General features: G+C 39.3%; 5 non-coding genes and 3 pseudogenes across 5 annotated transcripts; all 8 read left to right on the plus strand.

The window, feature by feature from the left end:
• The first annotated feature begins 16,301 nt into the window (after positions 1-16,301).
• LOC138914711 (5.8S ribosomal RNA) lies at positions 16,302-16,480 on the plus strand. Its single transcript, XR_011420525.1, has one exon. It is a non-coding gene; the product is annotated as a 5.8S ribosomal RNA (ribosomal RNA).
• A 398-nt stretch (positions 16,481-16,878) lies between these two features.
• LOC138914714 (large subunit ribosomal RNA) lies at positions 16,879-19,632 on the plus strand (annotated as a pseudogene).
• A 12,189-nt stretch (positions 19,633-31,821) lies between these two features.
• On the plus strand, positions 31,822-33,816 carry LOC138914719 (small subunit ribosomal RNA). The gene has a single exon (XR_011420531.1). It is a non-coding gene; the product is annotated as a small subunit ribosomal RNA (ribosomal RNA).
• Positions 33,817-34,439: 623 nt separating this feature from the next.
• LOC138914716 (5.8S ribosomal RNA) lies at positions 34,440-34,618 on the plus strand. The gene has a single exon (XR_011420528.1). It is a non-coding gene; the product is annotated as a 5.8S ribosomal RNA (ribosomal RNA).
• Positions 34,619-35,016: 398 nt separating this feature from the next.
• On the plus strand, positions 35,017-37,770 carry LOC138914715 (large subunit ribosomal RNA; annotated as a pseudogene).
• An 11,064-nt stretch (positions 37,771-48,834) lies between these two features.
• On the plus strand, positions 48,835-50,829 carry LOC138914718 (small subunit ribosomal RNA). The gene has a single exon (XR_011420530.1). It is a non-coding gene; the product is annotated as a small subunit ribosomal RNA (ribosomal RNA).
• Positions 50,830-51,450: 621 nt separating this feature from the next.
• LOC138914717 (5.8S ribosomal RNA) lies at positions 51,451-51,629 on the plus strand. The gene has a single exon (XR_011420529.1). It is a non-coding gene; the product is annotated as a 5.8S ribosomal RNA (ribosomal RNA).
• A 398-nt stretch (positions 51,630-52,027) lies between these two features.
• Positions 52,028-54,794, plus strand: LOC138914713 (large subunit ribosomal RNA; annotated as a pseudogene).
• The last annotated feature ends 6,738 nt before the right edge of the window (positions 54,795-61,532 follow it).

A 61,532-nucleotide genomic window follows, 5' to 3' on the forward strand; every position in this document is an offset into this window, starting at 1 on the left:
AAAGAACATTCAAAAGAAATAGCTGAAAACAAACACATCCCCCAAACAAAAAAATATACAAATTTGAAGTTCAAATATATTTTTATTATATATATATTTTTTTTTAATATTTTTACAAATATATATAGCTATAGATTTTTAAAATTGTTTATTTTTAAATTTAAGGTTACGATTTTTGTATTTCTTTATTAAATTAATAGCTTTAATTCTAATGTATGGTGCCTGGTGACATTGACAAGTATCCAGGCCCTCTCTTACGTCATCGTCGGCCCAGGGACATGTTAGCATATGTACACCATACCTAGTTTCTCTCTCACCGACTCGATCCATCCCTTGAAGTTTGGAGAAAATCATCTCCAGAGACTGCCGATGATCCTCAAAAATGAAATCACCATTTTCTTTAAGGAAACACACGTGGTTGTTATTCATGATGTTTTGTTGTTTAACTGCTGTATCTTGATGATGTAGTTGTTTCTTGATGATATAGTTGTTTCTTGATGATGTAGTTCTTTCTTGATGATATAGCTGTTTCTTGATGATGTAGTTGTTTCTTGATGATATAGTTGTTTCTTGATGATATAGTTGTTTCTTGATGATATAGCTGTTTCTTGATGATGTAGTTGTTTCTTGATGTCGTTATTGCTGTTTAACTGATGTTTCTTGATGTTTAACTGTTGTTTGTTCCTTGTTGTTTAACTGATTACTTGTTATTAGCTGATTGTTGTTTAGCTGATTAGTTGATATTAGGTGTTTGTTGTTTAGCTGTTTAACTGTTGTTTTTTGCTTGTTGTTTAACTGATTAGTTGTTGTATAGCTGTTTTTTGTTGTTTAACTGATTAGTTGTTATTAGCTGGTTTCTAGTTGTTTAACTGTATAGCTGTTTTGTTGTTTGGTTGATTATTGATGTTCGTTTGTTGCTGATGTTGCTGATCCAGTGGTCTTTCAGTTCGAACTAAAGTTCCTTCACAGCAACTTCTCACAGTAATCCCCCCTTCATATGGGGGATCATGCTATTCCACGACCATCCCTTCCTCGCAATCATCCCCTTTAAGAAGTTTTAGACAAATGATAAATTTGCTAGAAACTTTTTCCTCATTATGAGTAATTAATATTCAACTAGGCTTTCTATGTAGGCCACACACCCACGTGAGAAAATGTCGCTCACCTTCCACCCATCCACCACATCCCCATGTAGCAATATTGATCACAAGATGTCAGAAAAGGGACTCGCACAAGGGGTACCCAAACCTGCGCACCTATTACAGTTCCCGACCGCAATAAAAGACACAAGCCTCAAGGCGCGCGCTCTTTGATAAGATCATAAACGTTACGCCAATGCCCAAGGCTAACTCTAACACGTGCCATAATAGGGGTTGAAATCGCGATCCCGCAATTAGTCCATTCTCCATTCTCCAAAAAGACTTTGTTTCATTTGTAACACAATAATATATTTATTCATTTATTTTGGGATTCTAAAAATATTTCATTATATATTGAAATTCATTTTCTGGCTCCATCCCGACGATTTGCAAAGAAGTGGCAGGCGCATGTTGCTGGTGTCAACTCGGGATTACAAAATGTAAAGTGCTCACCATATTTCATAGTTTTAAGATCATATCCACCTTGACTCATAAACATCGTTTTTGTGTTTAGGAGATATTGAAAGTCCTCCTTAAAATCTTGAATAAATTTTAAAATAATGTATGCATTGTTTAGAGCACAAACCCCGCCCTTAATATGTGTTTCATAATATGGAAACCGGTTTCCCCCTAAACCTGTATAGGGACGGACAATCAATTTCCTCAATATTAATGAGCTGACGATGTTGACGATGTTATGATGTTTATTGCTTAACCAAATTGCAGTCTTTCGAGATTTTGTATTTAGTAAAGTGAAATCCTATGGTTGTTTCATTACAAAACTATTATTCAAGTTAGCATCTTGTTCAAATACTATTCTCATTTCCTATAGAATGAAATTAGTAATATTATCAAAGAATATTATCAACTGAAACAATATCTTTCATCATTATCCTAATGTTAAACAACTCGTTGTACAAGTCCGTTTAAAGGGTTATTCTAAACGATCATGTATGAGAGACAAAAAGCTTGGGTATTTTCATGACTTGGTATCCTCAGTTCTGTTGAAATTCTCACATCAATAGAAACAGTTTTTATTGATTCGTTTTGATTTGAAAGATCAATAACAATGATAAGGGGCTTTCAATTTATATTCATTTGGTGCTGATCACGTGACCTTTTCCTCATTATGAGCAATTAATATTAAACTGGGCTTTCTATGTACATTGTACATACGTGAGAAAGTTCGCACACCCACGTGAGAAAATGTAGCTCACCTTTCGTCCATCCTCAACATCCCCCATGCAACAATATTGATCACGTGACTTTTTTCCTCATTATGAGCAATTAATACTCAACTGTGATTCCTATGTACGTGAGAAAGGTCATACACCCAAAGTATTTAAAGATTGTTAACTAAGACAAACATGTCCGATCATTTTAGGGAAATATGTATCCTATGATTGTAAAACTAGTAAAGAAATTAAAACAACGTCCAATGAAACAAATCTCACAAGTTAATGATTCTCAGATGTGGGAAAATATTTTCAAATACCGATTTTTCTTTCCGCCCCAGAACGTGTTAAATTGATTCTAAGGTTATTTCCTTTCAACAAATGGCCAATAAAGATTTGACAAAAAAGACTCGCATAGAGCTTGTAGAAATTTTGTCGTATTTATTGTAATATTTTTTGTTTGTTTTTTTTTTTTTTAGATAATTTTGTTTATTAATTTTAATTAATTTATTAATATTTCATTGTTTATAAATTTCAATAATTTTACTTATTAATTAATTTATTGAAGTTAATCTTCTTTTTCTATTCTCTTTCTCTATAAAATATCTTTAACATCTCACAACAAATAAAACAGATAGTAACAACTAAAAACCAGCTAATAACAGCTAATAGTAACAAGGCATCAGTTAAAATAATTCTTGAACATATTAATCAATTTCATAGTTATATTTCTTATCATATCTGGTCTCAAATTTATAATGAGGTATATAACATTAACTTCCTGACATTAAATTACTTAAAAACCAATGCTTAGAGAAGAAAAACCGCCCTTAAAATGTGTACACAATATGGAAACCGGTTTCCTTAGACCTGTTAAACATAACACATTTTCTCGTCATTGATTAGCTAACAATTATCATAAAACTTAACATCAAAATTTTTAACACACAGAATAATACTAATATTTGAGATATTATTCTTATTATTCAAACCTGCTTAAACATAGAAAACTAATAAATGAATATTGAATGCAAAATATAGATAGAATATTAATATAAAATACTATTTTACCTACACCTACTCAATACTCATTACATTGTTGTAACGAAACAAAAACAAGAAAGTTAAGTATATCACGCCTATAATTTGATCATAAATACCATTAAATCTTTCCATTCCGATTATTTGCAAATATCTCCCAACAAGATTAAAAAGTATCATATAATCTCATTCCACAAGTGTAGTATATCAGCTATTATTATTTTAGATATTTATTATTTTCATTCTTCCTTCCTATATATCTCGGTTCGTATCGCGGATTCCATTATACATTTTTCACTATCGCCACTTGCTAGCCTTGTATCCCATAACCACAGTTATTAACAATATTACAAGGTCTAAGAATAACAAAGAGGTCAAGTGTATAATAATCCCAATGTCAAGATTGTCAACAACAGTTTAACACAGTCGGAAACAAGAAGAACAATTTCTTATGAATGTATCTATTCATAAAAATAATATAAAGATGTAGTTAACAGAATATAAATAAAAAACGGTCAGAGGGTTAGTAAAAATTTGTCATCCATAATTTTAAAGTCATTAAGCAGGAGAACTATTGATAACCAGGTAATAATCCTAAAGTGATGGTTACCGACAGCAATACAGAAAGTGATGATACAAAAGGGTTGTACAGCAATATCTATATAAGGTAAAATTCTTGTAAAGGTCAAATGTTGGTCACGATAAATAGCAAATTTGAGTGGAAAAAAAGATGTATTGTTATATGAAATGACAGTTGGGCACTTGAAAATTATAAATATGGAGCCAATCATTGGAAAATCCCTCGAGCTGTTAAACGAGAAATGTGAGAAGTGGATTGAGATGGGATTCATCAAAAAGGAAGAAGTGGCGGAAAGGAGATCGAGTGCGTTCAACAAACATGCTAAAGGAATCTGCGAGTTAATACCTATTGAAAATCTCACCTTTGATCAGCAGGCAAAGCTGGAGACGCTTTTTAATCAAGCAAGAGAGGTCGATTCATCTAAAGTAGAACAATCCATACAGGAGGTAGAAACGATGAAGGCATCGATACTATCATTGGAGGATAATATACTCCTGCTCGAGGAGGAGATTAAATGGTATAGAGAACTCGATATCCACTACAGCTGGATAGAGGAACGAAAACGGAAATCCAATCGGAAATGAGGACGATTACGGAAACCACGCAAACTTCGTAGAAGAAATTAATTTAATATATAAATTACAGAGGATTTTATACTATATATACTAATAATATAAATATGGAAAGAAAACCTGTTTTTATTCGAAAATTGCCACTGTCTGAACATTTGATGAAACGTCCGTTCCTGTTAAATACAAATAAAAATAAAAATAATTAGAAAACAAAAATGTATACATCTTAAAATGTCGTCTCATTTTGATATTTTAGGCTACTTTTATGATAGTAGAATCTTTTTACACTTTATAATCTTAACACATACTAAACTAGTTGATGATTAATATATTAAATTTCTTCTAATTGAAACAATTATTCTAGATTCAACTCTTTCCTTCCTTTTCTAACCACGCCTACCACAGCAAACATATCTATTTTCTAGACACCCTTTATATTTCATATATTTCTATTCTCCTACCTGGTTATGATTTTTTTCTTTTAAGGCCTAGTAACCACTTCAATCGAAAAGCCTACGAAATGAAAATCTCCATACAACATTTTGATCACGAAATTTTCCGCCTGTCATTTTTGTATAGAAATTTTCGTTTCGTTGCCTTTTTGATTCAAGTGAGTACTAGGCTAAAGACTTTTATTTTGGCTACCTGTAGTTTCAGTAGGTTCAACATATTTCCCTCCCTTCCAATCTAAACAATATACAAAAATGCACTAGTTAAAATAAATATCTGCATATTGAATGCAAAGATTCATAGTATATATGTATATATTTAAATTAAATATAAAATCATTGCATGATATAATTTGAAAACATTTCAATTAAGGTCCAATATATTAGATTCATTGTTAATCATATTTACTTTAAATATTTTACGTCATTAAAAAAGAATTTCATATTTAAATCAAAGATTAAAATATTTAAATTAACTATAATTGTTTAATGTAATAATTTCATATTTAAAATTAATATAAACCGAAATGGATGAAAAGCCACCGAGTTTTCATACATTCCATATATCCATCTCCCTCGCACTCCCTTTAGCTGAGTTACGCGTAAGTGATAGTCGGGGCACCCGACTTCTCTCTTGTTCTTATTTTGTTCTCATATATTCAGAGTTTTCATACATTCAGCAGGGATCTTAAAATATCCCTCACAATCTGTCATTTTGATAAAAATCACAACTGCTATACTGCTCTCTCCTCAAAACATTTTAAATAAGCAATTCATAAGTTTGTAAACGCAGGTCACATCTTTTGTAACTTCTGTTAAGTCTACCATCGACTGTGGATCAAATTATTTATTTCTCCCCATTACTCATCATCTTCTTCAGCTGATTTTTTTATCTCTATCTTTATAATTTTTTTGATTTCCCTTTCTGTTTTAGATAATAAATAATAATAATAAACTTAAGTTTATGTTTCATCATCAGATTAATTAAAACTATAAGTAATTTTAGAATTTACAATTGCTGAAACTACGTTAGATGATAAAAGCTGAACATATTCAACTGAAATGAGAAAGAGGTGAAAATATAATTAATAAAATTACTAAAGTATTTTAACTCACCTTTTGTTTTGCTTAAAGTTGTGTATGCGGGTCTAATCATATTCAATCCGAATAAGAGTTGCTCTATAAAATATTATCTTTAGATTCCCAGCTATCATATTTTTTTGAAAACCCCAACCAACGTACACGGACTTTATTCCCGTCTCTCTTTATTATTTTTTCCACTAAATATTTGTCTGGGAAACGAGTTTTTTTTAAGTTCTTCTTTGTAAAATCCACCTTGTATTGGAGTACCTTCAAAGTCTTCCAACAAGTATGTGGTAGGGTATGTGTTTTTCACACTTGTTATTTTAAAAATTTGTGTAGTCCTTTTGTTGTATATATCAATTAATTTTTTATACATATCAACCCACTTGTATGTTCCGCTAAAACTAAATTCACGCCACATAAGTTCCTTCAAACTTCTGTTGAAGCGTTCCACAATTGAAGCTTTTACAATTGAATAGGTAGAATAAATAAGCGAATAAAACTAGAGGATACAAGTATACAAACATTATTAAAAAGTTCATGAGCAATGAAAATATACATCCTTCAGCTATATCCACCCCAATTCAATCAAAACAAAAAAAATCAAATAAAAAGGGATTTGAATACATGTCCCTACAAAGAGCAAAACCCAATTATATTTATTGGGATGACGTCAATGAATTAGTTGAAAGATTGCAGCTTTTAATAGCTTCAAAGGCCGCTGGCAACACTAATCACAATAACGAGATCATGTCTATAATAGAAGAACTGCGAGAGGCTAAAATTATATACTAATTGAATAAATAAGGTTCACAAACTTTAAATTACCTTATAAACAAAATGTCTGTCGACAAGTTTGGTCACTTTTCAGACGAAAAAGAGCACACAGATATTTTAAAAAGGGATATTAAAACTGTTGTGGGGTTGTACATTGATGGCGACGAAAACCTGAGTACCCAACAGAAACGAATTAAAAATTGTGGGAGCCCAATAGATTATTCGGATGCAACGACGAAAAATATGTCGATGAAAACTTGGAGACGTTAAAGAAAGACCTTAATACGAAAATAAATACATCCCTTAATCGAAGACTTTCTAAAATAACTTCTTTGGAAAATTTAGTTCAAGTTAATAATGGGAGGGTTGATAATGTTGATAAAATCCTATCCAATATGTTAACAAAGATTAATAGTATTGAGAGCTATGTTTATAAATATGTTACTCAACCGAAATCAGTTTTAAAATCACAGACAGTTGAAATAGAAGGTACTGCAACTCCAATAGTAAGAAAGTTCTAGTACAAAAAATATGAGTGATAAATTGGGTATTGTTAAAGAAATTCATGCTCCGTGTCGACGTAATTTTAAACGTCGAAGGGTAGTGACAAAGGGTATAAATGATCTCTGGCAAGCAGATTTAGTGGAAATGGGAAAGTATTCAAAGCTTAACGGAGGATATTTTTATATTTTGACTGTTGTGGATTGTTTTAGCAAATATGCCTGGGGAGAAGCATTAAAATCAAAAAGCGCTAAAGATGTCTCAATGGCAATGGAAAAAATTTTCAAATCTGGACGTGGAACTCCAAAAAATTTACAAACGGATGATGAAACTGAATTTTTTAACAAACAATTTAACGCGTTAATGAAACAATATGGAATAAACCATTATTCTACCTATTCAATTGTAAAAGCTTCAATTGTGGAACGCTTCAACAGAAGTTTGAAGGAACTTATGTGGCGTGAATTTAGTTTTAGCGGAACATACAAGTGGGTTGATATGTATAAAAAATTAATTGATATATACAACAAAAGACCACATAGAACAATTAAGGTCGCCCCAATTGACGTCAATTCTTCCAATGAAAAACACATTTTGAAAACAGCCTACAATCATCTCAAAATGTTTAGTGTGGGGAAATTGCGTAATGGAGATTATGTACGCATCAGTAAATATAAACATGTGTTTGAAAAGGGGTATACACCGAATTGGACTACACAAATTTTTAAAATAACAAGTGTGAAAAACACATACCCTACCACATACTTGTTGGAAGACTTTGAAGGTACTCCAATACAAGGTGGATTTTACAAAGAAGAACTTAAAAAAAACTCGTTTCCCAGACAAATATTTAGTGGAAAAAATAATAAAGAGAGACGGGAATAAAGTCCGTGTACGTTGGTTGGGGTTTTCAAAAAAATATGATAGCTGGGAATCTAAAGATAATATTTTATAGAGCAACTCTTATTCGGATTGAATATGATTAGACCCGCATACACAACTTTAAGCAAAACAAAAGGTGAGTTAAAATACTTTAGTAATTTTATTAATTATATTTTCACCTCTTTCTCATTTCAGTTGAATATGTTCAGCTTTTATCATCTAACGTAGTTTCAGCAATTGTAAATTCTAAAATTACTTATAGTTTTAATTAATCTGATGATGAAACATAAACTTAAGTTTATTATTATTATTTATTATCTAAAACAGAAAGGGAAATCAAAAAAATTATAAAGATAGAGATAAAAAAATCAGCTGAAGAAGATGATGAGTAATGGGGAGAAATAAATAATTTGATCCACAGTCGATGGTAGACTTAACAGAAGTTACAAAAGATGTGACCTGCGTTTACAAACTTATGAATTGCTTATTTAAAATGTTTTGAGGAGAGAGCAGTATAGCAGTTGTGATTTTTATCAAAATGACAGATTGTGAGGGATATTTTAAGATCCCTGCTGAATGTATGAAAACTCTGAATATATGAGAACAAAATAAGAACAAGAGAGAAGTCGGGTGCCCCGACTATCACTTACGCGTAACTCAGCTAAAGGGAGTGCGAGGGAGATGGATATATGGAATGTATGAAAACTCGGTGGCTTTTCATCCATTTCGGTTTATATTAATTTTAAATATGAAATTATTACATTAAACAATTATAGTTAATTTAAATATTTTAATCTTTGATTTAAATATGAAATTCTTTTTTAATGACGTAAAATATTTAAAGTAAATATGATTAACAATGAATCTAATATATTGGACCTTAATTGAAATGTTTTCAAATTATATCATGCAATGATTTTATATTTAATTTAAATATATACATATATACTATGAATCTTTGCATTCAATATGCAGATATTTATTTTAACTAGTGCATTTTTGTATATTGTTTAGATTGGAAGGGAGGGAAATATGTTGAACCTACTGAAACTACAGGTAGCCAAAATAAAAGTCTTTAGCCTAGTACTCACTTGAATCAAAAAGGCAACGAAACGAAAATTTCTATACAAAAATGACAGGCGGAAAATTTCGTGATCAAAATGTTGTATGGAGATTTTCATTTCGTAGGCTTTTCGATTGAAGTGGTTACTAGGCCTTAAAAGAAAAAAATCATAACCAGGTAGGAGAATAGAAATATATGAAATATAAAGGGTGTCTAGAAAATAGATATGTTTGCTGTGGTAGGCGTGGTTAGAAAAGGAAGGAAAGAGTTGAATCTAGAATAATTGTTTCAATTAGAAGAAATTTAATATATTAATCATCAACTAGTTTAGTATGTGTTAAGATTATAAAGTGTAAAAAGATTCTACTATCATAAAAGTAGCCTAAAATATCAAAATGAGACGACATTTTAAGATGTATACATTTTTGTTTTCTAATTATTTTTATTTTTATTTGTATTTAACAGGAACGGACGTTTCATCAAATGTTCAGACAGTGGCAATTTTCGAATAAAAACAGGTTTTCTTTCCATATTTATATTATTAGTATATATAGTATAAAATCCTCTGTAATTTATATATTAAATTAATTTCTTCTACGAAGTTTGCGTGGTTTCCGTAATCGTCCTCATTTCCGATTGGATTTCCGTTTTCGTTCCTCTATCCAGCTGTAGTGGATATCGAGTTCTCTATACCATTTAATCTCCTCCTCGAGCAGGAGTATATTATCCTCCAATGATAGTATCGATGCCTTCATCGTTTCTACCTCCTGTATGGATTGTTCTACTTTAGATGAATCGACCTCTCTTGCTTGATTAAAAAGCGTCTCCAGCTTTGCCTGCTGATCAAAGGTGAGATTTTCAATAGGTATTAACTCGCAGATTCCTTTAGCATGTTTGTTGAACGCACTCGATCTCCTTTCCGCCACTTCTTCCTTTTTGATGAATCCCATCTCAATCCACTTCTCACATTTCTCGTTTAACAGCTCGAGGGATTTTCCAATGATTGGCTCCATATTTATAATTTTCAAGTGCCCAACTGTCATTTCATATAACAATACATCTTTTTTTCCACTCAAATTTGCTATTTATCGTGACCAACATTTGACCTTTACAAGAATTTTACCTTATATAGATATTGCTGTACAACCCTTTTGTATCATCACTTTCTGTATTGCTGTCGGTAACCATCACTTTAGGATTATTACCTGGTTATCAATAGTACTCCTGCTTAATGACTTTAAAATTATGGATGACAAATTTTTACTAACCCTCTGACCGTTTTTTATTTATATTCTGTTAACTACATCTTTATATTATTTTTATGAATAGATACATTCATAAGAAATTGTTCTTCTTGTTTCCGACTGTGTTAAACTGTTGTTGACAATCTTGACATTGGGATTATTATACACTTGACCTCTTTGTTATTCTTAGACCTTGTAATATTGTTAATAACTGTGGTTATGGGATACAAGGCTAGCAAGTGGCGATAGTGAAAAATGTATAATGGAATCCGCGATACGAACCGAGATATATAGGAAGGAAGAATGAAAATAATAAATATCTAAAATAATAATAGCTGATATACTACACTTGTGGAATGAGATTATATGATACTTTTTAATCTTGTTGGGAGATATTTGCAAATAATCGGAATGGAAAGATTTAATGGTATTTATGATCAAATTATAGGCGTGATATACTTAACTTTCTTGTTTTTGTTTCGTTACAACAATGTAATGAGTATTGAGTAGGTGTAGGTAAAATAGTATTTTATATTAATATTCTATCTATATTTTGCATTCAATATTCATTTATTAGTTTTCTATGTTTAAGCAGGTTTGAATAATAAGAATAATATCTCAAATATTAGTATTATTCTGTGTGTTAAAAATTTTGATGTTAAGTTTTATGATAATTGTTAGCTAATCAATGACGAGAAAATGTGTTATGTTTAACAGGTCTAAGGAATCCGGTTTCCATATTGTGTACACATTTTAAGGGCGGTTTTTCTTCTCTAAGCATTGGTTTTTAAGTAATTTAATGTCAGGAAGTTAATGTTATATACCTCATTATAAATTTGAGACCAGATATGATAAGAAATATAACTATGAAATTGATTAATATGTTCAAGAATTATTTTAACTGATGCCTTGTTACTATTAGCTGTTATTTGCTGGTTTTTAGTTGTTACTATCTGTTTTATTTGTTGTGAGATGTTAAAGATATTTTATAGAGAAAGAGAATAGAAAAAGAAGATTAACTTCAATAAATTAATTAATAAGTAAAATTATTGAAATTTATAAACAATTAAATATTAATAAATTAATTAAAATTAATAAACAAAATTATCTAAAAAAAAAAAAACAAACAAAAAATATTACAATAAATACGACAAAATTTCTACAAGCTCTATGCGAGTCTTTTTTGTCAAATCTTTATTGGCCATTTGTTGAAAGGAAATAACCTTAGAATCAATTTAACACGTTCTGGGGCGGAAAGAAAAATCGGTATTTGAAAATATTTTCCCACATCTGAGAATCATTAACTTGTGAGATTTGTTTCATTGGACGTTGTTTTAATTTCTTTACTAGTTTTACAATCATAGGATACATATTTCCCTAAAATGATCGGACATGTTTGTCTTAGTTAACAATCTTTAAATACTTTGGGTGTATGACCTTTCTCACGTACATAGGAATCACAGTTGAGTATTAATTGCTCATAATGAGGAAAAAAGTCACGTGATCAATATTGTTGCATGGGGGATGTTGAGGATGGACGAAAGGTGAGCTACATTTTCTCACGTGGGTGTGCGAACTTTCTCACGTATGTACAATGTACATAGAAAGCCCAGTTTAATATTAATTGCTCATAATGAGGAAAAGGTCACGTGATCAGCACCAAATGAATATAAATTGAAAGCCCCTTATCATTGTTATTGATCTTTCAAATCAAAACGAATCAATAAAAACTGTTTCTATTGATGTGAGAATTTCAACAGAACTGAGGATACCAAGTCATGAAAATACCCAAGCTTTTTGTCTCTCATACATGATCGTTTAGAATAACCCTTTAAACGGACTTGTACAACGAGTTGTTTAACATTAGGATAATGATGAAAGATATTGTTTCAGTTGATAATATTCTTTGATAATATTACTAATTTCATTCTATAGGAAATGAGAATAGTATTTGAACAAGATGCTAACTTGAATAATAGTTTTGTAATGAAACAACCATAGGATTTCACTTTACTAAATACAAAATCTCGAAAGACTGCAATTTGGTTAAGCAATAAACATCATAACATCGTCAACATCGTCAGCTCATTAATATTGAGGAAATTGATTGTCCGTCCCTATACAGGTTTAGGGGGAAACCGGTTTCCATATTATGAAACACATATTAAGGGCGGGGTTTGTGCTCTAAACAATGCATACATTATTTTAAAATTTATTCAAGATTTTAAGGAGGACTTTCAATATCTCCTAAACACAAAAACGATGTTTATGAGTCAAGGTGGATATGATCTTAAAACTATGAAATATGGTGAGCACTTTACATTTTGTAATCCCGAGTTGACACCAGCAACATGCGCCTGCCACTTCTTTGCAAATCGTCGGGATGGAGCCAGAAAATGAATTTCAATATATAATGAAATATTTTTAGAATCCCAAAATAAATGAATAAATATATTATTGTGTTACAAATGAAACAAAGTCTTTTTGGAGAATGGAGAATGGACTAATTGCGGGATCGCGATTTCAACCCCTATTATGGCACGTGTTAGAGTTAGCCTTGGGCATTGGCGTAACGTTTATGATCTTATCAAAGAGCGCGCGCCTTGAGGCTTGTGTCTTTTATTGCGGTCGGGAACTGTAATAGGTGCGCAGGTTTGGGTACCCCTTGTGCGAGTCCCTTTTCTGACATCTTGTGATCAATATTGCTACATGGGGATGTGGTGGATGGGTGGAAGGTGAGCGACATTTTCTCACGTGGGTGTGTGGCCTACATAGAAAGCCTAGTTGAATATTAATTACTCATAATGAGGAAAAAGTTTCTAGCAAATTTATCATTTGTCTAAAACTTCTTAAAGGGGATGATTGCGAGGAAGGGATGGTCGTGGAATAGCATGATCCCCCATATGAAGGGGGGATTACTGTGAGAAGTTGCTGTGAAGGAACTTTAGTTCGAACTGAAAGACCACTGGATCAGCAACATCAGCAACAAACGAACATCAATAATCAACCAAACAACAAAACAGCTATACAGTTAAACAACTAGAAACCAGCTAATAACAACTAATCAGTTAAACAACAAAAAACAGCTATACAACAACTAATCAGTTAAACAACAAGCAAAAAACAACAGTTAAACAGCTAAACAACAAACACCTAATATCAACTAATCAGCTAAACAACAATCAGCTAATAACAAGTAATCAGTTAAACAACAAGGAACAAACAACAGTTAAACATCAAGAAACATCAGTTAAACAGCAATAACGACATCAAGAAACAACTACATCATCAAGAAACAGCTATATCATCAAGAAACAACTATATCATCAAGAAACAACTATATCATCAAGAAACAACTACATCATCAAGAAACAGCTATATCATCAAGAAAGAACTACATCATCAAGAAACAACTATATCATCAAGAAACAACTACATCATCAAGATACAGCAGTTAAACAACAAAACATCATGAATAACAACCACGTGTGTTTCCTTAAAGAAAATGGTGATTTCATTTTTGAGGATCATCGGCAGTCTCTGGAGATGATTTTCTCCAAACTTCAAGGGATGGATCGAGTCGGTGAGAGAGAAACTAGGTATGGTGTACATATGCTAACATGTCCCTGGGCCGACGATGACGTAAGAGAGGGCCTGGATACTTGTCAATGTCACCAGGCACCATACATTAGAATTAAAGCTATTAATTTAATAAAGAAATACAAAAATCGTAACCTTAAATTTAAAAATAAACAATTTTAAAAATCTATAGCTATATATATTTGTAAAAATATTAAAAAAAAATATATATATAATAAAAATATATTTGAACTTCAAATTTGTATATTTTTTTGTTTGGGGGATGTGTTTGTTTTCAGCTATTTCTTTTGAATGTTCTTTTGCTATTGGGGTGGGTGTTTGCTTTTAGCTGTTTCTTTTCAGTTAAAACTATTCTATAATTGTTTTCAATGCCAAGCAAAGGGACCCCTGTTCAAGGGTGTTCTTGGTTATAGTAATTAAGTGACCAAAGTGATCACATGTGAACGTGTAAACAGCCTGTGACGTAAACAGCCCGTGACATTTTCTAGTGCTGATGCTAAGTAAAAGGTCACTGATCCACTAAAAGGGTCGCTAACAACTACCTGTTGCCATCCTGATCACACCATATTAGCATATAGAATTCCCTTCCGTCGTATTTTTTATATCTAAGTAACGGTCACCCGCCGTACTCCAGGAAACACCACCGGCCAACTCCATAATCCATTTCCCTAATTAATTTTACTAATTTGGGGACTATATTTAGAACTCTTTCATATATTTTAACTTAAGAGTTAAACAAATGTTTTCATATTTAGTGTATAAAAAAAAAACCTATTACAAAATTCCAAATAAACATGAGCTAAATTCAAATTTACATATTCTTTTTGCTTGGGGTAGGTGATTGTTTCTCAGTGGCAAGCAAAGGGATCCCCTATTTAAGGGTTTGTGTCGCTTGCTCTCAACAACTTGTTTTTTTGATCCCACCATTTCGTGATGTTATCCAGTATGATAATTAAGTGACCCCGTGCACGTGTGAAACAACCACTGAGCAACTAAAAGGGTCGTTTGCTATTAACAACCTGTTGCCACTCTGATTACACATATTTGGCCCGTGAACAATTTTTTATCCACCACTAAATTTAGTTCCCTCGTATTATCTGAGTCTAAGCAAAGGACACCCGTCACACCCAGTAATTTCTCCCCCATTAACTAGGATAGCCCAAATATATCGCTATGATCACCTGACACACCCCAGTATATTCTCCCCGTTTAACTACGATAACCCAGATAAGCAAAGGACACCCGGCACACCCCAGTAATTTCTCCCCCATTAACTAGGATAACCCAAATATATCGCTATGATCACCTGACACACCCCAGTAACTTCTCACCCGCTTAACTAGATTCCCTCCTCTCGTTTCACCCTATTTTTCTAACTTCTCCCACGTTCGATCCCGTCAACCTACTCGTCAACCACTTAAGCAGAATGCCTCCCCTCTTTCACCCCATTTCCTAGATACAAAAGCTGGATATAACTATTGTGGACCCTAATTTACGATCACCCGTCACACCCCAGTAACTTCTTCCCGCTTAATAAGAGTCCCGATTTCTTAAACGAAATTCGGGGGAGCGAATTCCTGAATACAATTCCTAGATATAAGCAACTTATCACCCTAATTTACGATCACCCGTCACACCCCAGTAATATCTCCCCCGATTTCTGGACCGAATTTCGGGATTCCTGATTCCTGAATACAAACCCTACATACAAAAGCTGGATATAACTATTGTGGACCCTAATTAACGATCACTCGTCACGCACCCATTAACTTTAATTATCCCCCACACCTGTCACATTGTCCTGATTTATTACCCTAATTAGCATAATTAATTACCTCCCCCTCCACTTTTGTATCCAGCTTTTGTATCCAGAACTCTCATTTTCATACTACTATTGGCCAACTAATTTGATGATGATCATACATTGGATAATGCAACAACCTAAAATATACAATGTTGTACCTGGTTTCAGGTTAATGTTTTATATAAAATTATCAATATATATTAACAAACAAATGCCATTACAAATAATACTTTGATATATATTGTTTATATAAAACTAAGACATTTCGCAGCATTTATTTTAGGTATATAAATACATTTATTGAAGGAATTGATATATGCCAGTAAAATGGTGTATTTTTAATTTCTTTCAATAAAAACATATTTGACCAAATTTAAAACCAATATTATAAAACTCTAAGCGGTGGATCACTCGGCTCATGGGTCGATGAAGAACGCAGCAAACTGTGCGTCATCGTGTGAACTGCAGGACACATGAACATCGACATTTTGAACGCATATCGCAGTCCATGCTGTTATGTACTTTAATTAATTTTATAGTGCTGCTTGGACTACATATGGTTGAGGGTTGTAAGACTATGCTAATTAAGTTGTTTATACAAATTTTATAATAAAATTTTATAAGCATATGGTATATTATTGGATAAAAATAATTTAATTATTTTATTCATAATATTAACAAATATATGAAAAACATTATCTCACAATAGTAATTAAACTTTGAGAAAAACGAAGAGGAATATTTTCTTTTTCAATCAAATAATACTGAGAAATGTCTAGCATAAAATATTATCTAGAATTGTCTCTTATTAATGATTTGAAATATGAAAAACGTTGACAATATTATTATTCTTCGTTAATTCGTTACAAATAAATGCCATTAATATATATATACGTCAGCTTTAAACGAATTTAATAAAATGTTTTATCATTATATATAAAGAATTAATTGCAAATAAAAGTTATATACAACCTCAACTCATATGGGACTACCCCCTGAATTTAAGCATATTAATTAGGGGAGGAAAAGAAACTAACAAGGATTTTCTTAGTAGCGGCGAGCGAAAAGAAATCAGTTCAGCACTAAGTCACTTTGTCTATATGGCAAATGTGAGATGCAGTGTATGGAGCGTCAATATTCTAGTATGAGAAATTAACGATTTAAGTCCTTCTTAAATGAGGCCATTTACCCATAGAGGGTGCCAGGCCCGTATAACGTTAATGATTACTAGATGATGTTTCCAAAGAGTCGTGTTGCTTGATAGTGCAGCACTAAGTGGGTGGTAAACTCCATCTAAAACTAAATATAACCATGAGACCGATAGTAAACAAGTACCGTGAGGGAAAGTTGAAAAGAACTCTGAATAGAGAGTTAAACAGTACGTGAAACTGCTTAGAGGTTAAGCCCGATGAACCTGAATATCCGTTATGGAAAATTCATCATTAAAATTGTAATATTTAAACAATATTATGATAATAGTGTGCATTTTTTCCATATAAGGACATTGTAATCTATTAGCATACCAAATTTATCATAAAATATAACTTATAGTTTATTCAAATTAAATTGCTTGCATTTTAACACAGAATAAATGTTATTAATTTGATAAAGTGCTGATAGATTTATATGAATACAGTGCGTTAATTTTTCGGAATTATATAATGGCATGATTATCATTGATTTTTGTGTTTATTATATGCACTTGTAGGATTAACAATGCGAAAGATTCAGGATACCTTCGGGACCCGTCTTGAAACACGGACCAAGGAGTCTAACATATGTGCAAGTTATTGGGATATAAACCTAATAGCGTAATTAACTTGACTAATAATGGGATTAGTTTTTTAACTATTTATAGCTAATTAACACAATCCCGGGGCGTTCTATATAGTTATGTATAATGATATTTATATTATTTATGCCTCTAACTGGAACGTACCTTGAGCATATATGCTGTGACCCGAAAGATGGTGAACTATACTTGATCAGGTTGAAGTCAGGGGAAACCCTGATGGAAGACCGAAACAGTTCTGACGTGCAAATCGATTGTCAGAATTGAGTATAGGGGCGAAAGACCAATCGAACCATCTAGTAGCTGGTTCCTTCCGAAGTTTCCCTCAGGATAGCTGGTGCATTTTAATATTATATAAAATAATCTTATCTGGTAAAGCGAATGATTAGAGGCCTTAGGGTCGAAACGATCTTAACCTATTCTCAAACTTTAAATGGGTAAGAACCTTAACTTTCTTGATATGAAGTTTAAGGTTATGATATAATGTGCCCAGTGGGCCACTTTTGGTAAGCAGAACTGGCGCTGTGGGATGAACCAAACGTAATGTTACGGTGCCCAAATTAACAACTCATGCAGATACCATGAAAGGCGTTGGTTGCTTAAAACAGCAGGACGGTGATCATGGAAGTCGAAATCCGCTAAGGAGTGTGTAACAACTCACCTGCCGAAGCAACTAGCCCTTAAAATGGATGGCGCTTAAGTTGTATACCTATACATTACCGCTAAAGTAGATGATTTATATTACTTGTGATATAAATTTTGAAACTTTAGTGAGTAGGAAGGTACAATGGTATGCGTAGAAGTGTTTGGCGTAAGCCTGCATGGAGCTGCCATTGGTACAGATCTTGGTGGTAGTAGCAAATAATCGAATGAGACCTTGGAGGACTGAAGTGGAGAAGGGTTTCGTGTGAACAGTGGTTGATCACGAGTTAGTCGGTCCTAAGTTCAAGGCGAAAGCCGAAAATTTTCAAGTAAAACCAAAAACGCAATATATACAAATCAAGCTAATATAATATACTTGAATAATTTTGAACGAAAGGGAATACGGTTCCAATTCCGTAACCTGTTGAGTATCCGTTTGTTATTAAATATGGGCCTCGTGCTCATCCTGGCAACAGGAACGACCATAAAGAAGCCGTCGAGAGATATCGGAAGAGTTTTCTTTTCTGTTTTATAGCCGTACTACCATGGAAGTCTTTCGCAGAGAGATATGGTAGATGGGCTAGAAGAGCATGACATATACTGTTGTGTCGATATTTTCTCCTCGGACCTTGAAAATTTATGGTGGGGACACGCAAACTTCTCAACAGGCCGTACCAATATCCGCAGCTGGTCTCCAAGGTGAAGAGTCTCTAGTCGATAGAATAATGTAGGTAAGGGAAGTCGGCAAATTAGATCCGTAACTTCGGGATAAGGATTGGCTCTGAAGATTGAGATAGTCGGGCTTGATTGGGAAACAATAACATGGTTTATGTGCTCGTTCTGGGTAAATAGAGTTTCTAGCATTTATGTTAGTTACTTGTTCCCCGGATAGTTAGTTACGTAGCCAATTGTGGAACTTTCTTGCTAAAATTTTTAAGAATACTAATTGGGTCAAACCAATTAGTTCTTATTAATTATAACGATTATCAATTAACAATCAATTCAGAACTGGCACGGACTTGGGGAATCCGACTGTCTAATTAAAACAAAGCATTGTGATGGCCCTAGCGGGTGTTGACACAATGTGATTTCTGCCCAGTGCTCTGAATGTCAAAGTGAAGAAATTCAAGTAAGCGCGGGTCAACGGCGGGAGTAACTATGACTCTCTTAAGGTAGCCAAATGCCTCGTCATCTAATTAGTGACGCGCATGAATGGATTAACGAGATTCCTACTGTCCCTATCTATAGAGATAGATGTACCTCTTAAGGTAGCCAACTGAACGGACGTGCTTTTAGTCGTGCTGCTGACAGTCGGGTATTTTGTGTGGTGAATTCGCGAGTTTCGGCGCTGGAAAGCGTTTTAAAATTTGCGGTTTGTGAAGGTGAACGGCTGGGTGTAAGAATCGAGTTTGAAAAGTGAGGATAAGGGTGGAAATTCGCAGTTTTTCGAATTGGGAATTTTCCATTGCGCCACGTGCGTTGAGAGAGTGCGCTCTCGCGAGTGCTCTCTGGAGAGAGGCGTTAGGCACAAGTGCGGGATTTCTCTCGTACGATCAGCTGTGCTAGCGGGAGTGTGTACGGACTAAGTGGTTGGTGCCATTGCTAAGTGCTGCCAGATCGCTTGAAATATAATTTGGTGAGTTACTTTACCAAGTTATATTTTTGGGTGGTTGCCGATAGATGTCGTCCGCAATGGACACCATCGAGTCCGGAAGCGAGTCGGCGAGCAGTCGCAGTAGCAGCGCTACAGGTCGGGGTAGGGGTCGCCCTAGAGGGAAACGCGGCCATCAGGGGAAGACCCGCGATGCGTCGCGAGCCAAGGTGCCGGCTGTGGATGGGGCCTCTGGTGGCCCAGAGCCCGTTGTCGAGGAGGATCTTGATTCTCTCGAGATGCCGCCGCCTCCTGCACCCGCTGGTAGGCCCGTTGCCGCCCCTGGCCATACTCCTGACAATGATGCCACCGCATCTGCTGCCGCAAGGATCGCGGATGCTGCTGCCGCCAGGATCGCCGCTGCCGCCGCTGGAGCTGAGGTCGTTGTCCCCTCGCCCGTTGCTCACAAATCGGAGGACTTTGCCATGGAGGTTGTAAAAGCAGGCTCAGGCCGCGTCGCTGAAGAGCTGGCGGCGATAAGGGAGGCATTTGTGTTGCACTCCGCGGCCCGCCTCTCACAGAGCGCCATCAAGGAAGTGATGAGTATCACAGCGAGATACGAGGCGTTGATTTCCGCGCTGAATGTTCGGAACGCCGTGCTTGAAGACCGCTTTAAGCAGTCGGTTAAGACGCTCCCGCCGCCACCCCAGCGACCGGTTCCTGCTGCCACCGCGCCGTCTTATTCAGCTGCATACCCAAGCCTGCCCCAGCCCTCTGCTGCACCGGTCCCACTGCCGCGTAAGCCGCGGGAGACCTGGTCGGCAGTCGTGCACAGCGCGGACCCGAATATCTCGGGGAAGCAGCTCGCTGAGAAGGTGCGAAAGGAGATCGCCCCAGCGCTGGGTGTTCGCGTGCACGAGGTGCGAGGACTGGCACGTGGTGGTGCGGTTATACGTACCCCGTCGTCAGGCGAGCTGAAGCAGGTGATGGCCAACAAAAAGTTCCAGGAGGCTGGGCTGCAAATCAGCAGGACCCCACAACTGAAGCCGAGGATAGAGATCCGGGATGTGGACACCGCCCACAAGCCCGAGGACTTTATGGCGGAGTTGTATAAAAACAACTTTGCCGACAGGATGGAACTGGCGGAGTTCAAGAAGGCTGTGCGTCTGGAAAAGCCCTGGTCGCAGGCCAATGGCGCCACGGTGACCGTGACGCTGGAGGTCGACCCAGTGGGCTTGGACGTTCTCGACGGGGCAAAGGCATACATAGGATGGTTTGCCTACAACTGCCGTGCCTTGGTACGAACCTACGCCTGCCACAGGTGTGTTGGTTTCGACCACAAGGTTGCGAGCTGCAGGATGTCCGAGAAGGACAAGGTGTGCCGACAGTGCGGGCAGGTTGGCCACAGTGCGCGGGGCTGTCCCAACCCTGTGGACTGCCGAAATTGCCGCTTCAAGGGCTACCCGTCAGCACATCACATGCTGTCTGCTGGGTGCCCTGTGTATGCGGCGGTGCTGGCGCGGGTGAATGCTAGACACTAACCATGTTTAGCTTCATCCAGGCAAACTGTGGCAAAGGACGAGCTGCGACCATCGAGCTCGGAGTCCGATTGCGTGAAAGCAGGTGCCTGTTCGCACTGTTGCAGGAGCCCTACGTCGATGTGAGCAACGGGAGGATGGATGAGCTGCCGGAAGGTATCAGGAGCTTTACCGATAGGAAAGGAAAGGCAGCCATCCTAGTGAATCACCAGGATGTCATCTGTATGCAAGTGGAGCCCCTCACCACGGATTACGGCGTATGCGTGAAAATTATAGGAGGATTTGGCTCAATCCTTCTATGCTCCGCATATTGCCAGTTTGATGGCGACTTACCCTTGTACCTCACGTACTTGGATGCGGTCCTGCTGCTGGCCAGCAGAACTCCCGCAATCCTTGGCCTTGATGCGAATGCAGCATCCCCCATGTGGTTTAGCAAGCTTCCTCCCAACGCGGAGGGACTTGCTAACTACAATCGGGGTGAGCTGCTGTCTCTGTGGATTGTGGAAAAGGGAGCTGCGGTTCTAAACCAGCCAAGTTCGGTGTACACGTTCGAGTCCATGAACGGACGGAGCGACATCGACGTGACGATCGCCAACACTGCAGGATCTATGCTGGCCACATATGAGTGGAGAGTGGACAATTGGGAGTTAAGTGACCACAACATCATTACTGTTGTGGCCAACTTGACGACCGATACAGCCGTTGAGAGCCTAGCTCCGGTGCCGTCCTGGAACTTCTCCAATGCACGTTGGCGGTTGTTCGAGCAGGAAATGGTGAGTAGGGCAGCCGAACTTCCGGAAGACTTCTCAGAATCGCCGCTGGACCAACAAGTCTCTACCCTTCGCAGGATCGTCCACGAAGTGTGCGATCTTGTTTTGGGTAGGAGGACGGCAGGATCGCCGAGATCCAGACCAGGTTGGTGGACCGCTGACCTAAGCGCGATGCGCCGCGATGTCAGGAGACTTAGGCGCCGTCTTCAGGATGCCAGACGTCGTCGTCACGATGACGTGGCCGAGCTAATTGTGGTCGAGCTGAGACGTACCTCAGCCGCCTACAAGAAGCTCATCCTGAGGACAAAGGAGGACAGCTGGAGACGCTTCGTGGGAGAAAATTCACACGATCCCTGGGGGCGCGTCTACAAGATGTGCCGAGGTCGCAAGAAACGGACGGAGATTGGGTGCCTTCGCGTTAATGGCGAGCTGGTCACCAATTGGGGTGACTGTGCGCGTGTGCTCCTCCGCAACTTCTTTCCGGTTGCGGAGTCCGATGCACCGATTGCCATAGCGGAGGAACTCCCACCGCCACTGGAAGTTTCTGAGGTTGGTGCTTGTGTCGCCAGGTTGAAGAGCAAACGCTCGCCTGGCATGGACGGCATCAACGGAACGATTTGCAAGGCTGTGTGGCGCGCCATACCTCAGCACCTAACGGCGATATATTCCAACTGCATCCGGTCGGGGTACTTCCCTGCAGAGTGGAAATGCCCACGTGTTGTGGCTCTGCTCAAGGGACCCGACAAGGACAGGTGTGAGCCATCGTCGTACCGCGGAATTTGCCTACTTCCGGTCTTCGGTAAGGTGCTAGAGGCCATAATGGTTGATCGTGTGAGAGAAGTTCTTCCGGAAGGCTGCAGATGGCAGTTCGGTTTTCGTCAAGGACGTTGTGTGGAGGATGCTTGGATGCACGTGAAGAGCAGTGTTCACGCCAGCCCGGCGAGATACGTGCTCGGCATTTTCGTGGACTTCAAGGGAGCCTTCGACAACGTGGAGTGGAGTGCTGCACTGCGCCGATTGGCCGAGTTGGGATGCCGAGAGATGAGCTTGTGGCAGAGCTTCTTCTCCGGCAGGAGCGCAGAAATCCGAAGCAGTTACGAGACCGTTAATGTCCCGGTAACTAGAGGTTGTCCGCAGGGGTCAATCAGCGGCCCATTTATTTGGGATCTGCTGATGGATGTACTGCTACGACGCCTTGAGTCGTACTGCACACTGAGTGCGTACGCGGATGATCTGCTGCTTCTCGTCGAGGGAAACTCCCGGCTCGCGCTGGAGACAAAAGGAGCGCAACTAATGTCCATCGTTGAAACGTGGGGGATGGAAGTCGGCGTTGCCGTTTCCACCAGCAAGACGGTTATTATGCTGCTAAAGGAACCAAGAAAGCTACTCGCTCGTGGCCCGAATGGAGTGCTTCGACGCACACCTGCGGTAAAATTTGCTGGAGCAAACTTACCGTATGTTAGCAGCTGCCGGTACCTTGGCATCACAGTCAGCGAAGGCTTGAAATTCCTCGAGCACGTCAGAAATCTCCGACAGCGTATGACTGGAGTCGTTGCAGCATTGGCGCGTGTGCTTCGAGCAGACTGGGGCCTCAGTCCTCGAGCCAGGCGGACCATTTATGCCGGACTCATGGTGCCCTGTGCACTGTTTGGTGCCTCGGTATGGTATGTCACTACGACGCGGCAAGAAGGGGCCAGAGAGCACCTCATTGCCTGCCAGAGGCTTATCCTTCTTGGATGCCTTCCGGTATGCCGAACAGTGTCCACTGTGGCACTGCAGGTTCTTGCTGGCGTTCCCCCGTTTGATTTGGCTGCTATGCAAATGGCAGTTAAATACAAGCTTAAGCGTGGATACCCGTTGGAGGATTACGATCTGCTGTATAGTGAAGACCTCACTGGTCTAAGCTGGGAAGAGAAGATGGTGCGTATGGAGCAGTGCCTACTGCACAGATGGCAAGACAGATGGGATGACGTAGATGCATCCGGACGGGTGACCTACAAGTTCATTTCAGATGTGACTTTTGCATTTCGGAATCCACACTTTGGATTCCCGATGCGCACCGGATTTTTAATCACAGGACACGGATCGTTGAACGCATTTCTGTATAGCAGAACGCTCTCGGACTCTGCCGCATGCTCATGTGGCGATCCATTTGAGGATTGGCAGCACGTCTTGTGTGACTGCCCCCTCTATGCAGATTTGCGCGACCTCGATGGACTTGGAGTGCAGCGAAATGGCGAAAACCGAACGTTTGGAAGGATTCTGGAGGATGAGGACAGGACTCGACGACTCAATGTGTTTGCTGATGAGGCGTTCCGCAGGAGAAGGGACTTTTAGTCCATTTACTCTGCTGTGTGGCTAGCGGCGAAGAATACTACCACAGCTTGTCATAGCTTGTCGTAGGAGGCGACTAATATGACATGGGTGCCCTATCCGAGCTTGTCGGAGCTTAAGGGGTGAGGCCTACCGATCCTGTAATTTCGGTACCACGGGTTGAGCAGCTGTCCAAGGCTGCTCATTGAGGTCGGCCCCCATGTGGGAGTATCGTGGTGGCTGTGGTTGACACCCATATGCGGGTAGAGCCTTCGGGTTCGACGTGGAGTTGCGTCATACAACTCGGGTGCTGTGACCCAAAGATCAGTAGGGATTTAGATAGATCCCGCTCCTCAGCAAGGGGGAATGCTTGCCCGACAAGTAAGCATTCGAATTGCTACCGGGGTGGTTGCTATGTACATAGCTATAGCTTCTAGTCCGGGGCGTTGGTCTGGCGCTTAACCTAGACACATTGCACTATACACTCACTTGTGGGTGTATAAGAGTGCCGTGGTTGTAATCCCTTCAGTGTGGAACATGCCACGTTAAATAAGAGCGGAGGGATCCGATTCACACACTGTCCCTATCTACTATCTAGCGAAACCACAGCCAAGGGAACGGGCTTGGAATAATTAGCGGGGAAAGAAGACCCTTTTGAGCTTGACTCTAATCTGGCAGTGTAAGGAGACATAAGAGGTGTAGAATAAGTGGGAGATATTAGACTTCGGTTTGGTATCGTCAATGAAATACCACTACTCTTATTGTTTCCTTACTTACTTGATTAAATGGAACGTGTATCATTTCCTAGCCATTATACGGATATATTTATTATATCTTATGGTATTGGGTTTTGATGCAAGCTTCTTGATCAAAGTATCACGAGTTTGTTATATAATCGCAAACAAATTCTTTAATAAAACGGTGCATTTATGTATTTTTGATTTGAAAATTTGGTATAACTCCAATTACTCAGGTATGATCCAATTCAAGGACATTGCCAGGTAGGGAGTTTGACTGGGGCGGTACATCTCTCAAATAATAACGGAGGTGTCCCAAGGCCAGCTCAGTGCGGACAGAAACCACACATAGAGCAAAAGGGCAAATGCTGACTTGATCTCGGTGTTCAGTACACACAGGGACAGCAAAAGCTCGGCCTATCGATCCTTTTGGTTTAAAGAGTTTTTAACAAGAGGTGTCAGAAAAGTTACCATAGGGATAACTGGCTTGTGGCGGCCAAGCGTTCATAGCGACGTCGCTTTTTGATCCTTCGATGTCGGCTCTTCCTATCATTGTGAAGCAAAATTCACCAAGCGTTGGATTGTTCACCCATGCAAGGGAACGTGAGCTGGGTTTAGACCGTCGTGAGACAGGTTAGTTTTACCCTACTAATGACAAAACGTTGTTGCGACAGCATTCCTGCGTAGTACGAGAGGAACCGCAGGTACGGACCAATGGCACAATACTTGTTCGAGCGAACAGTGGTATGACGCTACGTCCGTTGGATTATGCCTGAACGCCTCTAAGGTCGTATCCGTGCTGGACTGCAATGATAAATAAGGGGCAATTTGCATTGTATGGCTTCTAAACCATTTAAAGTTTATAATTTACTTTATAAACGACAATGGATGTGATGCCAATGTAATTTGTAACATAGTAAATTGGGAGGATCTTCGATCACCTGATGCCGCGCTAGTTACATATAAAAGCATTATTTAATACAATGACAAAGCCTAGAATCAATTGTAAACGACTTTTGTAACAGGCAAGGTGTTGTAAGTGGTTGAGCAGCTGCCATACTGCGATCCACTGAAGCTTATCCTTTGCTTGATGATTCGATAATAAACATAAATTTAATTGTGTTTATTTTGTTTGGCTTTTTTAAGTCAGAATATATATATATATAAAATATATATATATAAAATAATAATTATATTTAAATAAATTTTATTTAAATATATTTAACAATGGTAGCCATATGTATCGTCATCCTATTAGTGACGCGTATACAAATATTCTAAGTCCGAACATGCAAATAAGAGACATATGCAAGTATATGTACCTCTTAAGGTAGCCAACTGAATCGTCATCCTATTAGTGACGCGTATAAAAATATTCTAAGTCCGAACATGCAAATAAGAGACATATGCAAGTATATGTACCTCTTAAGGTAGCCAACTGAATCGTCATCCTATTAGTGACGTGTATAAAAATATTCTAAGTCCGAACATACAAGTAAGAGACATATGCAAGTATATGTACCTCTTAAGGTAGCCAACTGAATCGTCATCCTATTAGTGACGTGTATAAAAATATTCTAAGTCCGAACATACAAGTAAGAGACATATGCAAGTATATGTACCTCTTAAGGTAGCCAACTGAATCGTCATCCTATTAGTGACGTGTATAAAAATATTCTAAGTCCGAACATGCAAGTAAGAGACATATGCAAGTCAATGTTCCTCTTAAAATAGATGATTGAATCGTCATCCTATTAGTGACGTGTATAAAAATATTCCAAGTCCAAACATGAGTTATATGGATATGAAAATAATATTAAGTTCTAGTATGGATATGAAAAAAATGAGTTATATGGATATGGGAAAAATAACAAGTTCTAGTATGGATATGAAAAAAATGAGTTATGTGGATATGGGAAAAATAATAAGTTCTAGTATGGATATGAAAAAAAAATGAGTTATATGGATATGGAAAAGAATACAGAGTTCTAGTATGGATATGGAAAAATGAGTTATATGAATATGGGAAAAATGATAAGTTCTAGTATGGATATGAAAAAATATTGAGTTATATGGATATTAAAGAAATAATAAGTTCTAGTATGGATATGGAATAAAATGAGTTATATAGATATGGCAAAAAATTTAATGTTCTAGTATGGATATGAAAAAAATTAGTTATATGAATATGGGAAAATTTATAAGTTCTAGTATGGATATGGGAAAAATAATAAGTTCTAGTATGGATATAAAAAAATATTGAGTTATATGGATATTAAAGAAATAATAAGTTCTAGTATGGATATGGAAAAAATTAGTTATATTGATATGCTAAATAATGAGTTATATGCATATGGGAAAAATACTAAGTTGTAGTATGGATATGGGAAGAATACTGAGTTCTAGTATGGATATGGGAAAAATAATCAGTTCTAGTATGGATATGAAAAAATATTGAGTTTTATGGATATTGAAGAGATAATAAGCTCTAGTATGGATATGGAAAAAATTAATTATATTGTAATAGTAAATAATAAGTTATATGGATATAGGAAGAAAATTAGGTTCTAGTATGGATATGAAAAAAATTAGTTCTATGGGTATGGGAAAAATAAAAAGTTCTGGTATGGATATGGAAAAATATTAAGTTATATGGATATTAAAGAAATAATAAGTTCTGGTATGGATATGGAATAAAATGAGTTGTAGAGATATGGCAAAAATATAATGTTCTAGTATGGATATGAAAAAAATTAGTTATATGAATATGGGAAAATTTATAAGTTCTAGTATGGATATGGGAAAAAGAATAAGTTCTAGTATGGATATGAAAAAATATTGAGTTATATGAATATTAAAGAAATAATAAGTTCTAGTATGAATATGGAAAAATATTATTTATATTGATATGGTAAATAATGATTTATATGGATATGGGATAAATACTAAATTCTAGTGTGGATATGGAAAAAACGAGTTATATGGATATGGGAAAAATAATAAGTTCAAGTATGGATATGGAAAAAAATTAGTTTAATAGTTATAGGTATGGAAAAAAAATTAATTATATAGATATAGAACAAAAAATAAGTTATATGGATATGGTGGCATCAGTACGAAATATGCCCAATTTACATACACCGGAGCCGCAGTACGATAAATACCCAATATTTAGACGTCGTGGCCAAAAACATATATAGGGAGGCAGTGCTCGCCGACCGGCCGTATTGTTCAAAATTTATGTTTATCATATTATTTTGGCAATGCTATATATAAATGATATCTTATACATATAATTCAATTATAGCGATATGGAAATACCATATTATATGTATAAAGAAAAAAAATGTATAATAAAATATACATTGACATACAAATATGGCTAGTTGTATGGATATGCCGTATTCATTATATGGATACGGCATATAGATTATATAAATATGACCAAAAAATATTTTATATTGATATGGCAAATAAAGAAATTACTTGAATATGGAAATAAAAGAAGTTATATTGATATGGAAGAAAATAATGAGTCATATAGATATGTTGGCATCAGTACGAAATATGCCCAATTTACATACACCGGGGCCGCAGTACGAAAAATACCCAATATTTAGACGTCGTGGCCAAAAACATATATAGGGAGGCAGTGCTCGCCGACCGGCCGTATTGTTCAAAATTTATGTTTATCATATTATTTTGGCAATGCTATATATAAATGATATCTTATACATATAATTCAATTATAGCAATATGGAAATACCATATTATATGTATAAAGAAAAAAAATGTATAATAAAATATACATTGACATACAAATATGGCTAGTTGTATGGATATGCCGTATTCATTATATGGATACGGCATATAGATTATATAAATATGACCAAAAAATATTTTATATTGATATGGCAAATAAAGAAATTACTTGAATATGGAAATAAAAGAAGTTATATTGATATGGAAGAAAATAATGAGTCATATAGATATGTTGGCATCAGTACGAAATATGCCCAATTTACATATACCGGGGCCGCAGTACGAAAAATACCCAATATTTAGACGTCGTGGCCAAAAACATATATAGGGAGGCAGTGCTCGCCGACCGGCCGTATTGTTCAAAATTTATGTTTATCATATTATTTTGGCAATGCTATATATAAATGATATCTTATACATATAATTCAATTATAGCGATATGGAAATACCATATTATATGTATAAAGAAAAAAAATGTATAATAAAATATACATTGACATACAAATATGGCTAGTTGTATGGATATGCCGTATTCATTATATGGATACGGCATATAGATTATATAAATATGACCAAAAAATATTTTATATTGATATGGTAAATAAAGAAATTACTTGAATATGGAAATAAAAGAAGTTATATTGATATGGAAGAAAATAATGAGTCATATAGATATGTTGGCATCAGTACGAAATATGCCCAATTTACATACACCGGGGCCGCAGTACGAAAAATACCCAATATTAAGACGTCGTGGCCAAAAACATATATAGGGAGGCAGTGCTCGCCGACCGGCCGTATTGTTCAAAATTTATGTTTATCATATTATTTTGGCAATGCTATATATAAATGATATCTTATACATATAATTCAATTATAGCGATATGGAAATACCATATTATATGTATAAAGAAAAAAAATGTATAATAAAATATACATTGACATACAAATATGGCTAGTTGTATGGATATGCCGTATTCATTATATGGATACGGCATATAGATTATATAAATATGACCAAAAAATATTTTATATTGATATGGCAAATAAAGAAATTACTTGAATATGGAAATAAAAGAAGTTATATTGATATGGAAGAAAATAATGAGTCATATAGATATGTTGGCATCAGTACGAAATATGCCCAATTTACATACACCGGGCCCGCAGTACGAAAAATACCCAATATTTAGACGTCGTGGCCAAAAACATATATAGGGAGGCAGTGCTCGCCGACCGGCCGTATTGTTCAAAATTTATGTTTATCATATTATTTTGGCAATGCTATATATAAATGATATCTTATACATATAATTCAATTATAGCGATATGGAAATACCATATTATATGTATAAAGAAAAAAAATGTATAATAAAATATACATTGACATACAAATATGGCTAGTTGTATGGATATGCCGTATTCATTATATGGATACGGCATATAGATTATATGGATATGACCAAAAAATAATTCATAAAGAAATTATATGAATATGGCAGAAATAATTGGTTATATTAATATGATCAAATAATACTTTATATAAAAAAGTGAATATCTTTGGTTGGGTGGCAAAGAGAATTAAATATGCCCGATATATAGACGTCGTGGCCAAAAACTACTATAGGGTGAAGTGCTTGTCTGTTGGTCTATATATATACATATAATATTTTATGCGTACACATTATTATTATAGATAGTTAATATCTATCGTATGGGTGGCAAACGGAATTAAATAATTTCGATATTTAGACGTCGTGGCCAAAAACTACTATAGGATGGTCAGTGGTTGTCCACCAATTAATTATTGAACAAACCATATGAATATCATATGCTGTTGTCAATATAATGTATATCAATAATAATAAAAAATAAGGATGGTACAGTAAGTAGTCCATCTACTATTGAACAAAATATATTATAATATATACTTTTGTTATCAATAGAACAACATATATTAAAATCAAAATATTATCCGTATAAATTTGTTTCTTAAATGAAATTAAGACTTGGCTACGCGGTTAATATTATAAACCCATGATAATAAGGTGAAACAGAGGTCAAGTTTCTATTATATATAGAATAACAAATTGTTTCCGACTTTTATCGTTAATCTTTGGTGGCAGGTATATATGATAATTTATATTAAATTATTATATCCCCTGTCGTTTGGGCACAGAGTATCGCTTGCCGGTACAATGTGTTTACAAAAAGCATTATAATAAAATATAATTGCAATATTAGTGATCAAAATAATTTCATATGCGCTCGGTTTTATATCATATATTACCAGAGAGTTATATGGAAAAGATAAATTTTAAATTTATCATCAAAATGCAAATGATTTAACTCAATATTTATATTGGTTAAACAAAAATTGTACATGTGTGGATACAATAATTATGTATGTTGAACAAAAATGATATTTTAGAATGAAATATGTATATATAATATAATAAAAACTTATAGAAAGAACAATATATATTGAAAATTGTGTTATAAAAAAGTTGTACTTTTCTTTAACATCAATTATAAACTTGTTATATTAGTGGCGAAACAAGTAAAAATTAAAGAACGTATACGAATGCCATATAAAAATGGCCGTATTCGAATTAAAATAGAATTATTTCACAAAGCAAAAAAAAAATATTGAATTAAAATCAATATTTAAGAAAAACCGAACATATAATATGGAAATAAAATCTATTATATTTATATTACTAATTTCTATTCAAAAAATATCAATGAAATATGAACGAAAACATTATTCTGGTTGATCCTGCCAGTAGTTATATGCTTGTCTCAAAGATTAAGCCATGCATGTCTAAGTACACACGAATTAAAAGTGAAACCGCAAAAGGCTCATTATATCAGTTATGGTTCCTTAGATCGTTAACAGTTACTTGGATAACTGTGGTAATTCTAGAGCTAATACATGCAATTAAAACATGAACCTTATGGGACATGTGCTTTTATTAGGCTAAAACCAAGCGATCGCAAGATCGTTATATTGGTTGAACTCTAGATAACATGCAGATCGTATGGTCTTGTACCGACGACAGATCTTTCAAATGTCTGCCCTATCAACTTTTGATGGTAGTATCTAGGACTACCATGGTTGCAACGGGTAACGGGGAATCAGGGTTCGATTCCGGAGAGGGAGCCTGAGAAACGGCTACCACATCTAAGGAAGGCAGCAGGCGCGTAAATTACCCACTCCCAGCTCGGGGAGGTAGTGACGAAAAATAACAATACAGGACTCATATCCGAGGCCCTGTAATTGGAATGAGTACACTTTAAATCCTTTAACAAGGACCAATTGGAGGGCAAGTCTGGTGCCAGCAGCCGCGGTAATTCCAGCTCCAATAGCGTATATTAAAGTTGTTGCGGTTAAAACGTTCGTAGTTGAACTTGTGCTTCATACGGGTAGTACAACTTACAATTGTGGTTAGTACTATACCTTTATGTATGTAAGCGTATTACCGGTGGAGTTCTTATATGTGTTTAAATACTTGTATTTTTTCATATGTTCCTCCTATTTAAAAACCTGCATTAGTGCTCTTAAACGAGTGTTATTGTGGGCCGGTACAATTACTTTGAACAAATTAGAGTGCTTAAAGCAGGCTTCAAATGCCTGAATATTCTGTGCATGGGATAATGAAATAAGACCTCTGTTCTGCTTTCATTGGTTTTCAGATCAAGAGGTAATGATTAATAGAAGCAGTTTGGGGGCATTAGTATTACGACGCGAGAGGTGAAATTCTTGGACCGTCGTAAGACTAACTTAAGCGAAAGCATTTGCCAAAGATGTTTTCATTAATCAAGAACGAAAGTTAGAGGTTCGAAGGCGATCAGATACCGCCCTAGTTCTAACCATAAACGATGCCAGCTAGCAATTGGGTGTAGCTACTTTTATGGCTCTCTCAGTCGCTTCCCGGGAAACCAAAGCTTTTGGGCTCCGGGGGAAGTATGGTTGCAAAGCTGAAACTTAAAGGAATTGACGGAAGGGCACCACCAGGAGTGGAGCCTGCGGCTTAATTTGACTCAACACGGGAAAACTTACCAGGTCCGAACATAAGTGTGTAAGACAGATTGATAGCTCTTTCTCGAATCTATGGGTGGTGGTGCATGGCCGTTCTTAGTTCGTGGAGTGATTTGTCTGGTTAATTCCGATAACGAACGAGACTCAAATATATTAAATAGATATCTTCAGGATTATGGTGTTGAAGCTTATATAGCCTTCATTCATGGTGGCAGTAAAATGTTTATTGTGTTTGAATGTGTTTATATAAGTGGAGCCGTACCTGTTGGTTTGTCCCATTATAAGGACACTAGCTTCTTAAATGGACAAATTGCGTCTAGCAATAATGAGATTGAGCAATAACAGGTCTGTGATGCCCTTAGATGTCCTGGGCTGCACGCGCGCTACAATGAAAGTATCAACGTGTATTTCCTAGACCGAGAGGTCCGGGTAAACCGCTGAACCACTTTCATGCTTGGGATTGTGAACTGAAACTGTTCACATGAACTTGGAATTCCCAGTAAGTGTGAGTCATTAACTCGCATTGATTACGTCCCTGCCCTTTGTACATACCGCCCGTCGCTACTACCGATTGAATTATTTAGTGAGGTCTCCGGACGTGATCACTGTGACGCCTTGTGTGTTACGGTTGTTTCGCAAAAGTTGACCGAACTTGATTATTTAGAGGAAGTAAAAGTCGTAACAAGGTTTCCGTAGGTGAACCTGCGGAAGGATCATTATTGTATAATATCCTTACCGTTAATAAAAAAATTTGTTAATACAAATTTAATACAAATTACCAATATATATATATATATACATAATAATTATAATAATAATTATACCAAAAATATGATCTTAAAAGTAAAAGATCAAATAAATTTCGAACAAGCAAATCGAAATATTGTAATAATATAATATTATTACAAATAAATTAAATAGAAACAAACATAAAATTCGAACAAGCAAATCGAATTATTAATATAATAAAATATATTTTATATATTTATTATAAACTTTTGTGTGTATATGGACCATAATATACACGCGTTGCGAGATGTATTGGCCAACTAATTTGATGATGATCATACATTGGATAATGCAACAACCTAAAATATACAATGTTGTACCTGGTTTCAGGTTAATGTTTTATATAAAATTATCAATATATATTAACAAACAAATGCCATTACAAATAATACTTTGATATATATTGTTTATATAAAACTAAGACATTTCGCAGCATTTATTTTAGGTATATAAATACATTTATTGAAGGAATTGATATATGCCAGTAAAATGGTGTATTTTTAATTTCTTTCAATAAAAACATATTTGACCAAATTTAAAACCAATATTATAAAACTCTAAGCGGTGGATCACTCGGCTCATGGGTCGATGAAGAACGCAGCAAACTGTGCGTCATCGTGTGAACTGCAGGACACATGAACATCGACATTTTGAACGCATATCGCAGTCCATGCTGTTATGTACTTTAATTAATTTTATAGTGCTGCTTGGACTACATATGGTTGAGGGTTGTAAGACTATGCTAATTAAGTTGTTTATACAAATTTTATAATAAAATTTTATAAGCATATGGTATATTATTGGATAAAAATAATTTAATTATTTTATTCATAATATTAACAAATATATGAAAAACATTATCTCACAATAGTAATTAAACTTTGAGAACAACGAAGAGGAATATTTTCTTTTTCAATCAAATAATACTGAGAAATGTCTAGCATAAAATATTATCTAGAATTGTCTCTTATTAATGATTTGAAATATGAAAAACGTTGACAATATTATTATTCTTCGTTAATTCGTTACAAATAAATGCCATTAATATATATATACGTCAGCTTTAAACGAATTTAATAAAATGTTTTATCATTATATATAAAGAATTAATTGCAAATAAAAGTTATATACAACCTCAACTCATATGGGACTACCCCCTGAATTTAAGCATATTAATTAGGGGAGGAAAAGAAACTAACAAGGATTTTCTTAGTAGCGGCGAGCGAAAAGAAATCAGTTCAGCACTAAGTCACTTTGTCTATATGGCAAATGTGAGATGCAGTGTATGGAGCGTCAATATTCTAGTATGAGAAATTAACGATTTAAGTCCTTCTTAAATGAGGCCATTTACCCATAGAGGGTGCCAGGCCCGTATAACGTTAATGATTACTAGATGATGTTTCCAAAGAGTCGTGTTGCTTGATAGTGCAGCACTAAGTGGGTGGTAAACTCCATCTAAAACTAAATATAACCATGAGACCGATAGTAAACAAGTACCGTGAGGGAAAGTTGAAAAGAACTCTGAATAGAGAGTTAAACAGTACGTGAAACTGCTTAGAGGTTAAGCCCGATGAACCTGAATATCCGTTATGGAAAATTCATCATTAAAATTGTAATATTTAAACAATATTATGATAATAGTGTGCATTTTTTCCATATAAGGACATTGTAATCTATTAGCATACCAAATTTATCATAAAATATAACTTATAGTTTATTCAAATTAAATTGCTTGCATTTTAACACAGAATAAATGTTATTAATTTGATAAAGTGCTGATAGATTTATATGAATACAGTGCGTTAATTTTTCGGAATTATATAATGGCATGATTATCATTGATTTTTGTGTTTATTATATGCACTTGTAGGATTAACAATGCGAAAGATTCAGGATACCTTCGGGACCCGTCTTGAAACACGGACCAAGGAGTCTAACATATGTGCAAGTTATTGGGATATAAACCTAATAGCGTAATTAACTTGACTAATAATGGGATTAGTTTTTTAACTATTTATAGCTAATTAACACAATCCCGGGGCGTTCTATATAGTTATGTATAATGATATTTATATTATTTATGCCTCTAACTGGAACGTACCTTGAGCATATATGCTGTGACCCGAAAGATGGTGAACTATACTTGATCAGGTTGAAGTCAGGGGAAACCCTGATGGAAGACCGAAACAGTTCTGACGTGCAAATCGATTGTCAGAATTGAGTATAGGGGCGAAAGACCAATCGAACCATCTAGTAGCTGGTTCCTTCCGAAGTTTCCCTCAGGATAGCTGGTGCATTTTAATATTATATAAAATAATCTTATCTGGTAAAGCGAATGATTAGAGGCCTTAGGGTCGAAACGATCTTAACCTATTCTCAAACTTTAAATGGGTAAGAACCTTAACTTTCTTGATATGAAGTTTAAGGTTATGATATAATGTGCCCAGTGGGCCACTTTTGGTAAGCAGAACTGGCGCTGTGGGATGAACCAAACGTAATGTTACGGTGCCCAAATTAACAACTCATGCAGATACCATGAAAGGCGTTGGTTGCTTAAAACAGCAGGACGGTGATCATGGAAGTCGAAATCCGCTAAGGAGTGTGTAACAACTCACCTGCCGAAGCAACTAGCCCTTAAAATGGATGGCGCTTAAGTTGTATACCTATACATTACCGCTAAAGTAGATGATTTATATTACTTGTGATATAAATTTTGAAACTTTAGTGAGTAGGAAGGTACAATGGTATGCGTAGAAGTGTTTGGCGTAAGCCTGCATGGAGCTGCCATTGGTACAGATCTTGGTGGTAGTAGCAAATAATCGAATGAGACCTTGGAGGACTGAAGTGGAGAAGGGTTTCGTGTGAACAGTGGTTGATCACGAGTTAGTCGGTCCTAAGTTCAAGGCGAAAGCCGAAAATTTTCAAGTAAAACCAAAAACGCAATATATACAAATCAAGCTAATATAATATACTTGAATAATTTTGAACGAAAGGGAATACGGTTCCAATTCCGTAACCTGTTGAGTATCCGTTTGTTATTAAATATGGGCCTCGTGCTCATCCTGGCAACAGGAACGACCATAAAGAAGCCGTCGAGAGATATCGGAAGAGTTTTCTTTTCTGTTTTATAGCCGTACTACCATGGAAGTCTTTCGCAGAGAGATATGGTAGATGGGCTAGAAGAGCATGACATATACTGTTGTGTCGATATTTTCTCCTCGGACCTTGAAAATTTATGGTGGGGACACGCAAACTTCTCAACAGGCCGTACCAATATCCGCAGCTGGTCTCCAAGGTGAAGAGTCTCTAGTCGATAGAATAATGTAGGTAAGGGAAGTCGGCAAATTAGATCCGTAACTTCGGGATAAGGATTGGCTCTGAAGATTGAGATAGTCGGGCTTGATTGGGAAACAATAACATGGTTTATGTGCTCGTTCTGGGTAAATAGAGTTTCTAGCATTTATGTTAGTTACTTGTTCCCCGGATAGTTAGTTACGTAGCCAATTGTGGAACTTTCTTGCTAAAATTTTTAAGAATACTAATTGGGTCAAACCAATTAGTTCTTATTAATTATAACGATTATCAATTAACAATCAATTCAGAACTGGCACGGACTTGGGGAATCCGACTGTCTAATTAAAACAAAGCATTGTGATGGCCCTAGCGGGTGTTGACACAATGTGATTTCTGCCCAGTGCTCTGAATGTCAAAGTGAAGAAATTCAAGTAAGCGCGGGTCAACGGCGGGAGTAACTATGACTCTCTTAAGGTAGCCAAATGCCTCGTCATCTAATTAGTGACGCGCATGAATGGATTAACGAGATTCCTACTGTCCCTATCTATAGAGATAGATGTACCTCTTAAGGTAGCCAACTGAACGGACGTGCTTTTAGTCGTGCTGCTGACAGTCGGGTATTTTGTGTGGTGAATTCGCGAGTTTCGGCGCTGGAAAGCGTTTTAAAATTTGCGGTTTGTGAAGGTGAACGGCTGGGTGTAAGAATCGAGTTTGAAAAGTGAGGATAAGGGTGGAAATTCGCAGTTTTTCGAATTGGGAATTTTCCATTGCGCCACGTGCGTTGAGAGAGTGCGCTCTCGCGAGTGCTCTCTGGAGAGAGGCGTTAGGCACAAGTGCGGGATTTCTCTCGTACGATCAGCTGTGCTAGCGGGAGTGTGTACGGACTAAGTGGTTGGTGCCATTGCTAAGTGCTGCCAGATCGCTTGAAATATAATTTGGTGAGTTACTTTACTAAGTTATATTTTTGGGTGGTTGTGTTGCCGATAGATGTCGTCCGCAATGGACACCATCGAGTCCGGAAGCGAGTCGGCGAGCAGTCGCAGTAGCAGCGCTACAGGTCGGGGTAGGGGTCGCCCTAGAGGGAAACGCGGCCATCAGGGGAAGACCCGCGATGCGTCGCGAGCCAAGGTGCCGGCTGTGGATGGGGCCTCTGGTGGCCCAGAGCCCGTTGTCGAGGAGGATCTTGATTCTCTCGAGATGCCGCCGCCTCCTGCACCCGCTGGTAGGCCCGTTGCCGCCCCTGGCCATACTCCTGACAATGATGCCACCGCATCTGCTGCCGCAAGGATCGCGGATGCTGCTGCCGCCAGGATCGCCGCTGCCGCCGCTGGAGCTGAGGTCGTTGTCCCCTCGCCCGTTGCTCACAAATCGGAGGACTTTGCCATGGAGGTTGTAAAAGCAGGCTCAGGCCGCGTCGCTGAAGAGCTGGCGGCGATAAGGGAGGCATTTGTGTTGCACTCCGCGGCCCGCCTCTCACAGAGCGCCATCAAGGAAGTGATGAGTATCACAGCGAGATACGAGGCGTTGATTTCCGCGCTGAATGTTCGGAACGCCGTGCTTGAAGACCGCTTTAAGCAGTCGGTTAAGACGCTCCCGCCGCCACCCCAGCGACCGGTTCCTGCTGCCACCGCGCCGTCTTATTCAGCTGCATACCCAAGCCTGCCCCAGCCCTCTGCTGCACCGGTCCCACTGCCGCGTAAGCCGCGGGAGACCTGGTCGGCAGTCGTGCACAGCGCGGACCCGAATATCTCGGGGAAGCAGCTCGCTGAGAAGGTGCGAAAGGAGATCGCCCCAGCGCTGGGTGTTCGCGTGCACGAGGTGCGAGGACTGGCACGTGGTGGTGCGGTTATACGTACCCCGTCGTCAGGCGAGCTGAAGCAGGTGATGGCCAACAAAAAGTTCCAGGAGGCTGGGCTGCAAATCAGCAGGACCCCACAACTGAAGCCGAGGATAGAGATCCGGGATGTGGACACCGCCCACAAGCCCGAGGACTTTATGGCGGAGTTGTATAAAAACAACTTTGCCGACAGGATGGAACTGGCGGAGTTCAAGAAGGCTGTGCGTCTGGAAAAGCCCTGGTCGCAGGCCAATGGCGCCACGGTGACCGTGACGCTGGAGGTCGACCCAGTGGGCTTGGACGTTCTCGACGGAGCAAAGGCATACATAGGATGGTTTGCCTACAACTGCCGTGCCTTGGTACGAACCTACGCCTGCCACAGGTGTGTTGGTTTCGACCACAAGGTTGCGAGCTGCAGGATGTCCGAGAAGGACAAGGTGTGCCGACAGTGCGGGCAGGTTGGCCACAGTGCGCGGGGCTGTCCCAACCCTGTGGACTGCCGAAATTGCCGCTTCAAGGGCTACCCGTCAGCACATCACATGCTGTCTGCTGGGTGCCCTGTGTATGCGGCGGTGCTGGCGCGGGTGAATGCTAGACACTAACCATGTTTAGCTTCATCCAGGCAAACTGTGGCAAAGGACGAGCTGCGACCATCGAGCTCGGAGTCCGATTGCGTGAAAGCAGGTGCCTGTTCGCACTGTTGCAGGAGCCCTACGTCGATGTGAGCAACGGGAGGATGGATGAGCTGCCGGAAGGTATCAGGAGCTTTACCGATAGGAAAGGAAAGGCAGCCATCCTAGTGAATCACCAGGATGTCATCTGTATGCAAGTGGAGCCCCTCACCACGGATTACGGCGTATGCGTGAAAATTATAGGAGGATTTGGCTCAATCCTTCTATGCTCCGCATATTGCCAGTTTGATGGCGACTTACCCTTGTACCTCACGTACTTGGATGCGGTCCTGCTGCTGGCCAGCAGAACTCCCGCAATCCTTGGCCTTGATGCGAATGCAGCATCCCCCATGTGGTTTAGCAAGCTTCCTCCCAACGCGGAGGGACTTGCTAACTACAATCGGGGTGAGCTGCTGTCTCTGTGGATTGTGGAAAAGGGAGCTGCGGTTCTAAACCAGCCAAGTTCGGTGTACACGTTCGAGTCCATGAACGGACGGAGCGACATCGACGTGACGATCGCCAACACTGCAGGATCTATGCTGGCCACATATGAGTGGAGAGTGGACAATTGGGAGTTAAGTGACCACAACATCATTACTGTTGTGGCCAACTTGACGACCGATACAGCCGTTGAGAGCCTAGCTCCGGTGCCGTCCTGGAACTTCTCCAATGCACGTTGGCGGTTGTTCGAGCAGGAAATGGTGAGTAGGGCAGCCGAACTTCCGGAAGACTTCTCAGAATCGCCGCTGGACCAACAAGTCTCTACCCTTCGCAGGATCGTCCACGAAGTGTGCGATCTTGTTTTGGGTAGGAGGACGGCAGGATCGCCGAGATCCAGACCAGGTTGGTGGACCGCTGACCTAAGCGCGATGCGCCGCGATGTCAGGAGACTTAGGCGCCGTCTTCAGGATGCCAGACGTCGTCGTCACGATGACGTGGCCGAGCTAATTGTGGTCGAGCTGAGACGTACCTCAGCCGCCTACAAGAAGCTCATCCTGAGGACAAAGGAGGACAGCTGGAGACGCTTCGTGGGAGAAAATTCACACGATCCCTGGGGGCGCGTCTACAAGATGTGCCGAGGTCGCAAGAAACGGACGGAGATTGGGTGCCTTCGCGTTAATGGCGAGCTGGTCACCAATTGGGGTGACTGTGCGCGTGTGCTCCTCCGCAACTTCTTTCCGGTTGCGGAGTCCGATGCACCGATTGCCATAGCGGAGGAACTCCCACCGCCACTGGAAGTTTCTGAGGTTGGTGCTTGTGTCGCCAGGTTGAAGAGCAAACGCTCGCCTGGCATGGACGGCATCAACGGAACGATTTGCAAGGCTGTGTGGCGCGCCATACCTCAGCACCTAACGGCGATATATTCCAACTGCATCCGGTCGGGGTACTTCCCTGCAGAGTGGAAATGCCCACGTGTTGTGGCTCTGCTCAAGGGACCCGACAAGGACAGGTGTGAGCCATCGTCGTACCGCGGAATTTGCCTACTTCCGGTCTTCGGTAAGGTGCTAGAGGCCATAATGGTTGATCGTGTGAGAGAAGTTCTTCCGGAAGGCTGCAGATGGCAGTTCGGTTTTCGTCAAGGACGTTGTGTGGAGGATGCTTGGATGCACGTGAAGAGCAGTGTTCACGCCAGCCCGGCGAGATACGTGCTCGGCATTTTCGTGGACTTCAAGGGAGCCTTCGACAACGTGGAGTGGAGTGCTGCACTGCGCCGATTGGCCGAGTTGGGATGCCGAGAGATGAGCTTGTGGCAGAGCTTCTTCTCCGGCAGGAGCGCAGAAATCCGAAGCAGTTACGAGACCGTTAATGTCCCGGTAACTAGAGGTTGTCCGCAGGGGTCAATCAGCGGCCCATTTATTTGGGACCTGCTGATGGATGTACTGCTACGACGCCTTGAGTCGTACTGCACACTGAGTGCGTACGCGGATGATCTGCTGCTTCTCGTCGAGGGAAACTCCCGGCTCGCGCTGGAGACAAAAGGAGCGCAACTAATGTCCATCGTTGAAACGTGGGGGATGGAAGTCGGCGTTGCCGTTTCCACCAGCAAGACGGTTATTATGCTGCTAAAGGAACCAAGAAAGCTACTCGCTCGTGGCCCGAATGGAGTGCTTCGACGCACACCTGCGGTAAAATTTGCTGGAGCAAACTTACCGTATGTTAGCAGCTGCCGGTACCTTGGCATCACAGTCAGCGAAGGCTTGAAATTCTTCGAGCACGTCAGAAATCTCCGACAGCGTATGGCTGGAGTCGTTGCAGCATTGGCGCGTGTGCTTCGAGCAGACTGGGGCCTCAGTCCTCGAGCCAGGCGGACCATTTATGCCGGACTCATGGTGCCCTGTGCACTGTTTGGTGCCTCGGTATGGTATGTCACTACGACGCGGCAAGAAGTGGCCAGAGAGCACCTCATTGCCTGCCAGAGGCTTATCCTTCTTGGATGCCTTCCGGTATGCCGAACAGTGTCCACTGTGGCACTGCAGGTTCTTGCTGGCGTTCCCCCGTTTGATTTGGCTGCTATGCAAATGGCAGTTAAATACAAGCTTAAGCGTGGATACCCGTTGGAGGATTACGATCTGCTGTATAGTGAAGACCTCACTGGTCTAAGCTGGGAAGAGAAGATGGTGCGTATGGAGCAGTGCCTACTGCACAGATGGCAAGACAGATGGGATGACGTAGATGCATCCGGACGGGTGACCTACAAGTTCATTTCAGATGTGACTTTTGCATTTCGGAATCCACACTTTGGATTCCCGATGCGCACCGGATTTTTAATCACAGGACACGGATCGTTGAACGCATTTCTGTATAGCAGAACGCTCTCGGACTCTGCCGCATGCTCATGTGGCGATCCATTTGAGGATTGGCAGCACGTCTTGTGTGACTGCCCCCTCTATGCAGATTTGCGCGACCTCGATGGACTTGGAGTGCAGCGAAATGGCGAAAACCGAACGTTTGGAAGGATTCTGGAGGATGAGGACAGGACTCGACGACTCAATGTGTTTGCTGATGAGGCGTTCCGCAGGAGAAGGGACTTTTAGTCCATTTACTCTGCTGTGTGGCTAGCGGCGAAGAATACTACCACAGCTTGTCATAGCTTGTCGTAGGAGGCGACTAATATGACATGGGTGCCCTATCCGAGCTTGTCGGAGCTTAAGGGGTGAGGCCTACCGATCCTGTAATTTCGGTACCACGGGTTGAGCAGCTGTCCAAGGCTGCTCATTGAGGTCGGCCCCCATGTGGGAGTATCGTGGTGGCTGTGGTTGACACCCATATGCGGGTAGAGCCTTCGGGTTCGACGTGGAGTTGCGTCATACAACTCGGGTGCTGTGACCCAAAGATCAGTAGGGATTTAGATAGATCCCGCTCCTCAGCAAGGGGGAATGCTTGCCCGACAAGTAAGCATTCGAATTGCTACCGGGGTGGTTGCTATGTACATAGCTATAGCTTCTAGTCCGGGGCGTTGGTCTGGCGCTTAACCTAGACACATTGCACTATACACTCACTTGTGGGTGTATAAGAGTGCCGTGGTTGTAATCCCTTCAGTGTGGAACATGCCACGTTAAATAAGAGCGGAGGGATCCGATTCACACACACTGTCCCTATCTACTATCTAGCGAAACCACAGCCAAGGGAACGGGCTTGGAATAATTAGCGGGGAAAGAAGACCCTTTTGAGCTTGACTCTAATCTGGCAGTGTAAGGAGACATAAGAGGTGTAGAATAAGTGGGAGATATTAGACTTCGGTTTGGTATCGTCAATGAAATACCACTACTCTTATTGTTTCCTTACTTACTTGATTAAATGGAACGTGTATCATTTCCTAGCCATTATACGGATATATTTATTATATCTTATGGTATTGGGTTTTGATGCAAGCTTCTTGATCAAAGTATCACGAGTTTGTTATATAATCGCAAACAAATTCTTTAATAAAACGGTGCATTTATGTATTTTTGATTTGAAAATTTGGTATAACTCCAATTACTCAGGTATGATCCAATTCAAGGACATTGCCAGGTAGGGAGTTTGACTGGGGCGGTACATCTCTCAAATAATAACGGAGGTGTCCCAAGGCCAGCTCAGTGCGGACAGAAACCACACATAGAGCAAAAGGGCAAATGCTGACTTGATCTCGGTGTTCAGTACACACAGGGACAGCAAAAGCTCGGCCTATCGATCCTTTTGGTTTAAAGAGTTTTTAACAAGAGGTGTCAGAAAAGTTACCATAGGGATAACTGGCTTGTGGCGGCCAAGCGTTCATAGCGACGTCGCTTTTTGATCCTTCGATGTCGGCTCTTCCTATCATTGTGAAGCAAAATTCACCAAGCGTTGGATTGTTCACCCATGCAAGGGAACGTGAGCTGGGTTTAGACCGTCGTGAGACAGGTTAGTTTTACCCTACTAATGACAAAACGTTGTTGCGACAGCATTCCTGCGTAGTACGAGAGGAACCGCAGGTACGGACCAATGGCACAATACTTGTTCGAGCGAACAGTGGTATGACGCTACGTCCGTTGGATTATGCCTGAACGCCTCTAAGGTCGTATCCGTGCTGGACTGCAATGATAAATAAGGGGCAATTTGCATTGTATGGCTTCTAAACCATTTAAAGTTTATAATTTACTTTATAAACGACAATGGATGTGATGCCAATGTAATTTGTAACATAGTAAATTGGGAGGATCTTCGATCACCTGATGCCGCGCTAGTTACATATAAAAGCATTATTTAATACAATGACAAAGCCTAGAATCAATTGTAAACGACTTTTGTAACAGGCAAGGTGTTGTAAGTGGTTGAGCAGCTGCCATACTGCGATCCACTGAAGCTTATCCTTTGCTTGATGATTCGATAATAAACATAAATTTAATTGTGTTTATTTTGTTTGGCTTTTTTAAGTCAGAATATATATATATATAAAATATATATATATAAAATAATAATTATATTTAAATACATTTTATTTAAATATATTTAACAATGGTAGCCATATGTATCGTCATCCTATTAGTGACGCGTATAAAAATATTCTAAGTCCGAACATGCAAATAAGAGACATATGCAAGTATATGTACTTCTTAAGGTAGCCAACTGAATCGTCATCCTATTAGTGACGTGTATACAAATATTCTAAGTCCGAACATACAAGTAAGAGACATATGCAAGTATATGTACCTCTTAAGGTAGCCAACTGAATCGTCATCCTATTAGTGACGCGTATACAAATATTCTAAGTCCGAACATGCAAATAAGAGACATATGCAAGTATATGTACCTCTTAAGGTAGCCAACTGAATCGTCATCCTATTAGTGACGCGTATAAAAATATTCTAAGTCCGAACATGCAAATAAGAGACATATGCAAGTATATGTACCTCTTAAGGTAGCCAACTGAATCGTCATCCTATTAGTGACGTGTATAAAAATATTCTAAGTCCGAACATACAAGTAAGAGACATATGCAAGTATATGTACCTCTTAAGGTAGCCAACTGAATCGTCATCCTATTAGTGACGTGTATAAAAATATTCTAAGTCCGAACATACAAGTAAGAGACATATGCAAGTATATGTACCTCTTAAGGTAGCCAACTGAATCGTCATCCTATTAGTGACGTGTATAAAAATATTCTAAGTCCGAACATGCAAGTAAGAGACATATGCAAGTCAATGTTCCTCTTAAAATAGATGATTGAATCGTCATCCTATTAGTGACGTGTATAAAAATATTCCAAGTCCAAACATGAGTTATATGGATATGAAAATAATATTAAGTTCTAGTATGGATATGAAAAAAATGAGTTATATGGATATGGGAAAAATAACAAGTTCTAGTATGGATATGAAAAAAATGAGTTATGTGGATATGGGAAAAATAATAAGTTCTAGTATGGATATGAAAAAAAAATGAGTTATATGGATATGGAAAAGAATACAGAGTTCTAGTATGGATATGGAAAAATGAGTTATATGAATATGGGAAAAATGATAAGTTCTAGTATGGATATGAAAAAATATTGAGTTATATGGATATTAAAGAAATAATAAGTTCTAGTATGGATATGGAATAAAATGAGTTATATAGATATGGCAAAAAATTTAATGTTCTAGTATGGATATGAAAAAAATTAGTTATATGAATATGGGAAAATTTATAAGTTCTAGTATGGATATGGGAAAAATAATAAGTTCTAGTATGGATATAAAAAAATATTGAGTTATATGGATATTAAAGAAATAATAAGTTCTAGTATGGATATGGAAAAAAATTAGTTATATTGATATGCTAAATAATGAGTTATATGCATATGGGAAAAATACTAAGTTGTAGTATGGATATGGGAAGAATACTGAGTTCTAGTATGGATATGGGAAAAATAATCAGTTCTAGTATGGATATGAAAAAATATTGAGTTTTATGGATATTGAAGAGATAATAAGCTCTAGTATGGATATGGAAAAAATTAATTATATTGTAATAGTAAATAATAAGTTATATGGATATAGGAAGAAAATTAGGTTCTAGTATGGATATGAAAAAAATTAGTTCTATGGATATGGGAAAAATAAAAAGTTCTGGTATGGATATGGAAAAATATTAAGTTATATGGATATTAAAGAAATAATAAGTTCTGGTATGGATATGGAATAAAATGAGTTGTAGAGATATGGCAAAAATATAATGTTCTAGTATGGATATGAAAAAAATTAGTTATATGAATATGGGAAAATTTATAAGTTCTAGTATGGATATGGGAAAAAGAATAAGTTCTAGTATGGATATGAAAAAATATTGAGTTATATGAATATTAAAGAAATAATAAGTTCTAGTATGAATATGGAAAAATATTATTTATATTGATATGGTAAATAATGATTTATATGGATATGGGATAAATACTAAATTCTAGTGTGGATATGGAAAAAACGAGTTATATGGATATGGGAAAAATAATAAGTTCAAGTATGGATATGGAAAAAAATTAGTTTAATAGTTATAGGTATGGAAAAAAAATTAATTATATAGATATAGAACAAAAAATAAGTTATATGGATATGGTGGCATCAGTACGAAATATGCCCAATTTACATACACCGGAGCCGCAGTACGATAAATACCCAATATTTAGACGTCGTGGCCAAAAACATATATAGGGAGGCAGTGCTCGCCGACCGGCCGTATTGTTCAAAATTTATGTTTATCATATTATTTTGGCAATGCTATATATAAATGATATCTTATACATATAATTCAATTATAGCGATATGGAAATACCATATTATATGTATAAAGAAAAAAAATGTATAATAAAATATACATTGACATACAAATATGGCTAGTTGTATGGATATGCCGTATTCATTATATGGATACGGCATATAGATTATATAAATATGACCAAAAAATATTTTATATTGATATGGCAAATAAAGTAATTACTTGAATATGGAAATAAAAGAAGTTATATTGATATGGAAGAAAATAATGAGTCATATAGATATGTTGGCATCAGTACGAAATATGCCCAATTTACATACACCGGGGCCGCAGTACGAAAAATACCCAATATTTAGACGTCGTGGCCAAAAACATATATAGGGAGGCAGTGCTCGCCGACCGGCCGTATTGTTCAAAATTTATGTTTATCATATTATTTTGGCAATGCTATATATAAATGATATCTTATACATATAATTCAATTATAGCGATATGGAAATACCATATTATATGTATAAAGAAAAAAAATGTATAATAAAATATACATTGACATACAAATATGGCTAGTTGTATGGATATGCCGTATTCATTATATGGATACGGCATATAGATTATATGGATATGACCAAAAAATAATTCATAAAGAAATTATATGAATATGGCAGAAATAATTGGTTATATTAATATGATCAAATAATACTTTATATAAAAAAGTGAATATCTTTGGTTGGGTGGCAAAGAGAATTAAATATGCCCGATATATAGACGTCGTGGCCAAAAACTACTATAGGGTGAAGTGCTTGTCTGTTGGTCTATATATATACATATAATATTTTATGCGTACACATTATTATTATAGATAGTTAATATCTATCATATGGGTTGCAAACGGAATTAAATAATTTCGATATTTAGACGTCGTGGCCAAAAACTACTATAGGATGGTCAGTGGTTGTCCACCAATTAATTATTGAACAAACCATATGAATATCATATGCTGTTGTCAATATAATGTATATCAATAATAATAAAAAATAAGGATGGTACAGTAAGTAGTCCATCTACTATTGAACAAAATATATTATAATATATACTTTTGTTATCAATAGAACAACATATATTAAAATCAAAATATTATCCGTATAAATTTGTTTCTTAAATGAAATTAAGACTTGGCTACGCGGTTAATATTATAAACCCATGATAATAAGGTGAAACAGAGGTCAAGTTTCTATTATATATAGAATAACAAATTGTTTCCGACTTTTATCGTTAATCTTTGGTGGCAGGTATATATGATAATTTATATTAAATTATTATATCCCCTGTCGTTTGGGCACAGAGTATCGCTTGCCGGTACAATGTGTTTACAAAAAGCATTATAATAAAATATAATTGCAATATTAGTGATCAAAATAATTTCATATGCGCTCGGTTTTATATCATATATTACCAGAGAGTTATATGGAAAAGATAAATTTTAAATTTATCATCAAAATGCAAATGATTTAACTCAATATTTATATTGGTTAAACAAAAATTGTACATGTGTGGATACAATAATTATGTATGTTGAACAAAAATGATATTTTAGAATGAAATATGTATATATAATATAATAAAAACTTATAGAAAGAACAATATATATTGAAAATTGTGTTATAAAAAAGTTGTACTTTTTCTTTAACATCAATTATAAACTTGTTATATTAGTGGCGAAACAAGTAAAAATTAAAGAACGTATACGAATGCCATATAAAAATGGCCGTATTCGAATTAAAATAGAATTATTTCACAAAGCAAAAAAAAAATATTGAATTAAAATCAATATTTAAGAAAAACCGAACAATATAATATGGAAATAAAATCTATTATATTTATATTACTAATTTCTATTCAAAAAATATGAATGAAATATGAACGAAAACATTATTCTGGTTGATCCTGCCAGTAGTTATATGCTTGTCTCAAAGATTAAGCCATGCATGTCTAAGTACACACGAATTAAAAGTGAAACCGCAAAAGGCTCATTATATCAGTTATGGTTCCTTAGATCGTTAACAGTTACTTGGATAACTGTGGTAATTCTAGAGCTAATACATGCAATTAAAACATGAACCTTATGGGACATGTGCTTTTATTAGGCTAAAACCAAGCGATCGCAAGATCGTTATATTGGTTGAACTCTAGATAACATGCAGATCGTATGGTCTTGTACCGACGACAGATCTTTCAAATGTCTGCCCTATCAACTTTTGATGGTAGTATCTAGGACTACCATGGTTGCAACGGGTAACGGGGAATCAGGGTTCGATTCCGGAGAGGGAGCCTGAGAAACGGCTACCACATCTAAGGAAGGCAGCAGGCGCGTAAATTACCCACTCCCAGCTCGGGGAGGTAGTGACGAAAAATAACAATACAGGACTCATATCCGAGGCCCTGTAATTGGAATGAGTACACTTTAAATCCTTTAACAAGGACCAATTGGAGGGCAAGTCTGGTGCCAGCAGCCGCGGTAATTCCAGCTCCAATAGCGTATATTAAAGTTGTTGCGGTTAAAACGTTCGTAGTTGAACTTGTGCTTCATACGGGTAGTACAACTTACAATTGTGGTTAGTACTATACCTTTATGTATGTAAGCGTATTACCGGTGGAGTTCTTATATGTGTTTAAATACTTGTATTTTTTCATATGTTCCTCCTATTTAAAAACCTGCATTAGTGCTCTTAAACGAGTGTTATTGTGGGCCGGTACAATTACTTTGAACAAATTAGAGTGCTTAAAGCAGGCTTCAAATGCCTGAATATTCTGTGCATGGGATAATGAAATAAGACCTCTGTTCTGCTTTCATTGGTTTTCAGATCAAGAGGTAATGATTAATAGAAGCAGTTTGGGGGCATTAGTATTACGACGCGAGAGGTGAAATTCTTGGACCGTCGTAAGACTAACTTAAGCGAAAGCATTTGCCAAAGATGTTTTCATTAATCAAGAACGAAAGTTAGAGGTTCGAAGGCGATCAGATACCGCCCTAGTTCTAACCATAAACGATGCCAGCTAGCAATTGGGTGTAGCTACTTTTATGGCTCTCTCAGTCGCTTCCCGGGAAACCAAAGCTTTTGGGCTCCGGGGGAAGTATGGTTGCAAAGCTGAAACTTAAAGGAATTGACGGAAGGGCACCACCAGGAGTGGAGCCTGCGGCTTAATTTGACTCAACACGGGAAAACTTACCAGGTCCGAACATAAGTGTGTAAGACAGATTGATAGCTCTTTCTCGAATCTATGGGTGGTGGTGCATGGCCGTTCTTAGTTCGTGGAGTGATTTGTCTGGTTAATTCCGATAACGAACGAGACTCAAATATATTAAATAGATATCTTCAGGATTATGGTGTTGAAGCTTATATAGCCTTCATTCATGGTGGCAGTAAAATGTTTATTGTGTTTGAATGTGTTTATATAAGTGGAGCCGTACCTGTTGGTTTGTCCCATTATAAGGACACTAGCTTCTTAAATGGACAAATTGCGTCTAGCAATAATGAGATTGAGCAATAACAGGTCTGTGATGCCCTTAGATGTCCTGGGCTGCACGCGCGCTACAATGAAAGTATCAACGTGTATTTCCTAGACCGAGAGGTCCGGGTAAACCGCTGAACCACTTTCATGCTTGGGATTGTGAACTGAAACTGTTCACATGAACTTGGAATTCCCAGTAAGTGTGAGTCATTAACTCGCATTGATTACGTCCCTGCCCTTTGTACACACCGCCCGTCGCTACTACCGATTGAATTATTTAGTGAGGTCTCCGGACGTGATCACTGTGACGCCTTGTGTGTTACGGTTGTTTCGCAAAAGTTGACCGAACTTGATTATTTAGAGGAAGTAAAAGTCGTAACAAGGTTTCCGTAGGTGAACCTGCGGAAGGATCATTATTGTATAATATCCTTACCGTTAATAAAAAAATTTGTTAATACAAATTTAATACAAATTACCAATATATATATATATACATAATAATTATAATAATAATTATACCAAAAATATGATCTTAAAAGTAAAAGATCAAATAAATTTCGAACAAGCAAATCGAAATATTGTAATAATATAATATTATTACAAGTAAATTAAATAGAAACAAACATAAAATTCGAACAAGCAAATCGAATTATTAATATAATAAAATATATTTTATATATTTATTATAAACTTTTGTGTGTATATGGACCATAATATACACGCGTTGCGAGATGTATTGGCCAACTAATTTGATGATGATCATACATTGGATAATGCAACAACCTAAAATATACAATGTTGTACCTGGTTTCAGGTTAATGTTTTATATAAAATTATCAATATATATTAACAAACAAATGCCATTACAAATAATACTTTGATATATATTGTTTATATAAAACTAAGACATTTCGCAGCATTTATTTTAGGTATATAAATACATTTATTGAAGGAATTGATATATGCCAGTAAAATGGTGTATTTTTAATTTCTTTCAATAAAAACATATTTGACCAAATTTAAAACCAATATTATAAAACTCTAAGCGGTGGATCACTCGGCTCATGGGTCGATGAAGAACGCAGCAAACTGTGCGTCATCGTGTGAACTGCAGGACACATGAACATCGACATTTTGAACGCATATCGCAGTCCATGCTGTTATGTACTTTAATTAATTTTATAGTGCTGCTTGGACTACATATGGTTGAGGGTTGTAAGACTATGCTAATTAAGTTGTTTATACAAATTTTATAATAAAATTTTATAAGCATATGGTATATTATTGGATAGTAATAATTTAATTATTTTATTCATAATATTAACAAATATATGAAAAACATTATCTCACAATAGTAATTAAACTTTGAGAAAAACGAAGAGGAATATTTTCTTTTTCAATCAAATAATACTGAGAAATGTCTAGCATAAAATATTATCTAGAATTGTCTCTTATTAATGATTTGAAATATGAAAAACGTTGACAATATTATTATTCTTCGTTAATTCGTTACAAATAAATGCCATTAATATATATATACGTCAGCTTTAAACGAATTTAATAAAATGTTTTATCATTATATATAAAGAATTAATTGCAAATAAAAGTTATATACAACCTCAACTCATATGGGACTACCCCCTGAATTTAAGCATATTAATTAGGGGAGGAAAAGAAACTAACAAGGATTTTCTTAGTAGCGGCGAGCGAAAAGAAATCAGTTCAGCACTAAGTCACTTTGTCTATATGGCAAATGTGAGATGCAGTGTATGGAGCGTCAATATTCTAGTATGAGAAATTAACGATTTAAGTCCTTCTTAAATGAGGCCATTTACCCATAGAGGGTGCCAGGCCCGTATAACGTTAATGATTACTAGATGATGTTTCCAAAGAGTCGTGTTGCTTGATAGTGCAGCACTAAGTGGGTGGTAAACTCCATCTAAAACTAAATATAACCATGAGACCGATAGTAAACAAGTACCGTGAGGGAAAGTTGAAAAGAACTCTGAATAGAGAGTTAAACAGTACGTGAAACTGCTTAGAGGTTAAGCCCGATGAACCTGAATATCCGTTATGGAAAATTCATCATTAAAATTGTAATATTTAAACAATATTATGATAATAGTGTGCATTTTTTCCATATAAGGACATTGTAATCTATTAGCATACCAAATTTATCATAAAATATAACTTATAGTTTATTCAAATTAAATTGCTTGCATTTTAACACAGAATAAATGTTATTAATTTGATAAAGTGCTGATAGATTTATATGAATACAGTGCGTTAATTTTTCGGAATTATATAATGGCATGATTATCATTGATTTTTGTGTTTATTATATGCACTTGTAGGATTAACAATGCGAAAGATTCAGGATACCTTCGGGACCCGTCTTGAAACACGGACCAAGGAGTCTAACATATGTGCAAGTTATTGGGATATAAACCTAATAGCGTAATTAACTTGACTAATAATGGGATTAGTTTTTTAACTATTTATAGCTAATTAACACAATCCCGGGGCGTTCTATATAGTTATGTATAATGATATTTATATTATTTATGCCTCTAACTGGAACGTACCTTGAGCATATATGCTGTGACCCGAAAGATGGTGAACTATACTTGATCAGGTTGAAGTCAGGGGAAACCCTGATGGAAGACCGAAACAGTTCTGACGTGCAAATCGATTGTCAGAATTGAGTATAGGGGCGAAAGACCAATCGAACCATCTAGTAGCTGGTTCCTTCCGAAGTTTCCCTCAGGATAGCTGGTGCATTTTAATATTATATAAAATAATCTTATCTGGTAAAGCGAATGATTAGAGGCCTTAGGGTCGAAACGATCTTAACCTATTCTCAAACTTTAAATGGGTAAGAACCTTAACTTTCTTGATATGAAGTTTAAGGTTATGATATAATGTGCCCAGTGGGCCACTTTTGGTAAGCAGAACTGGCGCTGTGGGATGAACCAAACGTAATGTTACGGTGCCCAAATTAACAACTCATGCAGATACCATGAAAGGCGTTGGTTGCTTAAAACAGCAGGACGGTGATCATGGAAGTCGAAATCCGCTAAGGAGTGTGTAACAACTCACCTGCCGAAGCAACTAGCCCTTAAAATGGATGGCGCTTAAGTTGTATACCTATACATTACCGCTAAAGTAGATGATTTATATTACTTGTGATATAAATTTTGAAACTTTAGTGAGTAGGAAGGTACAATGGTATGCGTAGAAGTGTTTGGCGTAAGCCTGCATGGAGCTGCCATTGGTACAGATCTTGGTGGTAGTAGCAAATAATCGAATGAGACCTTGGAGGACTGAAGTGGAGAAGGGTTTCGTGTGAACAGTGGTTGATCACGAGTTAGTCGGTCCTAAGTTCAAGGCGAAAGCCGAAAATTTTCAAGTAAAACCAAAAACGCAATATATACAAATCAAGCTAATATAATATACTTGAATAATTTTGAACGAAAGGGAATACGGTTCCAATTCCGTAACCTGTTGAGTATCCGTTTGTTATTAAATATGGGCCTCGTGCTCATCCTGGCAACAGGAACGACCATAAAGAAGCCGTCGAGAGATATCGGAAGAGTTTTCTTTTCTGTTTTATAGCCGTACTACCATGGAAGTCTTTCGCAGAGAGATATGGTAGATGGGCTAGAAGAGCATGACATATACTGTTGTGTCGATATTTTCTCCTCGGACCTTGAAAATTTATGGTGGGGACACGCAAACTTCTCAACAGGCCGTACCAATATCCGCAGCTGGTCTCCAAGGTGAAGAGTCTCTAGTCGATAGAATAATGTAGGTAAGGGAAGTCGGCAAATTAGATCCGTAACTTCGGGATAAGGATTGGCTCTGAAGATTGAGATAGTCGGGCTTGATTGGGAAACAATAACATGGTTTATGTGCTCGTTCTGGGTAAATAGAGTTTCTAGCATTTATGTTAGTTACTTGTTCCCCGGATAGTTAGTTACGTAGCCAATTGTGGAACTTTCTTGCTAAAATTTTTAAGAATACTAATTGGGTCAAACCAATTAGTTCTTATTAATTATAACGATTATCAATTAACAATCAATTCAGAACTGGCACGGACTTGGGGAATCCGACTGTCTAATTAAAACAAAGCATTGTGATGGCCCTAGCGGGTGTTGACACAATGTGATTTCTGCCCAGTGCTCTGAATGTCAAAGTGAAGAAATTCAAGTAAGCGCGGGTCAACGGCGGGAGTAACTATGACTCTCTTAAGGTAGCCAAATGCCTCGTCATCTAATTAGTGACGCGCATGAATGGATTAACGAGATTCCTACTGTCCCTATCTACTCACAGTCGATTTTGGATTGCTCACGGGAGTAGACGTGTTTTTCGTACGCTCCGCGAGGAAATCGAATATCTGCGGTAATACGCTAGCCACGGTGCTGCAAATAGTGTCGAAATTTGTATTTCGCGTGTGCAAATACGTTGTGCGTGTTTTCTGAGTGAAAAAGTGTGCGGACAGTGGGAAATTCGCGTTTTTCCATTCGGGAATTTTCCATCGCACCACGTGCGTGGTGAGAGAGACGCTCTCTTCGAGAGAGGCGTTTGCCTTATTTAGGCACAGACCGCCTGGTAACAGCTGTTGGGTGTGGAACTCGGCTAATAGTGTGTGTCTTCGCTAAGTGGTTCAAGCATCGGAGCATCAGCAAATCAGCTGATCGGGCTACCGGATCAGCGAAAAGAGAAACGGGTGTAAGTCCCAACTTAACTAAATTTTTAGTTAGGGTTTGGCCGATAGATGGCATCATCTATCACCAAAATGAAGCTTGCCGAGTCGGAAGCGAGAGTGGCAGCAGTCGCGCGTGTAGCTCAACCCGCGGTGGAAGAGGACGCAAGCGTGGCAAGGGGCACAAGGCGACGCCGAGGGAGGCATCGCGTGCGAAGGTGGTCGCCGTGGGTGGTGCGCAGGACACGCCGGAGCCATTCGAGGAAGAGGACGCACCATCGTCCCTTGAGATGCCGACGCACCCAGCTGCACCGGTAGCTGACGACGAGTCTCAGTCCATCGTCGCTAAACTCGCCGCAATGAAGGCCACCGCGAAGGCTGCTGCGAAAGCCGCTGCGATCGCAGTAGCGAACGCCGCCGGAAATACCACTGGAAATGTCGCCGAGAGTGCCGCCGAAAATGCCGCCGGGAATGCTGCCGCATATGGAGTCACCGCCGTGAAGCCAGCCGCAAATGTCCCTGCAGCTGCCGCTGACAACGCTGCAACGTTTGTTGCCCCAGCACCCGTGCTCTCCATAACGGAGAGGGTGATGAAGGGTAGCGGTGCCATCGCGGGAGTGCTAGCGGATATCCGCATAGCTCACTCGAAGGCACTCGTTTCCTCGGCGACCACCCCGCGGTTGGCAGGGGAAATCCAGGAGACGATAAATCGGTATGAGGAGGTCATCGCTGCCATGATGGTGCAATTTGGAGTTGGAAGATCGTGCCAGGAGACAGCCAGCACTGACACCGGTCGCTTCGGTTGCCTCCTACGCAGCCACCGCTGCACGAGGCGCGCACCTCGCGGCGCAACCTGCTGCCCCTGTAGCCGCACCACGAAGCGCCATTCGCGAAACGTGGTCCGCGGTCGTTGCTTGTGACGACCCGGCACTTTCGGGACGACAGATTGCGGACAAAATCCGCAAAGAGGTTGCGCCCGCCCTGGGCGTTAGGGTGCACGAGGTGCGAGAACTCAAGAGGGGCGGCGCGATTATTCGCACGCCATCTCAGGCGGAGATGACAAAGGTCGTCGCATCCGCCAAGTTCGCCGAAGTTGGCCTCAAGGTGTCGCAGAACACCGCCGCGAAGCCCCGGGTGATCGTCCAGGACGTGGACACCACTATCGGGCACGAGGAGTTCATGATGGAGCTGAAGGAGAAGAACTTCGAGGGATGGTCCATGAAGGACTTCCAGAAGGCGGTAGTCCTGGCCACAAAGCCCTGGTCAGCCGAAAACGGCGCCACAATTAATGTGACGCTGGAGGTAAACGACCAGGCGCTGGCCGTTTTGGAAGGCAGAGTGTACGTGAAGTGGTTCTCGTACAGATGCCGTTCACAGGTGCGCACCTACGCATGTCATAGATGCCTAGGTTTCGACCACAAACTGGTCGACTGCCGGAACAAAAATCAGGTCTGCCGCCAGTGCGGACAGGACGACCACGTCGCGGCGCAGTGCAGGAACCCGGTGGACTGCCGAAACTGCCGCCATAAGGGGCTACCCTCAGGGCACTTCATGCTCTCGGGTGGTTGCCCGATCTATGGCGCACTGCTAGCGAGGGTGCAAGCTAGACAAATATGTTTAGTTTCATCCAAGCGAATTGTGGTAGAGGCCGCTGCGCTTTCATCGAGCTTGCCAAGCGGGTGAGAGATGCTGGCCACCTGTTCGCACTAGTCCAGGAGCCCTACGTGGACGCAGCCCAAAGGATCACTGGACTCCCTGGAGGGATGAGGATCTTCGCCGACAGAAGGAGGAAAGCCGCCATCATAGTGGATGATGCAAGCGCCATCTGCATGCCCATCGAGAGCCTGACGACGGAGTACGGAGTGTGCGTGAGTGTCACGGGAAGATACGGCACTATCTTTCTGGCCTCCGCATACTGCCGGCATAGAGCTGCTCTGGAGCCCTACACCGACTACCTGGATTCGGTCCTGCTGTTAGCCAGCACGACACCGACAATCCTCGGAATAGATGCTAACGCCGTGTCCCCCATGTGGTTCAGTAAATCTCCACCCAACTCTGGAGATAGTCTGCGCCGCGAACGGGGACAGCACTTGACCGAGTGGATCATCGCAAGCGGTGCCTGTGTGCTCAACACAGCCAGCCAGGTGTTCACGTTTGATAATATTCGCTCCAGTAGCGATATCGACGTGACCTTGCCAACGAAGCAGCGCGAGCATGGGCTATGTTCGAGTGGAGAGTAGACTTCTGGGATCTCAGTGACCACAACATTATCACTGTTGAGGTTACCCCAGATCCCAATAGGGCCGTTGAGAGCCTAGCTCCGGTACCGCAATGGAGACTCTCCAATGTAAGTTGGCGAAGATTCGGTGAAGAATTGAGGAATCGCCGTTGGATGAACGAGTGTCTGCCCTCCGCTCTACCGTACAGGACGTGTGCGACAGAGTGATGGGGCGCAGGATACCTGCAGAAAGGAGAAAAGTAATATGGTGGAATCCTGAACTAAGTACCAAACGCCAAGAGGTCCGGAGACTGAGGCGGAGGCTGCAGGAAGCTCGTCGGAGTGGCACCGATGACGCTGGGCAACTTGCTGCTGGTCTGAGGCTTGCTTCAGCCCAGTACAAGAAGCTTATCCTGACGACAAAGGAGCAAAACTGGCGGGACTTCGTGGGACGGCACAAAGATGATCCATGGGGGCATGTCTACCGAATATGCCGAGGCCGGAAGAAGACAACCGATCTCGGATGTCTTCGGTCGAACGGCGCGCTTGTCGTAAATTGGCTCGACTGCGCAAACGTGCTTCTTCGCAACTTTTTTCCAGTTGCGGAGTCGACTGCACGCGTGGACGTACACCCTGGTGCACCGCCAATTCTCGAATCCTTCGAGGTGGCGACCTGCGTCTCCAGGCTGAAAAGTCGGAGATCTCCGGGTATGGATGGCATCACGGGTGGCATCGTCAAGGAGGTATGGCGTGCCATTCCGGAGCACCTGACGTCGCTGTACTCTCGATGCCTCTCGGAAGGATACTTCCCTGACGAGTGGAAACACCCGAGAGTGATACCGCTGGTAAAGGGGCCCGACAAGGACAGGAGCGATCCTTCGTCCTATCGTGGCATATGCCTTTTGCCAGTGTTCGGAAAGGTGCTCGAAGGACTCATGGTGAATCGACTCAAGGAGGTGCTACCGGATGGATGCAGATGGCAGTTTGGATTTCGGCCTGGACGCTGCGTGGAGGATGCCTGGAGGCATGCCTCAACCACAGTCGCCAACACCACGTCGCGATACGTCCTTGGAATCTTTGTCGATTTCAAGGGAGCATTGACAATGTGGAGTGGAGCGCAGTACTCAATCGGCTTGTCGACGTCGGCTGTCGTGAGATAAGCTTGTGGAAAAGCTACTTCTCCGGCCGAAGGGCAAGCATCATCAGCAGGTATGAAGCAGCCACAGTCTCGGTTACACGGGGCTGCCCGCAAGGGTCCATTAGTGGTCCATTCATTTGGAACCTTCTGATGGATGTGCTGCTTCAGCGCTTAGAGCCACATTGTGCTGTGAGCGCGTATGCAGATGACTTGCTACTTTTCGTCGACGGGAATTCCCGTGCCGATCTGGAGCGAAAAGGCGAGCAGTTGATGAGCATCGTGGGAGCCTGGGGATCTGAAGTTGGAGTGAGTGTGTCCACCAGCAAGACGGCAATCATGTTGCTGAAAGGGAAGCTTTCGAAACAAAGGAGACCGACGGTGCGTTTTGCTGGAGCAAGCCTACCGTATGTCGATCAAATGCCGGTACCTTGGCATCTTAGTCGGCGAGCGGTTGAGTTTTCTCCGCATATCTCGGCACTTCGAGATCGGCTGACTGGAGTCGTCGCAGGGCTAGCACGGGTGCTTCGAGTCGATTGGGGACTCAGTTCCCGCGCAAAGAGGACCATATATAGGGGACTCATGATGCCATGTGCACTCTTTGGTGCCTCGGTCTGGTACAAGGCGGTGAGTAGGGGTAAATCCCTAAAACTCCTCACCTCGTGCCAGAGGACCATCCTTTTGGGATGCCTACCGGTATGCCGCACAGTGTCCACGGTGGCACTGCAGGTGCTTGCTGGTGCTCCTCCAATGGATCTGGACGCTCATCGGTCTGCTTTGAAGTTCAAACTACGGAAGGAAATCCCCCTGGATACCAACGACTGGCTGCATGGACTGGATATGACCGGGATGAACTGGAAGGACAAGATGGCTCTGCTAGACGAGCGTCTGCTAAATGAGTGGCAGCTCAGATGGGATAGCGCGGATCACGGGCATGTGACTCGCGAATTCTTCCCAGAGGCAGCGTTTGTCTACAAGAGGAAAGACTTTGTCTTTACTCTAAAAGCCGGATTCTTACTGACAGGACACGGGTCGCTAAACGCATTCTTGCACGGCAGGACTCTCAGCACCACGACCGCATGCTCATGTGGGGAGGTTGACGAGAGCTGGCTTCACGTATTATGTGAATGCCGGCTGTACAATGAATTGCGTGACCTCGATGCTCTCGGAATTGTCCAGGACCAAGGAAGATGGATCGTCGCGGGAGTAGTAGAGACCCCAGAACGGATGCGTCTCCTAGAGTCTTCGCGGATGCTGCCTTTTCAAGGCGTAGGACGGATGCAGCGGATGGATGAACCACAGGCGCTGGGCTTAGCCCAATCAACTCCTGCTGTGTGGCTAGCGGCGAAGAATTCTACCACAGCTTGTCATAGCTTGTCGTAGGAGGCGACTAATATGACATGGGTGCCCTATCCGAGCTTGTCGGAGCTTCAGGGGTGAGGCCTACCGAGCCTGTAATTTCGGTACCACGGGTTGAGCAGCTGTCCAAGGCTGCTCATTGAGGTTGGCCCCCATGTGGGAGTATCGTGGTGGCTGTGGTTGATACCCATATGCGGGTAGAGCCTTCGGGTTCGACGTGGAGTTGCGTCATACAACTCGGGTGCTGTGACCCAAAGATCAGTAGGGATTTAGATAGATCCGCTCCTCAGCAAGGGGGAATGCTTGCCCGACAAGTAAGCATTCGAATTGCTACCGGGGTGGTTGCTATGTACATAGCTATAGCTTCTAGTCCGGGGCGTTGGTCTGGCGCTTAACCTAGACACATTGCACTATACACTCACTTGTGGGTGTATAAGAGTGCCGTGGTTGTAATCCCTTCAGTGTGGAACACGCCACGTTAAATAAGCTTCGGAGGGATCCGATAGACACCTGTCCCTATCTACTATCTAGCGAAACCACAGCCAAGGGAACGGGCTTGGAATAATTAGCGGGGAAAGAAGACCCTTTTGAGCTTGACTCTAATCTGGCAGTGTAAGGAGACATAAGAGGTGTAGAATAAGTGGGAGATATTAGACTTCGGTTTGGTATCGTCAATGAAATACCACTACTCTTATTGTTTCCTTACTTACTTGATTAAATGGAACGTGTATCATTTCCTAGCCATTATACGGATATATTTATTATATCTTATGGTATTGGGTTTTGATGCAAGCTTCTTGATCAAAGTATCACGAGTTTGTTATATAATCGCAAACAAATTCTTTAATAAAACGGTGCATTTATGTATTTTGATTTGAAAATTTGGTATAACTCCAATTACTCAGGTATGATCCAATTCAAGGACATTGCCAGGTAGGGAGTTTGACTGGGCGGTACATCTCTCAAATAATAACGGAGGTGTCCCAAGGCCAGCTCAGTGCGGACAGAAACCACACATAGAGCAAAAGGGCAAATGCTGACTTGATCTCGGTGTTCAGTACACACAGGACAGCAAAAGCTCGGCCTATCGATCCTTTTGGTTTAAAGAGTTTTTAACAAGAGGTGTCAGAAAAGTTACCATAGGGATAACTGGCTTGTGGCGGCCAAGCGTTCATAGCGACGTCGCTTTTTGATCCTTCGATGTCGGCTCTTCCTATCATTGTGAAGCAAAATTCACCAAGCGTTGGATTGTTCACCCATGCAAGGGAACGTGAGCTGGGTTTAGACCGTCGTGAGACAGGTTAGTTTACCCTACTAATGACAAAACGTTGTTGCGACAGCATTCCTGCGTAGTACGAGAGGAACCGCAGGTACGGACCAATGGCACAATACTTGTTCGAGCGAACAGTGGAATGACGCTACGTCCGTTGGATTATGCCTGAACGCCTCTAAGGTCGTATCCGTGCTGGACTGCAATGATAAATAAGGGGCAATTTGCATTGTATGGCTTCTAAACCATTTAAAGTTTATAATTTACTTTATAAACGACAATGGATGTGATGCCAATGTAATTTGTAACATAGTAAATTGGGAGGATCTTCGATCACCTGATGCCGCGCTAGTTACATATAAAAGCATTATTTAATACAATGACAAAGCCTAGAATCAATTGTAAACGACTTTTGTAACAGGCAAGGTGTTG

The sequence above is a fragment of the Drosophila takahashii genome, unplaced genomic scaffold, assembly GCF_030179915.1.
Source record: "Drosophila takahashii strain IR98-3 E-12201 unplaced genomic scaffold, DtakHiC1v2 scaffold_83, whole genome shotgun sequence".
NCBI lineage: Eukaryota > Metazoa > Arthropoda > Insecta > Diptera > Drosophilidae > Drosophila > Drosophila takahashii.